This window comes from Ipomoea nil, unplaced genomic scaffold, assembly GCF_001879475.1.
Source record: "Ipomoea nil cultivar Tokyo-kokei standard unplaced genomic scaffold, Asagao_1.1 scaffold1317, whole genome shotgun sequence".
Classification (NCBI taxonomy): domain Eukaryota; kingdom Viridiplantae; phylum Streptophyta; class Magnoliopsida; order Solanales; family Convolvulaceae; genus Ipomoea; species Ipomoea nil.
In genome coordinates, this window is record NW_017617745.1 from 5,218,251 (window position 1) to 5,290,339 (window position 72,089).

Below are 72,089 nucleotides of genomic sequence, written 5' to 3' on the forward strand. Positions count from 1 at the left end.
GTTAATCTGGAAAAACTTGGAAGCAGAACACAAGTATTAAAGAAAATTAAAAGAAATGTTCCATTTCAAAAAGTGTTTTTTCCGATCGACTTATAGAACATTATATTATTACCTTCTTATCTGGAAGATTTCTCCAATATTCACCTGGGGAGAGGTAAAGGCACTGAATGAGCTAGGTTTATTTCAGTCAGTTTCTTCGTAGTATGATCAGTCAATACATTCTGGTTTCCTCGGACTCTTTTCTGGAACTAGGAAACAGGATCGCCTTTGTACTGAACATGCAAAACAATGGAGGAATTATTGGATATGATTAAGAAACATGTTGTGCAAATGCTAGGGGTGGTGGTACATCGTTACTAACTTGCTGGGACTTATTCTTTAAAGTCTCTACAAATTTATACCCATTCGGAAATCCTTGCACACAAACATTTACATGATATAAACTCTACTTGCACACATTGTGCGCGCATGAATGATTCCAAATGCAATTAGTAACGGAAATCATATGTTCTACAGGGTAACTTAGTAAGCTAAGTTACAAGTTATCATAGCTTTCCATTGTCATTTTGAGCTTTCTCCCGAGTGCAAATGTTAGGGGTGGCGGTACAGCGTTACCAACTTGCTGAAACTTGTTTCTTAAAGTCCCTACAAATTTATACCAATTCGAAAATCCCTGCACACAAACATTTAAATGTTATAAACTCTACAATGCACGCACAATGCACACGAATGATTCCAAATCCCGTCATGTCACAAAAAAAAAATGTACATATACCTGAGATAGAGCATATTCTCGAACAGAAATAATCTTATGCTCTACGGGATGAAACGATCTCCCAACCTTACCTCTTGGCTGAGGGTTAGTGAGTTGTCAGAAAACTTTTATCCCAATGTAACCTTCCTAACCGAATGATTCCAAATGCAATTAGTAACGGAAATCCTATGTTCTACGGGGTAACTTAGTAAGTTAAGTTACAAGTCATCATAGCATTCCATTGTCATTTTGAGCTTTCTCCCTAGTGCAACATTGCCAACTTAATAATACTTGTTCTTTAGAGTCCTTACTAAATGCACCTGAACCTGAACCTATATATATATATATATATATATATATATATATATATATATATATATATATATATATATATATATATATATATATATAACGGATCATATGTGAAAGTTTACTTAGGTGAAAAATATGGTTTAATCTTATCCATTATTGATCCAGTTCAGAAAGGGTTCAGAATGAAATATTTATAAAAAATGTAGTGACATGATGGTAATCTTGTGTAATTTATAATTTTTTTTTTGTGTTTTTGTGCATTTTTTTTCCTTCTTCAATTACACATTTTTCCTTCTCTAAGAGTCCGAGTGCACATTTTTGTCTCTGCGACACCTGCATGGAGTTTAGGTTATTGAGGCTCAAGACAATTTATTCATATATGTTTGTCTTCTTCCTTGTGTCAAACACGCGCGGGGGGTTCTAGCCTAAGGACCATGGTCGTTCAAGAACGATTCGCCTCCGTCTGGAACGAGGGAGGCGGCCATGCCGAAGCCCTCGTTCCAGATCTAGAAGACGGTCATTTTGTTTTAAAAAATAAAATTAAAAGGACATGTGTCAACACGACATCCATTTAACCTAATAAACAAGTCAAATTGGACTTAATTGAATAATTTTATCGGTTTAGGGGACTTGAATGAAACTTTTTTCACTTAGGAGACCCAATTGCACTATCCACTTGACTTAGGGGGTCAATTTGAAACTTTTCCCTAAAAAAATTTATATGTTCCGCCTCAGCCATTTCTTCACAGCTCTCCTCCCTCAGTCTCAAACTAGCTTTAGGCTATTCTTATCCCTGCAATACTCTCACTTCAAAAAGTGGGTCTCACTTCCACATCATCAAATTTGCAATTCTTTAACTATTTTCTCTACATCCTTACAATACTCTCTCACTTTAAAAAGTGATCCTACTTTCATATTATATTATAAATATAATAATAAAATAATATTAAAATAACAAAAAGTTTTTTTTTAAAAAAAAAAAAAAGAAAAGGTCAAATGGCAGCCCCTTGAAAACTTGTTAAAATAGCAAACTTTCAAGCCACGTAGGATAAAAAAATTAAAACAAAAATAAAAAATAAAAAGTCCACAACATTTTACACATATTTTGCAGGAGGCTCTCTTTCAGGCCAGAGATGAGACAGCCTTAGCTTTTTGATCGACACATATGCAGACACTCCCGATCCCCGCTACGGCCACACCCTCACCGGCGTCGCCGCCACCAAAACTCACGGCCCCCGTCTCATCCTCTTTGGCGGCGCCACCGCTATTGAAGGCGGCAATGGTGGCCTCGGCATCCGTAATTCTCACTTCCTCCACCTTTTTGACTCGCTCTCCCAAATTTGACTGCAAATTTGCTGACTTTGAATATCTATTTGGTTTTAGATCTTGCCGGCGTAACCAATGCTATTCATTCTTATGATGTTCTCACCAAATTAAAAATTGGACTAGGTATTTCTTTGTGTTTTTGTTTTAACAAATTTTTTACTATTGATTCAAAATTTTCAATGTTTCAAGAATCCAAATTCAAGAATCATATTAGATTACTATTGAAGTATTTCTGGATGTGTGTTAAAGCAACAACAGAAAAGCAATTTAAAGCAATGATTGAGAGTGTTGGGTGGCATACGATCTTGGGATCTCACAGAAATACCTTGTCCACATGCATTATGTGCCATTTTTTTTTTATAAAGGTCAAGATCCAGAACAATTCATTCATGCATATTGTTACTGTAAGGAAGTGAACCAAAGAATTTACAACACACAATTCATCCATTGAATGTAGAGCTAAGCTGGCCGAGAACAATCTATGAAGAAATCATGGCCCTGTACCACGGAAAATGACTAATAGATCCAACTCATTTGGGAAAATGTACAATAATCGTGGACCATGGTTCACACAAGTTGTGTGGACCATATTTTGTATACTGTAAAATAATATATATTCAGTTCAAAAATAATGTATATTCAGTACAAAAATAATGTACATTGTATTCAGAGAATGTACATTTGTTTTGTACTGAGTGTACATTATATTGTATAATATACATTCAATACAAAACTAATGTACATTTAGTATATTAAAAATGTACTTTTTGTTATGGTCCACATAACACTGTGTGGACCAATAATTTGCCGAAAACTTCAAGGCAATGCAAGATTATGACATGCTCAAATTGCAAAGAGAAGAGTCATTCAAAAACATATTGCCTTAGCAGTAGAGGAAGGAATGCAAACGTTATTACAAACTCAATAGTATAATTGGCTTGGTATTCTAACGCCTCTATGTATTCTAGTTATAAATTGCATTGCTGCCTTGCTGGTACGTAGTAATAGTTGTAAAGTCTGACAATTTTTGTTTAAACACTGGCAGCTATGGACTGCATTAGTCATTGTAACTGTTGGTTTGCTAACTTTTGGATGGTCTACGAGGAGTCCAACACAATCGGAAAAGATGGTACACCGTCAGAAAATAGAACATAAAAAATAAATAGAAATAAGAATTTTAACGTAAAAACTGAAAGGTAAAAATCAAGGACCTTTTTGGACAGTGTCAGGCCAAAAATTTACTAATTTGTAGGTAATTTGTACATATAACATGGTAGAGCTCCTTAGAGAAAGGATGTAGCCCCCCTTCCTTCCCGTTCTTCACCTCTTAATGAGTGGTGTAGGCTCCCTATAATTAATGGGGTTTTAATGAGAGATTATGGGTAATTAGTTGGGGGTTATGGATAATTAGGAGGGTTTATGGGTAATGAATGGGATTAATAGGTTATTATGGGTAATTAATAGGATAATTAATGAGTAATTATTTTGGGGTTCATGGAGGGGTATTGGGTATCTATCATCCGTCCTTCACTTTCCTGTGTCTCGTGAAGCATGGTGTAGGAAAGTATATTATCTCGTCTCAAAATCAACTTAGCAACCGAACAAAAATTTGCCAACTCCTTTTTCAAAGAGTCGCGATTGACTGAGCGCCGACTCCTTTTACAGACCTTCAACCAATCCATCTGACTTCCTTCCCCACACCTCTCGCCCACACCTTTTTCGAGGCACGGTTGACTGAGTGCCGACTCTGGCCTTTTTCAGGACTCCAGCCAACCCTTCCGACTTCCTTCCTTACACATTTTGTCCACTCCTTTTTCAAGGAGGCACGATTGACTGAGTGCCGACTCCTTTTTTAGGACTCCAGTCAATCCCAAAAACAACGATTTTCTCTGACTCCTTTTTCAAGGAGGTGCGAGGTGACTGAACACCGACTTTTTTCTTTACCATTTTCATATGACCGACTGTTGAAGCTAACTACCTGAAAAAATTGTAAGACATAAAAAAGTATATGCGCAAGATTCGTCCCCTTAAAGGGGTATGGTCCGGACCAGTTAGCAAAAATATCAATTCTAAGTTAGTTAACTTCTATGAGGCAATCCCCTCAACATCTCTCTTCATGTTCTCCAACCTGCATAAATCCATAGAAGACCAGTAAAAGTCAATCGTTTTGCTCCATCTTCGTCTCGAGCAGCATTTGTTTTGCTTGTATGAAGGTCAATCCGAGACCTTAATCCTTTAGACTATTTAAAGGGCTAGCCAAGACCGGGCTTTTCTTTTCTCGTAAGGTTTGCCCTGAACCTCTACTTTCTTAGATGCTTGAAGGTCAATCCAAGACCTTAACTGCTTGGACTATTTGCAACTTGCAAGCTAGCCAAAACTAGGGTTTATATTTGATCTTGTTTAAGTACCATTTGGGATTGGCTAAACCCAACTTAGTCTTGACTCGAGCAGCTACTTGATCGATCAGGATTTTTTTATTTTTTTTTTTTTTTTTACAAAGAGTATTACAATGATGTACATCATAAGTCACTTGCAAAATAATAGATATTTAGACAGTAAAATTGAATTCCTCATAACGTCATATTCCCGTATGCCAAACTTGCTTTACTTCCCCGAATTTCAATTTTCATTTTGCCACATACTCATAATGCGCATGATACTTTGCTAATTGCGCCTTTATTATCTTTTGAATACCAAAAAAATGTTATCTAATGCATATATCTTAATATTGTGTGTTTGTAGTATATAACTTGTGAATTTTTAAATTGTGAATGTGAAGTTGGAAAATTTTGAACATCTACAATAATAATTTTAATAAGAGTCAATAATGTTAGGCCCTTAACTGGAATAAAAAAAATATTTGTGGTAATTGTTTCTTAAAATGAATGGTTCATATTATTTTGATTTTAGTATTTTTTTAATGATTTCCCTTATTTACCCTTTATTATATTATTTTCTTCCCTTAAATAACCTTAAATTCCATTAGTATAAACTTTATTAACGGAATATTCCGTTAACTATTTATTATTCTTAACTTACTCACTAATTTCTACAAGAAAGGTCTTAGGTTCGAACCCCATCGCAATTAGAGTTAGCATAATTGTTAAACATATACTACGAATATGTTAAAATGTATTAAAAATATAATATAAAATTTAACATAAACTTTGGTCAAATAATTAATCCGACTAAATAGATAGCATTGAATGATTATAAATCAGGAACTTTGAAAATTATGTGATTTTCTTTCATTTAAAAAAAATAAATAAATTTAAGTTAAGTTTTTTTTTTCATTTAATTAATCTTCTTTTGATTATTGAGAACAAAACTTAATATTTCAATTATGCTTTTATCAATCCATGAAAACTTCGAAAGAAATTTATAAGTTAATTTTTACTATATTATTATAACAATATCTATTGTAACCTTATATTTTGAATTATTTACTATCATCCTCTATTGACAGCAATTGTCATTGACAAACTCTCAAAATAATTTGTCTCAACAACGAATGGAAATTAAAAAAAAAAAATTCAATGATTTCATTATTGTGGATGAAGAGTATGTACGCCACTTTAATTTATTGCTCTTATTAAATTAAAAATAAATTAGTAGCTACAACAAAAAATAATACATATGCATTTAATTAATTTAGAATTAGATGTCTATAATGCCTCTATTTAAAAAGAATTATTCATTATAAAAAATTTAAAAAGAGATATAATTTCATTAGTTATATTATCTTTATTTTGTACCATTCAAAGATTCTTTACGTTCAAATTTATTAATTTATTATATTCACTATATTGTCTATTGTCTTCTTTTTACATTATCTTGTAATTAAATGTCAAAGTTATCTTTTTTCCAAAAAATATATATATCAAAGTTATCCCTTCAAAAAAAATATCAAAGTTATAATACAAAATATATTATATATATTTATTACCAAGTATTTTATACAAATATAATAAAGAATATTAATATTTTGTTCAATACTTTCACATGATAATCTACGACACACATAAAGCAAAAGTTTCCTACACAACAAGACAAATCTAAAGCTTCCTACACCATAATTTCATTGAATGATAAATCCCTCTATGCTACCACCAGTAACCCAATTGCACATGACACACGACCAATAACAAAAAAAGAGGACATGTACTGAAGATGAAGATATTGACAATTCTACCCAAAAGAGAATTAGAGAAATTTAAACCAAAAGTAATTTTTATTTAGACTATCGCTTTTAGACTAAGTACTTAGACTAGCGTTATTACAAAGTTGCAAACATTTATTTTTGTGACAGTTATATATAATCAATCTTTCATATATTATCTTGCATTTATATACTTTAAATTACCGATTTAAATAAACAAATTCAACATTTATTTACCTATGCACGAACATCTTCTATATAATATTGTATTGATATACTTTGAAATATACTTATTTAAAAATAACCATTGGACATTATTCTATTCGCGCAAAGCACGTAGAAAAACTAGTAGAGATCTATAATTGTGAACATAGGATTCTAAAATTGTGAACAAAACACAGAGGGACACCTAAACCTAGTCATTACACAATAAACCACTAAAATCTAAATTTGTGAACATAGAGTTCTAAAATTGTGAATATGGAGTGATAAAATTGTGAACATTTGTGTTAAATGAGTGGTTAATTTAGGAGTATTATTGTCAAATCAATTAACATGATCATGATTACCTCTTTTAGAGAATTATGTGGGCTAATTTAATATGAATATGATCTATAGATTGCTCATTTAGCCTAATGTAACGCCTATGCCCAATCCAAGTATCCAAACACCATCAATTGTAATTGTTAAATAAATGCATTTTGAGAAAAATCACATCGGAGTTAATCAGACAATTGATTTGATAACGACAAGTTTTCAAGTGTAATTCTCGGTAGGAACTGCTTATTAGTTTTCTTAGTTTAAGCTGATAAGTTATGTGCAACCTACATAGGTCAGTTTAATTACCTTATTGTAGTCTTTTTTTCTTCTAGGTCACGATGTGAATTTCATCCATAGCACACCTCTAAGTAGCTGATTATGACTTTTCGTAAATAAAAAAATAAATGTATTTTGACAATATTAACAAATAATTATTTCTCATAGATTTTAATTCAATAAGAATGTGATCTCATCTTAACTCTATACATACATATATATATATATATATATATATATATATATATATATATATATATATATATATATATATATATATAATACTTTATATATTTATATTTATAAATTAACTTTATATTACTAACTCTTATTTATATATGTTATATTTCCCTCTTGAATTCTATCACCTCCTAGTGTTCACATCTTAAGTGGTAATAAAACTATTTATATACATTTGTTGTTCATTAATTCGGTGATCCCATCACAAGTTAAAAAGGGAATCTACTCAATAATCATATACAAATAATATCCAATCAAATATTACCATATAATGAATGAAATTAATATTATAAGATAAATTTAAGATGAAAGTGTAATTTTAATCAATTATTATTTGTGAAATGATTTTTAAAACCTTTTGTATTAAACTTCATTGGTCAACAATAAATTCTATTTTTAGATTTTCAAAATAAGTATTTATTTATTGTAATTTATCAACATATACCATAAATTTGTATCATCTATGAATTTGTTTGATACTATAAGTCTATAACTATAAGAGATTTTAATATAAGAAGAATAATATTTTAGCTTAACAATATGGGAATAATTTATGTATTTATAATAACTTTACTTTACATTTTACCATATAATTTTTATATTTATCAACTTAATTTTTATTAATATTTAAAATTAATTATGTTGCCATATAATTCTCTAAAAGAGGTAAATATAATCATATTAAATTAACCCACCTAAATTCTATAAAAGATGTAATCATAATCATATTAATTAATTTGACAATAATACCTCTAGATTTAGCATCCATTTAACAGAAATTTTATGACTATTTGTGGTCAAAAATAAAAGTCAAAGTACGTGTTTTGATCGAATTGAAAGTTGCGAACTAAAAGGAGTAGAGTTAATTCCACTGTACCAGAGATCTTTTGTCTTTGATGGCAATTTCAAATTTAGTCCCAGACTATAGTTTTTGTCATTTAACATCTCAAACTATTATTTTTTGGACACTTTTAGCCTTTCTCATCACTTTTCCTATTTTTAGTACGTGCATTTTTGTCTTTTCATATTTTTCTTTTGTTACTTTTCCGGTTTCAATCGGTTTAATTGGTTTAAGAATTTAGGTAATCTCTGATTTTTAGTAGCTATATTTTTCAACCGATTTTTAGTAAAGTACTAAACCAATTAAACTGGTTGAACCCGAAAAAATAACAAAAGAAAAATATGAAGAGAAAAAAATGCCCTAGCTAAAGATAGTTAAAGTCATGGGAAGGACTAAAAATGTCCAAAAAATAATAGTCTGGGATGTTAAATGGCAAAAACGATAGTCTGAGATTAAAATTGAAATTGCCACAAAAAATAAGGGACAATTGTTATGCCATGGCCCCGGGTCCATCTTGCAAGGTGGTCCAGGGTCCAAAACATTGTCGTTTTGCTTCAAAATGACGCCGTCTGAATTTTTAAAAAATTGCTTCTTTCCTTGTCGTTAACATGCCGTTTGTCTTAAAAATTCGTTCCTCTATATTTATAATTTTTGAACTCTATATTCACAATTTTAGATATCAATATACAAAATTATAGAACTCAATATTCACAATTGCGGAACTCTATATTCACAATTTTTGAACTCTATATTCACAATTAAAGAACTCTATATTTACAATTACAAAACTTTATATTCACAATTAAAGAACTCTATATTCACAAAAAAAAAGAAAAAAAAAAAATATCATTCGCTGAGGAAACGGTGCCACTAACGACACCGTTATTCCAGACGCGCGTTTTGAACATGGGTCCACCTTGTAAAGTGGACCCTAATCCACAACATAATTTGTGAATAAAGAACCTCGGGTGAAATTAACTAAAAAAGAATACTAACCCAATAGTTCGAGGATTATTTGTGGTATTAACTCTTTTCAAAACATTTGCCTTATGAATTTCTTCACTTGTATTCATTATGAGATTAACTTTCTCCAACTCTGTTCGCCCCATTGCCATATTGATGCTCAAATCTTCAATCACTTTTTTAATTCATCAATACCATTCTCAACAGATTAATTCTCTGGCCATAGCTTGCGTTCCTTGCATTGCTTGGAGTTAAACATTCAAAATTAAGTCTTCAACAAAAAAAAAAAACAAAAACAAAAAAACAAAAAATGCACATCCATTTTCTTATATATATAATACAAATGAATTACAAGAATGGTATTAATTTCTGTCTAAACAACAAATTTTCAAAAAATAAAGGATACTAACCTTCTATTGTTAATATTCAAAAAAAATTCGACCACCATCATAAATGGTGCATAATAAAGATTTCAACCCACATTTATTAGGGTCCGTTTGGAAATCCGAAAAATGACTTCTGGAAAATGTTTTTGGAGTTTTCAGTGTTTGGATGCAACAGGAAAATTCAGTAACGGAAAACATTTTCCGTTAACTGGGGAAAATGAAGCCATTTTGGCGGAAAATAACTTCCGCCAAAATTTGGGGGAAGTTATTTTCCGCCAAAATGTTTAAACATACAATTCTACTCATTTTTCCAGAAAATAAACTAAACACACCAAATTTTCCAAAATACAACTAAACACAGGATAGGAAAATGATTTTTGAAAAATGACTCATTTTCCAGAAAACATTTTTCAGAAGTCATTTTCCTGCTTTGCAAACGGACCCTTATAATACAAATATGACTCGTATTGTAGATTGAAATTGTGATTTTTGGTCAGATCACGAGGTGTTCTGAACAAGTTCTAACTATAGAAAACACTTTTAAGCTCGTACTATATTCAGATTAATCTCTATTCCCACCGGGTCGGTTTAATTAAGGGGCAAAGTGCTGAAAAGATTAATTTTTTCATACGAGAGAGAGGAGATTGGAATTGTGATTTGATGTCTTTTGGAAGAAAAAAAGATTTAGAGGAAGACATGGTGGCAAATGTTGCAAGAGTCCAAGATTCCCTAAAAAAAACATAAGAAAGAAGGTCAATGGCAAAACACCAACGCATGCCACGTGTTCAGACGGTGACCGGGCGGCCGGATGACCCACCACCCTACCTACAACGTACAATCCAAATCATTCTGTCCGTCCCCTCTTTTCTCTCTCTCTCTCTCTCCTTCTCCAATCTGATTCTCTCCTCCTTCATCTCCATCAATTATTGCCTCAATTTTCGCCCCTTTTTCTCCTCCTGCCCTAAATTCTAACACCCCCAAATTTTCTTTTATTATTTTCTTTTTCTTCTAGGGTTTTCACGATCGTCTCTGTCCAAGATTCAATCTGAATTCTCCCTTCTGTAAAGATCGTCTGTTCGGGGCATCTTTTTCGGGGGTTTCAGGACGTATTTCATCCAAGGAGATGAGCTTTCAGGATCTGGAATCGGGTCGGCCTATTGGGTCTCGTCGGGAATACTCCAATGGCAAACAAGACCCCACTCAGGCCGTCGCTTCTGGGATTTTCCAGATCAACACCGCCGTCTCCACCTTCCACAGGCTCGTCAATACCCTAGGTACCCCAAAGGACACCCCCGAGCTGCGCGAGAAATTGTGAGTGCTATCGCAATTCGCCTCAATTTTTGTTTTACTTGTTTTATTTTAAATTTTAGCTCTGGTGTTTTTGGTATGAAATCTTCTTCTTTTTTTAATCTTTTGCATTTCTTTTAGATAATTTTCATTGTAATTCTATGCTCAACTAAGTTAGGATTACGTTTATCAATTGCTTTTCTGTTGCAACTTCTTCCAATTCACATAATGATTGAATTGGGATGTTATTGTTGAGTAGTTGTAATGAGAAAGGTTGAACATTTACTGTTGATTTTCTGGTTAAAAGTTTGTCTAACCTAATTATGCTATGATTTGGCTCAATGAAATTATCTTCTTAGTGCAACTTCTACATATTGTTTGGGTGTGAATTACATACATTCTCTGTAGTTTTCAACTCATTAAAGCTAATGTTTTAGGAAATCCCATCTGTTGCATTTGTGTTTTTTATATAGCATACTGTTACGTATCTCGATACTAAAGACTTTTCATGTTTTTTGGATTTTGTGTTGCTTTCTCTTAGTACATTTTAATCATTAATTATTTACCTATAAAGTTATTTGCTCAGTCATCTATGGCTAAATTTTCATTTCGTAATAGTTATCCCTACCGTGCTCACTTGCAGGCACAAGACAAGGCTACATATTGGACAGTTGGTGAAAGATACATCTGCCAAACTAAAGCAAGCCAGTGAAACAGATCATCGCAGTGAAGTCAGTGTAAGAATGCTTTCCCTCTCTCCATTGCATTTGCTCACTCCTCACTCCTCCGTTCATTATCTTTGTATGTAGTACCTTCCAAAGTATGAACTTGTTGAGCACTTAAGAAAAATGGGAGAGTAGGATGTGCAGTTTACTACCTGAATTTTGTTTGTAATTACTCTGTATTTGGACAGCAAACTCCTTTGAGATGAAACAATTGAGTTACATTCTAATCAAAGTTAATATTTTCTGTTCTTCTATGTACCAAGAAAAAAATATTTTCTGTTCTTCTTGATTCTTCCTTTTCCTTTTTATTTTATTTTATTTTATTTTTATTTTATTTTTATCCTAAACTTCTTTTTCCTTTCAGGCTAGCAAGAAAATTACTGATGCAAAACTTGCTAAAGATTTTCAAGCTGTCTTGAAAGAATTTCAGAAGGCGCAAAGGCTTGCTGCTGAGAGGGAAACAGCATATACACCTTTTGTTCCCCAGGCTGTCCTTCCTTCTAGGTAACGTTTTTAATATGCTTCTTCCACTAAATAAGAACTTATGCTGCAACTAATAACTAATTAATTTTACTGCAACATGTTATTGTTATAGAGTATCTCTCTCTCTCTCTCTCTCTCTTGACTCTGACTCTTTTGTCTTCTTTTGACATATTTCTAATATTAATCAAATTTTGGTGAACAGTTATACTGCCAGTGAGATAGATGTTAATTCAGACAAGACTCCAGAGCAACGAGCTTTGCTTGTGGAATCACGGAGGTGAGTTCTCCAAACCATATTCCTCTTTTTATGCCACTGCTCAGGCCATCAAATTTATCAAAGATGAGAAATATGCTGGCCAGTTTCAATTATTTGCCAGAGTAAGTTAGGATGAATTACAAAGGGCTTTTAGAATTAGTTTTGTAGAAAATTTATTTGGTTTTGGCGAAGTGTACATGACAATGGTTGAAGCCTTTTTTAAAAAGCATGCAGCTTTGATATCTTTTGTTGTATATTTGATATGTGGACTTCTAGGTTTTGCTTTTGTTGTAAGAGTATAGGTAAATCCTCTCGTTATTTATACAGTTTTCATCATTTTCTTTTTTCCTTGTTCCTCTCCCTAATAGGTGATTTCAGTGGTTATTATTTCAAAATCCTCCATTATTTTGATAATTCTATCAGATTTTATGCATACTGTAGTCACCCAATGTTGATGGTGCAGTTGTGTACATAACCTCAAACTAACACTACTTTCTAGATCCACAGTGATTATAGTGTTTTGCTACCTGGCTGGCTAATTTATGTACACTTGCCCTTTACTTCTTGGGTTCTAGGATACTGGGATATTTGGTATAAGGAATTGAGAACATTGATGCTCAATGGGTGGATGCCACCAATCTTGCATTTCTTTAGCACTTGTTTTATTGGAATTTTTTGGTTGTGCAGTTTAAAAAAATTAATTGGTATGTTTTTTTGGTAAGTTAATAATTCACCATTATTTGAAGTGTACTATTCCTGTGAAACACTTGACTGTAATTTAATGACTTAAGTCCATTGTTTCCAAGCTAGGTCATAATTAACAGCCAATAGGAGCTTTTTTCATCACGTGGTTAGGTTTTTACAGCATTAAAATTTAAGAAGTGAATCATATAAATGCGATATCGAGAAGCTAAAAAGTAGAGGCCATTGTTATTTTTGCTGCTTTCTTTTATTGTACATCTAAGTTTTTTATTTCATTAAAGTTTTAATCTCTGTGTTTCCTTCATGTGCCTTTGCTGCAGACAAGAGGTTTTACTTTTGGACAATGAGATTTCCTTCAATGAGGCTATAATAGAGGAAAGAGAGCAAGGGATACAAGAAATACAGAACCAGATTGGTGAAGTCAATGAGATTTTCAAGGATCTTGCTGTTCTTGTTCATGACCAAGGAGCTATGATTGGTTAGTCACTTTCCAGTTACTATTTTGGTATTCCATCTCAAAGTGAAACTACCTAATACGGGATTATTCTTGTTTTCAGATGATATTGGATCAAACATCGAGAATTCTCATGCCGCAACTGCACAAGGAAGATCCCAACTTGCTAAGGCAGCAAAGACACAAAGATCAAATTCATCTCTGGTGACTGACTATACAGTTTGCATTTCTTTATTGAATTGATTTCAGTTATATGCTTAATGTAGACTAGGAATTTGTTTGGCAAATACCAAAAGCTAGTTTATAGCTTATTAGAAGCTAGCTTTTGGCTTTTAGAGTAGTTTGGTAACTGGTAAGCAAGCTTTTCAAAAAATTTATTCTAGCTTTTGACAAGTTTTTGAAAGTAGCATTTTAGAATCTTGAATCTAGCTTCCAACAATTTATTCTAGCATTCTTTGCCATGGAAGAAGTGAAGCTTACCCTTACTGTTTTTTTCTACACTCTACCCTCTTTACACTCATTTTTTGTTCCTCTCTTTTAATTGTAAGAATGTTATTATAAATTCACAAATAACAATAGATCAAATTTACAAATAGGGCCCAAGTGTCTTGGAGCTTCTCTTGTAGATTTCATAGTTGCTCTTTTTCTTTGATAAAAAGTAAATATAGTTTCTTTTTCTGAATTCTAATAATGCTAGATGGGTGTTAGGGGACAATTTATCTTCAATTATGTTGGATAAATATACTGCTTTGTTCGGGTTGCCTTTTAACAATTACTCTTTATTGACTTGGCAATTGCAGGCATGTCTACTCCTGGTGATTTTTGGCATCGTTCTCCTTATTGTGATAATTTTACTTGCAGCGTGAAGAGAAGATACTTAAATTCAAAAAGTCTGCTTGATAATGAAAGCTGACCCTTTGTGAATGTTGTGACAGAAGTTGGTTTGCAACCCATTATGGCAGAACGGAGTTCTGGCAATCACGGAATATTAGTTATGATACATGATAATTGTGACTGATAAAAATATCTTTATTTATGCGGGTTGGGGGGTTTGTGTTTGATTGTAAATGTTATTTTGTGGGGGCCAAAGGTGTGTTCCTTGCTTGGCAGGTTCTTCCCTGTCAATAAAACTAGATTTCTTTATTGACACTCAAAACATGTGAGAATTGAAGTTTACCTCTTGTTTTCTTCAAGTGGAAGTGAAGTTGGCTTGTGTAATGTGGGACTAGATGTTGTTTGCAAGAAAGATTGAGTAGTGCTTATTCTTTTGATATCTACTTCTATACTCTTAGCTTGGTGTTAAGACATTTTTTTGTCCAACTTTATTGCTTCTTGAAATAGTGAATATATCTTACCATGACCCAAAGCATTAGGACAAAAGTAGAGAAGTACCTTCCCAGTATTAATTTTAAATTTTTACATTTTGTTACTCAATTATTTGGCTTCAAAATTAAGTTATAAACTGCTTTCGGTCTGTTTCCATATTAACTAATTTAGTGCTTAAAATGTATATATTGTAAATTACATCTAAAATTTCGGTACGTCTTGTGAGATGAATATAAAAACCCGAGGCTAGGGTATAAATAACATGTGTCTTGACTTTATGCACCTTAAGCAAAATATGCTCCTTAAGTTAAAAAATAATGCAATTTAAACTTTAAACATATGCGTTTCAAAATTGATGTACCTTAAATTAAAAAGTGAAGCACCTTAAGCTTTAAACTTAGACACTTAAAGCTATAAATTTAGTGATGCACCTTAAACTAGAAAATAATGCACCTTAAGCTTTAAATATACACATCTTAGACTATAAACTTATGCACCTTAAGCTATCGACTTACACACTTTAAGTTTTAGACTTAAGCACTTTAAACTTTAAACTTAAGCATCTAACCATAAACTAACGCACCTTAAGCTATAAACTTACGCACTTTAATCTTTGAACTTACGCACCTTAAGTTGTGATCTTACGCAAAATTACCATAATGCTATCGCATCTTTTTTAAAATTTTTTTCATTCTGGATGGTTGATTTTGGCAAGATCAAAGGTTGTGATTTATCCGCACGTTTCACCTGGAAAGGCTTCGCACTTGATCCCTTATATATATATATATATATATATATATATATATATATATATATATATATATATATATATATATATATATATATATATATAATTAGGTTCAAATGAGAACCTCTGTTAACATGTGAACATGTTTACCACTCTGCACCATTGATCTTGCTTGATCTTGTGGTTTATAATGGTTTTGACCTGGTAAATATACATCATTACACACAGGATGCACCACTGCACCATTACTTAGATCTCGACTGTCCAATCACACATCTCAGCGGTGCATAGGAGTCCATAGATTCACTCCCAAGCAATGCTTTCTCGTGCAGTCGTATGGACATATTAGAATTGTAGGATGAGCAGTCGGATGGAAATCAATGAAGAGGAGAAGAAATGCGGGATAACTTTATAATTTTGTTGACCATGTATGTTTCGGTGGTGCATTAAGTGCTAGTGCATGGTAAATTTATGAGTGCTTTATGGTGCACCACCAAGTGGCAGAAAACCAATCAAATATGAAAAAATGCATTGACATTTAAGTAATTTTGTGCACTATGTATATATTTAGAAATAGGTTCAAATGCAGCGCTACTTTCCCGTGCAGTCGTGCGGACATTTCAGAACTGTCGGATAAGTATACAAATCGAAATCAATGAAGAGGATAAAAAATGCAGGGGCAATTTTGTAATTTTATTAGCCATGTATGTTTCGATTGTGCATTGAGTGCTAGTGTATGATGGTGCATTATATGATGCTCTGTGGTGCACCACCAAGTGGTTGAAAATCAACCAAAGGGAAAAAAACGCGGGGACATTTAAGTAATTTTGTGCACCATGTATATATATAAATATAGGTGCAAATGCAGCGCTTCTCTCCTGTGCGGTCGTACAAACATAATAAAATCGTAAGATGAGCAGATGAATGGAAATCAATGAAGAGGAGAAAAAATGCAGGGGCTATTTTTTAATTTTGTAGACCATGTACTTGTGAGTGCTCTGTGGTGTATTACGTGATGCTCTATTATGCACCATGTATAGTTCGGTGGTGCAATAGGTGCTGATGTGTTTATTATGAGTGCTATACTGCTATGTGGTGCACTACCAAAAAGGGAAAAAATGATGTGGGTTCAATAGACTCGTTGAGTAGTACCGTTGGACCAACGGGTCTATTGAACCTGTCAATGGGTTGAGCACCCCTGTTGAGTGGTGCAATATAGATCAAGTGCACCACGTATCATTCAAAAATGCGCCACACAATACTTATAAGTGTATGATACACTAACACGTAGTGCACCGTCGAAATATACATGATGCTGGAAATTACGAAATTGCCAACGCGTATTTTTTCTTCTCCATTGATTTTCATCCATTTGATCTCAGCTCATCCTGCGGTTCTGATATGTTCGCACGACTGCATGGGAGAACACCACCGCACCACAACATGGACATATATATATATATATATATATATATAGGGAAGGGTTCATGTGCGGGTATAGCTTCTCGTGCGGTTGTGCGGTTAGATTTGAGTCGTTGATCAAATCTAGATCAATGGCTCAAATCAATGAAAATTTTTAAAAAAAAAAAAAAACGCGTGTCTGGAAGAAAGCCACGCACCTTTAAGTGTTAGATCTTAAGCACAAACACACACACATTAAGTACAAAATCCACGCACATTAAGCACAATCTCACGCACATTAAGCACAAAATCACGCATTTAAGTATTAACTCACAGACCTTAAGTTTCAACAACTACTGACATTAAGCACAAACTCACGCACATTAAGTACAAAACTCACGCACATTAAGCACAATCTCACGCACATTAAGCACAAAACCCATGCACTTTAAGTATTAACTCACAGACTTTAAGTTTCAACAGTTACTGACATTAATCACTAACCTCACACATATTAAGCACAAACCCTACACAAATTAAGCACAAACTCCACTCATATTAAGAACAAATCTCACGCACCTTAAACACAAAAGTCCACACTTTAAGTTTTACTAACTACTCACATTAAGCACAACCCCACGCACATTAAACACAAAACTCGCACCTTATGCACAAGACTCACGCATATTATATACAAAACTCACGCACATTAATCACAGAACCGCTCACATTAATGTTGACCTAAATACAAAAATTACAAAATTGCCACCGCGTTTTTTTTTTTTTAAATTTTGGTAATCCTGGACGTTGATTTAAGCGAGATGAATGGGCCAGATTAAACCGCACCTAAGCAACCTAACCGCACCACCAGAACCTAATTATATATATATATATATATATATATATATATATATATATATATATATAGACACACACATGTAGTGTTTTTTTTTTCTTTTTTAGTTAGCCGCCTATGCTGTCTAGTGACTAGCGCCTACTGCAACCATAATTTACACTACAAAATAGCTACTTAAAATTACATTTTATGTTATTTTTTCCAACACATACATAATAATGTGTATAAAATTCTATGGCAAGGTATAAAACTACCCAACTAAAAGCCACCAAAATATACATATAAAATCATCGAATTAATTTCACTTTTGGTCCCACGACTTTTGATATTCTATCACTTTTGGTGCACAATTTGAAATATTTTTAATTTTGGTGCTTAACTTTGTTATTTTTATCAGTTTTGGTCCTTTAGGCCAAATTGACAGCGAAATGTTTCTGGATTTTATATTTTTAGGGGTAAAATCGTCATCCCAAGGAAACATCTTCAATATCTAAACAAAATCACTGTAAAATCATATCTATAGGTGTTTGTCGATGAGAATAATAGAGAAGACGGGCAGAAACCAGACAGATCTATGAGATTTATAGTTTCAATCATTGGCAAATTCTTCTTTTCCTCTTAATATGATTTTTCTTTTGTTTAAATATTAAAGATCTTTCTATGGGATGACGATTTTGCCCTAAAATATAAAATTCGGAAATATTTTATCGTCAATTTGACTGGAATGACCAAAATTAATAAAAATAACAAAGTTAGGCACCAAAATTAAAAATTTTAAAATCGTGGACCAAAAATGATAAGAACACAAAAATCGTGGGACCAAAAGTGAAATGAATTCTAAATTATAATACTACCTACAAAAGTAAGCTATTTGTGCCGTTCTTCTTGCCGGGTGGGTTCACATCTTGGCGGGAAAAAGAAAAGTAGAAGACGGAAGGGGAGAATGAGCTCGTCGGCGGCGGTGGAGACGGACAACTTTCCCTATCTTGTCTGTCGGCTGGACAACGTCCAAGGCATTGTCGACGCCCTCACCTCCGTCCGTTGGAAGCGCTACCAGGTCCGTGGTTTGATCTCAACGACTCATAAATTCGCTACTCGAATGCCTCAAATTCAATCAATTTCGCTGATCTTCTTCGCGATTAGGACGCCGACGTCGAGTTGTCGGAGCACGGCATAGTGTTGATCGTCGAGGAAACCCGGTGCCTTCAGGGGAAAGTTTATTTGCAACGCGAGGTGTGTTGTATTCAGAGTATATCAAAATTAAAATCAAAATAAACGCATACTACTCATCAATTGTTTAGATTTTTTTTCTCCCTTTAACATTTAATTTAAACATTTGATATCTGTTTGTGCAGTTGTTTACTCAGTATGAATTCCGTGCTGAAGGGAGGCCGAGATTCGGAGTGGGCTTAGGGCTTTTTGTTGATTGTCTCAATACATTTTCAGTTCCAGGAAAATCTACCATTGAACTTCGGTATCCCGGGCCTGACAGGGAGCTTCTTCTCAAGTAAGCTTTTATCTCCTATTCTCCAAGTTTCTTAAAAACGCTATGTCCGCTAAATATTTTTTTATTATTTTTTATTTTTTATTATTGCTAATTGAATATCACTTGGAATTTTATAAATCTATTAGCTGCAACTTTATCTTATTCCTCCTCAGTTAACTAGGCTTTATAATAGTTTTGATTTTGAGATGAAAATACGACACCTGATAGGCTGGGAGATATACAGAGGCAACTATTAAGTGTAGCATTGGAAATAGAAGAATTTGAGGGCCAAAAGAAAGCTGGAAAAAAACCTTGAAAATGCCTTATTTATAGATTTGCAAAATCTGGATATGGATGCCCTAAGTAATTATTAACTCGGGTAAATGGAATAAATCTAGAATTATTATTTGTGCTGAATAAAGTTCTGACACCTATGGACATGGTACTTTTGTAAACTGAGATCTTGGTAGCTTCTGAGAAGTAGGATTATTATCTGAAGGAACTTAAATTAACATGTTGCAAATACCTAAGTAGTGTCAAAATTGGGTGTATTTCATGCTTGTGATTTGTAATACTTGTAAATGAATATAGTTTTTCATCTTTTAACGTGCTATATGGGTTTATCTTCTATTCTTTGACCTGCATTTATATTTAAATAACAAATGTGTGCAAGACTCCTACCATATCCGACAGTGTTGATGAAAGAGTACTCCATGCGGTCATGTGTGGCTCTATAGTAGTCCAAGTAATACTTGCAGGCACATTTTGTATGATGCAGTTATACTTCCTTTTTGGTTAGAGAGGAGATTCATCAAGTCCCTTGAAGAACGTTAATTTCTTTGATAACTTCTAAACTTTTGGGTACCTTCATCCATCTTTAAAATACTTGTAACACATTTTCTTTTATCTGTTTCATTTTTGGGGTGGGATATGGTTAGATCTGTTGATTCACCTGAAGCCTGCATTTATGCTGAGATCAGGACAAGGATTCCTGAGACGATGCCATGGGACTACAACTTTGAACCTGCAGGAAGTACTCCTCTCAGTTTTACTGTCAAGGTAAATTTTCCTTTCTCAATTATGCACAGCCTGGTTCCTGTCTATGTGAGAATAAGGAAGGAAATGCTTTGGCCATCTAATTGTCTCTTACTGAAAGAATTTATGGCCATTAGCGTCGTTGAGTTGTCAATTTATTGATGAAAATAACATGTTTCAACGTAAGAAAGGCACTCAGCTAAACAATTGGTGTAACAAAATACACCAGCAAATTCCAAGGGAAAATAGAGTGAATCAATCTGAAATATAGTTTACTCACTTTACTGTTGTACTAGAACCCGACAACTCGTCTAATTGATTTTTTAGCCTCTAGTTTCTTGATCTCAGCTTTGAAATCTTTCTTTACAAGATGTTGTGCTTAGTGTTAGTGTTATTTTAGACTGTTGAGTGATACTATGCTCACTGTTTCGAGATTGTAGTTGCATTTTAAAAAATGGAGAACTTATTGCAATTGCTTGAGAAATTAAGTCAATTGTATATGCCAACTACTACCATTCCAAATGGTTGGTCACAGGATCGAACCCTAGTAGTGGGGGCATTGATTCTTTGGGTTGAAAGAGTTTGAGAAAGTATAGAACAAATACTACCTTGTAAAGAATCATGAATATATATTGTTTATTCATGAAGATTATTTACACACCAATGCTTTCAATTGACAGTCTGCAGCACTAAAAGAAGCTATAGATGATCTTGAATGGCCTGGCTCAAGCATTCAGCTAACCCTACAACCAGCCCCTCCCTCTGTTACCTTCAGGTCTGAAGGCCATGGCGACTTACAGGTAACTTATCGCAGGGTCTCTCAGAAACAGAAAATTCCTTTGCTTTCATCAATTTATAGTGTACTCAACTATATCTGCTTTGCAGATAGACTTCATGCACCACACGAACAACGATACTCTTTTTGCATTTCATTGTGATCACCGTATCTCGCACAGGTTCCTATGCATACCTTTGGCAAATTATTTCGAAAGTAAAATGCTGCCAGATTAGGTTATTAATCTTGACCTGATGTTTAACAGGTACAAGTACAAATTTCTCCAGGCAACAACTTCAAACATACCTAGCAGTGTCATGAAAGATAACCGGGGAAGCAAGTTCACTATTGGCAGTGGTGGAATGCTAAAAGTGCAGCATCTTGTTTCAGTTGCAAGACCAGCAAGCTCACATTCCCACACTGATTCTGCTGCCCATCATCAACCCAGCCGTATTGCTTATATCGAGTTCTTTGTGAAGCCGGAGGTAGATGAACACGATGATGCATAGGAGGATGATTTGTAGTCGGAAGCCAGAGTGCATGGGTTTACATCTTCTCTACCTAACTCCCATACTTTGTTATTTTCTCTCTTCTTTTTCTATTTAAGTTCAGCAAATAGAAGAACTTTCTTTGATAACAAAACTCTCTCTATATATAGATATGTTGGTCTTGATTGGGTGGAGAAAAGTCTAGAGGGTGTGGGGTTGAATAAACTTTTCTAGCAAATTGAAAATGATCACTTTATAAAAAAAAATAAAAATTACTCTTTAAGTAATTTAGACTAGAATAAATCTAACTTAGAGGGTACAACAGAATAAAAGTATGTAAAGTGATATATTAAAAAATGAGGTGTCAGCTAAGTAATCAGTTCATGCAATATGATAGAAATGTATCTAAGTAACTAAGTTATTTGTGAGAGCAGAGATTATGCATGCATAGCAAAGTGTACACGTGAGGGCAGTAAGTAAATGAGAGAGAACTTTTAAGTAGTTATGTCAAACTCAACCTACATCCACTTTACTCCTATCTTCGGGAGGAATTTACTATATCAATCAACCAGATACAATAGTGAACTACCAAGTGCTAGTTCACCAACTTAGCACTTCTACAACACGAGTGCTTCTACACAAAGCTACACTTCTTAGGGTTTTCACAAGCTCCTCTTGTTACTCTTCCTTCTATCTACACCCAGTAGAGAATTTTGATACAAGAAAATAAGTTTTCTTTTCTTTCAAACTCTTAGAGACTTTTAAAGATTAATTCTTTTTTCTAGATATTTCTATGAAGAAATTTGAACTTGAAGTATGCTTCGTGCTATCAGATATGCTCAAAGTGTATCATTGAACTCTAGCTGCTCTAATTCTTATTTGATCTTCAGGTGTTCATGCCTTTTATAGATAATCAAATGTATCTGTTGGATGAGATTTGAAATCTTGAAAGTTGTAGCCTGATTTGAAAGTTGACAAATTGATCTTGTCTTTCGACTTGATTTGCAACTTGATTATGATAGATTGAGCTTTTCTTGCAACTTGATCTGTGCATTCAGACTTTGTAAATCCTTTCCACATTTGGCATGTAAACTTCTTGAAATTTTTGAGTTGTAGTAGATGGCTTTTCACGTGTGTGGTCTTCTTTGCATTTCTTTAGGTTGCATTTTGATCTTGTGATTTCTTGATTTTGCTTGACTTTAGTTGATCCTTATAGTTTCAATTGTTGATTTTCAATAGCTGTTGTTGAGCTCTTGTGTAGATTGATCCCAATTATACTCTAATTAAGTTGACTTTAATCTTCACTTTGATCTCTTCTCTCGTGTTATCTTGTTAGTCCTTAACCATTCGACCTCAATTATCTTGTACAAGAGAGTGGATGACTTGCTTCAACTTTTGCTATCAAACTTGCTACCATTCCATTGCTTGCCAAATCTTGCTATAACATGTGCTATATGCCATGCCATAAAATTTTGCTACCATGTTTGCTACTAGCCGTGTTTGACATCCAAGGTGTGTCACAATCTTTGCTACTTTTAGCATCCATGCTACTTCTAGCATCCATACTACTTTCACTTTTAATAGCTACTCCTTTAAATTTGTTTTGAGTGAGATTCAAACCTTGTTCCTTTGTGATTAACAACATCTTCAACCAATTCTTCTACTTTCTTTTGCCTCCATTTTTTTTTGTTCTTTCCTTTGTTGGAATAAAAACCAACCTCTTCCTCCTTTGATACAAAAATGACTGATTTTCGAAGCTTGAGAGCAAACACAGTTCTATACAAAAATAAAATAGAGTGAGGGTTCTAATTTTTGTAAAATACATATTTTGGCTCATCAAAATCTATACAATTTTTCGTAACAAGATACACACGTTGAAATAGAAAAAAAAAAAATCAAGAAAAGCACAATACCTCCGTACGTACCTGGATGTCAATTTTGATAAACATCATTGCTATCTTCATAATGGGGGAGAGACAAGTTTGTTTATATTTCCAAGTTCGACTATATATTACAATGATTGATGACCTTTGTCCTTAATTATTAATTGATGGCTAATTTCATTAGAGTGGCTCAACTAGGCTACTATGCTTTTTGTAATTTTGACTCTATTCCAGGCTTTATAGTAGTCCAATTTAGAATTTAGTAGTAATTTAGTTTTGAATTAATAAAAAAAAAATCGAAAAAATTAGTGTTTTTTTTTTAACCTGAGAATTTGCATCTCTTTGTATCCATTATACTTTTGATACATGATGCCTGAGGCCACCCTGTTTGCAACAAACATATAACACCAAATGTTTAAATGCCTAAGCAATAAGCATATTTACTTCCCATGAATGAATCATAAACTTGCATTTGGAGCGCAGGTTCAGCTTCTTATAAATCATAAACACATTTCCCAGTTTGAGAGCTTATCTGAGAGATCGTTAACTACTAACTTCTAAAACCCAATGCACAATTGCATCTGTTCCATGGGGTAATCTGTACAGATATGAAACCATCCCAGTATGTATCGTTCACTGGCTCGCTCGATGAAACTACGCAAATGTCCATAGGACAGCAGAGCTCGTCGACTTTTCAGCTAACACAATACACTATGATTTGCTATTGCTGGCTATCAACGTGGGGGTAATGCTGACCGCTCCTATGACAAACAGCGTGGCTATAGAGTTGAAGTCGTATAGGTCGCCCAATGACTGCAACTCACTCAGCGCGATTCCAGCCTGCAATGCAATCGCATATCATGTTATGAACCTTTTACAACAATTGGCTTTTAAGTTGGCTTTAGAAAATCTTGCCCCAAAAAGGTTGAATCCAACCTCAAGGGCTCCCCACACCTCAGCTCGACAGAGCATTTGGAAGGATGTAAACCACAATAACTCAGTAGCTCAGCAAACAAAGGGCCAAATGCCTGTGTGCACAAGAGATCTGCCCACTTTAGGCATAACCCCCATGCTGCCGCTGCCGAGTTTCAAACATTGGTCTCTTGCTCTGAATCAGTGTTGCAAAAATCGCGCCTAGGCGCTATGCGGTCGGCCACTTAGGCGCTCTAGGCGCCGATTAATCGCTCTAGGCGCCCTAGGCAGTCCCCAGGCGCCTAGCGATTTTTTCAACCTTGCTCCGAATACTGCCTACTGAACTAGTGAGATAAGCCCATGCGGGCTAGTTTTAGGTTATCTTTTTGCACTAATGTTCTATATTATACATCATAAAAGTAGACAGCTAACAGAGATCTTTTCCAAGTGGCATGCTTTATTCCTCAAATAAAAGCCATATTGACCTTGGTTTAGATTTTTAAAGAATCTAGGCATGCTCATACCTCAAAGTTATAGATTATGCCAAAGAACTAGGTAAGAATGGGAAACAAATTACCCGGACAGTAACATAAGTGGCAGGAATAAGCCCAATAAGTGTTGCCAGCAAGAAAATATGGTAAGGCACATCTACGATCGGTGAAGCAACATTAATAAACGTGTTTGGGAGTGTTGGCGTAACTCTTAGGAATAGCATGTAGTTCAGCAGCCGTTTCCTTCGTTTAGCCACCTGATTGTTTCATCGATGTCAGCACCCCACAGTTTTATCAGTGCAAACGAGAGATAAAAACACAAGAATGAGTTCAAAGTCACCTGGTTCTGGAAGAACGTCAACTTATCTGGCCAGAGGGAGAAAACAAGGGGCCGCCCAATATGTTTGGATAAGAAATAGCAAGATGAAGCACCGGCAGTAGCAGCAAACACGACCAGAGCTACACCCTTCAGGACCCCAAAGAGAGCACCCGCAAGTAAAGACATGAAAATAGTCCCGGGGATCATAAACGTCTGCATAAAAATGTAGACTACACAGTAGCCAACAAGGACCTGCAAAGTGTAGTCGCTCGTATAACTCCCCAGTTGATCCCTATAGAAATTAACAGCAAAAAATGTCATTATATTCCTAAAACTCTAAAACAGATGTTATCACTAGCTTTAGAAATTTTCCATTCCCCATAGAGCTTCACTTTGATACAATTCCCTGCATTTTGCTCCCAATTTGGTTCAGACATTTCAGTTTCACATGTAGATGTAGTCATTATTACACTGATGCAGAAAAGGGCACCATTCTTTCAGGTAGATATATTAGTACAGAAAATATATTGCAGTGCTTATTTTCTATTCCAATTTATTCCAATAATATTATGCTAGTGATTATTTTTCTTTTCATTTGCAAATTTGAGTATTGTTACTCAACTAATGCTAGTTGTGTTGAAGGGGAACAAATTGCTCTTCTCCAATTCAAGAAAAGCCTAATTAGATAGATCAAACCATCTCAAAAGTAAATATGATTTTTTTTTTTAGTTCCTTAGAGTTTTGTATATGGAAGCTATATATAGAGAGAGATGTAGGAGTAGAGATTCGTCATTTATAGTTTCTTTGGATTTGATGAGAATAGCAATTTCAATTTTTACTATCCCCACCAAGTGCTCCTATAACCTATGCTTTCCACTGTTTCAAGAAAAGCTTGATCTGCCGCAAGGGCTTAACTAACTAGTTTAGTAGGCAGTATTTGGGGAAAAGACCAAAGTTCGAAACTTTGTGGGGATTATGCACCGGCATTTGGCCCTGTATGCTGAATCACTGTGTTACTGTGATTTACATCCTCTCAAATGTTCTCAAATGTTCTGTCTGGGATGTGGGGCCCTAGGGTTGGGGGAAGAAAATCTTGATCTGCCTAGGAGACCTCTCCATTATTACTGTATCATAATCATTATATATATATATATATATATATATATATATATATATATATATATATATATATATATATATATATATATATCAATCCTTAGTAGATAAACACCATTTAATGATGAACATTTGGTCTAGGAAAAGGTTCTGCGTTTTCTTCACCCCAATTTTAATGATGCATTTGAAATGGGTCTACCAAATCCCAACAAAGGGTCTACCAAATCCCAACAAAATATATCAATATAATAAGAATTTTAAAATTTTGATTACTACAATGAATGGCAGGCACTACATACAACTGAATCGCAAGACAAATCTTAAATCATAAATAATGCAATGGTCAAAATCTAAAACAAAAAGCATAGATCTTTATATCAACAACAAACAAATATTTATTCTTTCATTACTGAGATAGATACCTTAACATTTGGATGTCTTCAAGAGTTCTCGGAAGCTTGAGGAAGCTGTAATCGGAAGCCGGCATGGTGAAATACACGCCGAGCAGCCCGGATGCGAAGCCCAAAACGACGCCGCTCGCCACCGCAATCTCCCAAAAGGTCAGCGGGAACTTAGCCGATCTCGAGCTGTTTACAGCACTGCCCTTGCCTCCCCCATTCCTCCGCCCATCAAACCCACATCTCGGAGCGGCGGCCTCTGAAGTTTCAGACGCCGACGACGACGATGTTCCGACCACCTCTCCCTCCATCAACTAAATCCAATTATCCAAAGATTTATTGCCGAAAAGAAATGCTTTTCTTGAGAAGATTGAAGCCCAAAGAGAAAAATGGGATAGGTTTCAAAAAGCATACATTTAGATTGACGCGTATGTTTAGAGAGAGAAGAGGGGAGGGGAGGGGAAGAGAGAGAAGAGGGGAGGGGAAGAAAGAGAAATTGGGGGGGTTCTTTCTTTGGGTGCACTCTTGCTTTCGCTCTCTCTCTCTCTCTCTCTCTCTCTCTCTCTCCTCTTCCAGTTTTCCCTCTTGTCTCTGTGTATAAATAGATTGCTTGGGGAGCTTATAAGCTCTGATCTATGCGGGTTAAAAAGAATATTCGTTCATTCCCTCTGAAAAATCCAAAAAGCTAGGCGAAAGTGAATTTTTTTTTTTTTTTTAAAAAAAATCACTTTTAATTTTCAACTATTGTGCTATTGTCATATTTAATTCTATCCTTTTAATTTTGTAATATTACATTCTTGATTTTGAGTAATTTTCACTTTTAATCCACTATTGTTGCAGTGTCACATTTACTCATATTTTTTTTTTTTTAATTTTACCATATTACATCTAAGATTTTGAACAACTTCCACATTTAATCCTCAACTATACTGGTATTGTCATATTTTGTCATATTCTTTTAATTTTTTCATATTAAATCAATGTCTTTTATTTGATTGTCAGCATCACTCTTTCGTTAAAAATTTCATTAATTTACCGTTAGAATTGAAATAATAAAGGAAAAATTCATTACACATATCGTAACTCATATCTCAAACACATTAGAAATATCGTAAATATAAAAAAATGTAGTATTGTATTACGATATGGTAAGGATTTTTTTTCTTTGTTATTTATCAGTTTAAGGATATCACTGTATTTCAATATCGTAACTCATATTTCGAACGTGTAAGGACTAAAAGTGAAATTTGATTAACGTCATGGATGTAATATGACAAATTAAAAGAATATGACTAAATATGCCAATGCCATAATAGTCAATGACTAAATATGGCAATGCCATAATAGTCAATGACTAAAAGTGAAAGTTGCTCAAAGTCAAGGATGTAATATGAAAAAATTAAAAGAATAAAACTAAATATGACAATGCCACAATAGTCAAGGACTAAAAGTGAAATTTTCTCCTAGTTATAATGCCAACACAAAAATTAAAATTAACAAAAAGTTAGTGTGTGTGTATATATATATTTATTTATTTATTTATTTATTTTGTGGAAATAAAGTTAGTATAATTTTTAAATACGTATTATGTAACGAAGTAAATAAGTAAATACTGAGTACAATTTTTGAAATGACATGATTATAATAGATCAGAGTTATTGATGTTGTTGAAAGTAATTAAAGGGTTATGCAATGAAGTTATAGCATACAAATTCATAAGTTTTTCTTGTGCATATGATTGAAACATCAATTTTCATTATATATGAATTATTCATCTTGTAAACTCTTATTGATATATTGAATTATTAAATTTTTTGCATATAAGATTGATTATACAATGAAATTTAATTTTTTCATTTAAATTCTTAAAATTGAGAGAAATTTTGTCACATATATAGTAGATCAACTTGTAATGAAATGTACATTTAATTAAAGAAATATAGATTTGGAATAAAAAATTAAAATTGGTGCTACAAGAAATAATGTTTGATCTAAGCAAAGAGAAGACAATGTATATTCTTAGAATAATTATAGTATGGCATAGATATTCCTTTAGGATGAAGATTCAAAAAATAATACAGAGTTGTTTTTACTCTTTTTTTTTTTTTAATTGAAAGAAACAAATCAAATTAAGTAAATATTATTATATTTTAATTCTTACCACAAAGATGAAAAGAGTTGATAAAAGAATAGAAAAATAAAATAATAAAAAGATTGATACGAGTTTCATTTTCTGTAGACTAATTTAATTGTTATAATAATAATTAACAAATTAACTTAACTCCGATGAAAAGAAATTATATAATATCTATTCGAATTGTATTAAATGGGCTTAAGATTTGAGTAATTCTCTCCATCTCGCGCCGCTACCTTCGCGAACTTCTCTCTTTCATTTCGTTTTGGTGCGTCTAGGGTTTTGTTGCTTTTGTCGCTCCCTCTTGCTATCCGCATGGATTCTAGTAGCCGTTCTCAGGGGATGATTAATCTCACACTAGCTGGCTTAGATATGATGAGGACGATGTTCAATACCTTGAGTATGGAAATGAAGATCCACAATGGAGATTTGTGTCTAGCAAACAGTGCTACGACAACACACTATACTTGAAGAAAATAAATATTTTTCTTACTTGAAAAATAATGAAAAAAATGTAAACACAATATTTGGCAGTTGAAAAATAATTGAAGGCTCCGAAAGAGCCAATTTAATACTACTTGGTGGGTTTAAAATTATAATAGATAATGCATTATTTTCTTTAAAGTCTCAAAGAAATTTGTTGAGTTTCAAAGATATTCATCTAAATGGATATCTTATTAAGACTATGAAAAAGGAAATATTGAATTTCTCTGCGTTTACCAAAATCATAACGGGAAAAAATGTGTGTTGAAAAAAATACATGCGCTCTCCTCTAGATTCTACTATACAAAAATCATAATTTATGGTTGAATCTTTTACTACAATAAACTTGAAATTTATTGATACTTTTAAGATTTGGCATGTTTCTGGTTAATCCATTCCGATTTCATTATGATGAGAAGGATTATTAAGAATTCATTTGGTCACTAGTTGAAAAAACTAGAAGATTTTCCAATCACATGAATGTTACAAAATATTACTATGAAAATAATATTTATGGAAAAATAACAAGCATAAAAGTGAAAGGGTGAAGGGTTGTTAGTATTAGTCGAGCGAAACACACTCTCCTTAAAACCTTATTTGCTACATCCCAAAGATGCTAGGAGCGTTGTAGCCTAGGTTTCCCAAGATAAAACGTACTACGACTCAATGTTTGGGCACTCAAACAAATGAGCCCGACGAACAAGAACTCGGGATGAATACAGGAGGTTTGAGAAGGAGGATGAGCAGAGATTTTGAGAGCAAAAACGTAGGCTGGATGTTGTACAAAAATTCACATGCTCAACCTTGCTTATATAAGAAGGTCAAAGCAATCTGGGCGTATGTGGTATAATCGCCTTAGTGAATATTTGTTGAAAGAAGGTGATAAGAATGATCGAATATGCCTATGTGTTTTCATCAAGAAATCATAATTAGAGTTTATTACAAATGTTGTTTATGTTGTGATTTGAATATGATTGGAACGCTTGGAATGTTATCACAAGTCGTGTAATGTTTGAAGCATGAATTTGAAATAAAATATGGGGAGAAAAACAAAATTTTATTTAGGTCTTCTAAACACTTAATGATGGAATTTTTATTCATCAAACAAATGATGTGGAAAAGGTAGTAAAATGTTTTAGATGGATAAAACTCACCCATTAAGTTCACTTATGGTCGTGAGATCCTTGGACATAAAGAAAGATATTTTTAGACCTTGTGAGGAAAATGAAGAAATTTTAGGTCCAGAAATATCGTATCTTAGTGTTATTGGAACACTAATATATTTTGCACAAAATACAGTACGTGATATTTCCTTCGCGGTAAACTTATTAGCAAGATCTAGTTCTTCTCCAACTAAAAGGAATTGGAATGGAGTTAAATATATTTTTAGATATCTTTGAGTGACAATGAATATGGGCTTATTTTATTCTAATATGGCAAAGGAAAATCTAGTCGGTTTTGTAGACGCAAGGTTTCTATATGATCCTCATAAAGCCAAATCATAGATAGGGTATGTATTCACATATGGAGGGATGGCTATTTCATGATGTTCTACAAAGCAAACAATGGTGGATACATCTTCAAACCATGCAGAAATTTTGGTTATTCATGAGACAAGTCGTGAATGTATGTGGTTGAGATCTATATCTCAATATATTAAGTGAGCTTGCGGATTGACAAACAAATAAAGAAGTTGCAACATTATTATTTGAATATAACATTGCTTGCAAAACACATTTAAAGGCAAGATATATCAAATGTGATAGAATGAAACATATTTCACCAAAATTCTTCTACACTCATGATCTTCTAGAAAGTGGTAAAATCAATATCCACCAAATTAGGTCATGTGATAATTTAGTTGATTTGTTCACCAAGGCATTAGTTACTGCAACCTTTGAGAAATTGTTTTGAAAAATTGATTTGCGTAATTTGAAGAACCTTAAAGGATGTTGTTCCCAGACCGAGGGAGAGATGATATTGCATTGAATGCATTCTTTTCTCCTTCACCAAGATTTCTTTCCCATTGATTTTTTCTTGGTAAAGTTTTTAATGAGACATCAAGAAGAGAACTGTATGAATTGTATTGAATGAACTTGATTACAACTGTACAGACACGGGGAATATATATACAAGAGGAATCATAGGAATACTAGAATAGGGAGTCATACTATGGCTCAAACATGGTAGCAAAAATCGTGCCTAGGCGTTAGGCGGCCGCTGAACCGGCGCTGAATTTGATTTTTATTTTATTTTATTTTATTTTATTTTTTTTGCATTTTCAAGTGGGAAAAGTTCGGGAAGCCATAACTTTTGACTCAGTTGTCCGTTTTGGTTCACTAATTTCTCAAAAAAAATGCTTCTTTTGCTCTTAATTTTAGTTTTTTATGTATTTAGATGGTTTAAACAATCTTTTGAAGACTTTTACAACAACTTACGTAAATAGTTTGTAAGAAATAACTATGGAAACCTTATATTTTATTACTAAATTTTGAAAATTTTTAATTTTTAATTTTATTTTTAATTAAAAAAATTAAAAATAAATAAAAATAAATAAATCGACGCCTAGGGGGCGCCTAACATTTTTTGCAACATTGGACTCAAATACAAGAATCCTAATACTCCCCCTCAAGCGCATGGTACATTTGTAACTTGTAGCTTGTCTCTGAGAAAAGAAAATCTAGGACCAGGCAAGGCTTTGGTGAATATATCTGCAAGTTGATCTTTTGTTGAGATGAAATTTACTTGAATCTCTCCAGTAGCAACTTTATCTCGCACAAAGTGATAATCTATCTCTACATGTTTGGTGCGGGCATGGAAGGTGGGATTGTCACACATATATGTAGCTCCAAGATTATCACACCATAATTTGGGAACCGAGATCCCTGTAACACGGATTTCACGCAGAAGAGACATGATCCAAATCACTTCAGCACAAACATCTGCTAGAGCTTTATATTCAGCCTCAATAGAAGCTCTAGCAATAGTTCTTTGTTTCTTGCAGACCCATGATACTAGATTAGGTCCAAGAAAAACAGCAAAGCCACTTGTGAATTTTCTATCCTCCGGATAGCCGGCCCAGTCAGAATCAGAGAAGGCATGAATTTCCCTTGAGGATGACTTCCTGACTCGTAGGCCGAAATTAACAGTTCCTTTGACATACCGTAATACTCTCTTTAGTTGTTCCCAGTGAGTAGCTGTAGGTGCATGCATGTGTTGACATAACTGATTGACTGTAAAGGATATATCAGGACGAGTGATGGTTAAATACTGTAATACACCCGCTAAACTCCTGTATTGTGTAGGATCATCATGTGGAGTTGCGTCAATGGGGATGGATTTTGACGTGGGAATTGGGGTGGACAAGGACTTGCAGTCTATCATTCCAGCACGTTTTAGAATACCCTGCATGTATCTCTGTTGGCAAAGTAAAATCCCATCATTGTATTTAATTGCCTCAATTCCAAGAAAAAAACCTGGTTCACCAAGATCCCTGATTTTAGATGCAGTAGAGAGTTTTGAAACTAGTAGAAAAACTAGATTCGTATCGCTTCCCATCATAAAAATGCCATCCACATAAACAAGTAGATATACACAATCAGATCCCTGTGAGTAATAAAAAAGATACGCATATGTTTTGGATGCCTGAAACCTAATATATAGTAAAAAGGTGTGCAAACGATTAAACCAAGCTCGGGGGACCTGTTTTAATCCATACAGAGACCTTTTTAGCATACATACATGATTTGGATAGGAAGCATCAATATATCCAGGCGGTTGCTTCATATACACAGTTTCAGAGAGATGACCGTTCAAGAAAGCATTATGAACATCCAATTGCTTAATAGTCCACCCAGAAGATAAAGCAAGAGAAAGAAGCAACCTGACTGTGGTTGGTTTAACCACTGGGCTAAAAGTATCAAAGAAGTCATGACCTGACACTTGATTAAACCCTTTTGCTACAAGTCTTGCCTTATGCCTTTCAATGGAACCATCAGCTTTTCATTTGGTACGAAAACCCCATTTACACCCAATGATGTTCATGTCCGACTGAAATGACACAAGTTGCCAAGTATGTTTTTGCAGTAGGGCATTAAATTCCTAATCCATAGCCTCTCGCCATTCTGAATGTTTAACAGCCTATGTGTAACAAGTAGGGATGTCAATTTAGCCCGAACCCGATGGGCCAACCCGAAAAAAACTGAAACCGACAGGGCTATAGCCCGAACGGGCTAGCCCGATAAAACACATGAGCCCGACGAGTCCGAAACCGATTAGCCCGATGGCCCGAAATTAAAAGGGCTAGCCCTACAACCCGAACTATTGAAAACTATTCTTTACTATAGAAGTGATGTGAAACTTAACATACATGGAATAATTATTATACTTTAAAATAAATAAATAAATAAATAAATATATATATATATATATATATATATATATATATATATATATATATATATATAATTTAAATTAAAACTTAAATTTTTAGTTTTTTAAAATTTAAATCAACATTAATATAATATTTTGACTAAAAATTGACGAGGACGGAATTCTTCGTCCCCGCCAAATTCTACGCGGGAACGTAGATAGGGACTATTTTTAATTTTCCGTTGAGGACGGAGATGGGGAGTATACTTCCCGCTCCGCCCCATTCCGTCCCGCCCCGCTCCGTTGTCATCCCTACTCTAAATATGGGTACTCACTTTCAGTTTCTAATTTTAGTTCAGATGGTTCAACCCACCCGATTAGCCCGACAACCCGAAGTTTAGGGTTAGGGCTAAACCGAACCCGAGAATAAAATATTAATAAACTGATTAGCCCGAACCGATTAGCCCGACAACCCGACAGGGCTAGCCCGAAACCGAGTGGGCTGGCCCGATTGACATCCCTAGTAACAAGTGGGATCCGAAGGACAAACTTGAGCCGTTAAAATAGAAGGCGGAACCCGAGATCGGCTCCGAGTGTGCATCTCATGGGTCCGAACCGTGGACTTGATCGTTTTCCCATGAGGACGCCCACGTGGGCGTTTGACGGGCTCGACGGCCTCAACAGGAAGCTCACGGTCCGGCGAGCCAGATGGACCGACGGTAGCAGTAGGCGGTGGTGGAGAGGAGTCTGAATCACTGCCGGCGGTGCTGGGTGGAACGGCCACATGACCAATCGGCAGCGAAATCGCAGTGGGATGAAGAACCGGCTCAGCCCACGGACAGAATTTCTCAGGTGGAGATGGCTGCACAGTATTTTTAGTAGCAAAAGGATAAACTGTTTCATCAAACCTTACATGCCTGCACACATAAATCTTGTTAGTCTGTAAGTCCATGCATCTATACCCCCTAAACGACTCAGGATAACCTAGAAAAACACATGGAGTGGACCGGAACAAGAATTTATGACGATTATATGGCTTGAGATATGGATAACACAAACACCCAAGACACGGAGAAAAGAATATGAGGGATTGGAATTATGCACTTTAAAGTGTGGACTGAGATTATTTAATACAACAGAAGGCATTTTGTTAATTAAATAAACTGCAGTTTCAAATGCAAAATCCCAGAATTTATATGGGACAGAGGCACGAGCTAGAAGAGCCAGACCTGTTTCAACAATGTGTCTGTGTTTCCGTTCGACACAACCATTTTGTTCATGAGTGTAGGCTCAAGATTGTCTATGAAAGATACCTAACTGAGTAAAGGAATGATGCAATTTTTTGTATTCAACTCCTAGATCTGATTGAATGGCTTTAATTTTTGTGTTAAAAGATCATTCAACCATATGACGAAATTTATCAATGATGTCATACAGATCAGATTTTAATTTCATGGGAAAATACCAAGTGTAACGAGTATAATCATCTACAAAAATAACGAAATAACGATAGCCATCAATTGACAAAAGGGGAGCTAGAACCCAAATATCTGTGTATATCAAATCAAGGACACTAAAACTGGATGTCTCAACACGTGCCAATGGGAATCGAGAGGATTTACCCATCCATTTGACACGCATTACACAAACTAGAATTACATCGAATAGAATTATTTGACCCACTAACCGGACACAACTGAAGAATACGAAGTAAAACACGATGATGTGGAGGTCCTAAACGATCATGCCACACTGACGGAGAAGTACGAGCTGTAAGGAAAACTGAGGGAGATGGTGTTGCAATTGGGAGCTTGTAGAGACCCCCATGACTATTGCCTTTAAGTAGAATTTCCTTGGTGTTGATATCCTTCACAACAAAAAAAGACGGGTGAAACTCAAAAAACACTTTATTATCTATCGCAAATTTCTGAACAGATAATAAAGAAGTAGAGACACTGGGAACATGAAGGATATTAGACAATTGGAAGGAACGGGATGAGGTATTAAAAGAAGCATGACCTACATGACTAATAGAGAGCACCTTACCATCACCCACACGCAAAGTGTCATTACCCGTGTATTCCTCGGATGTAGATAGGGCTGCAATATCCAGAGTCATATGCATGATTGGTGGCTCCTGTATCAGGAATCCATGTCTGTGAGTCATTAGGATGCGACTCGGTATTCTGATACATCAAATTTGCTTGTAGAGGAGGATCATAACGATTGTAACATTTGATAGCCGAGTGTCCCGTACGAACACATAGTTGAAAAACAATTGCCGAACCACCACTGCCGCCACGCCTACAGTGGCCGCCACCTCTGCCGGAATGCGTTCGACCACTGCCTCATCCACGCTGTGTGACGGAATTTTTCCCTCGGTCACCTTGGTTACCGCCGCGTCCTCCGCGGCAATGGTTACCACCGCCATGCTATGCAGTAAACGCCGCCGGTTGCACCGCCTCGAATAAACTCCTGGGCACCAAGAAAAATCGGCCAACTCACTTAGGGTTACAGTACCACGAACCGAGAGAGGTGCGGTGAGATTTTGAAATTCCGGCCGTAAACCACGAAACACATAGAGATTCATCTCGTTAAGCCCCATCGGTCTACCGGCCAAAGCAAGATCCTCCAAAATAACACGGGCGCGACCAATATAATCAGCAACCGTGGGATCTCCTTGGCTCAGGGACTGTAGTTGGCCAAGGAGATTTAACGAGCGGGCGCGAGATGCGGAAGCCAAGGACTGTTCTACTGAGACCCAAACCTCTCGTGATGTACGACGACCAACGGCGAGGTGCATAACTTCTTCACTAAGAGAAGAAATCAACATGGACATAAGAGCCCGACCATGATGAAACCATTTTGCGTAATCGGGATTAGGCGCAGGCGAGCCACCTTCGACGACGGGAAGATAAGGTGGCGGACTGGGTTTGGTTCCATCGATGAATGACATGACCATGTCCATCAAGAAACGGAACGCCCTGAGTTCTCCAAAACAGATAATTTTTGTGTGTAAGCTTAATACTAATAAAGTGATGAGCAGTAGAAAGCGAAGACACGGCAGCGCTAGCGGAAGACGTAGCAACGGCGTTGGAGACGGTTCGTTCGGATGATTGAACAGATTCGGTAGCCAGAGAAAACTGAGAAAACTCTAGCTTAACTGATACCAGATTAGAACTGTATGAATTGTATTGAATGAACTTGATTACAACTGCACGGAGAATATATATACAAGAGGAATCATAAGAAGACTAGAATAGAGAGTCATACTATGACTTAAATACAAAAATCCTAATACTAGTCTTAATAATCAATAAATAGATAAGGTTTGTGACCAATTTTACTATCTTCCTTAGTTGCTATCTTTATTATTTCATATTTTATAACAATTTGTATTTTTTTTTTATTTACAAAGTTCAATTTGACTCTTTTGAAAAAATGTGCCAAATACATAATTCAATATAGTAAAGAAGAGTATTTAAAAACATTTTATCCTTTAATATTAAAAAAGAAGAAGAAGGAGTTAGTACAGCTCTTTGTTGTATACAAAAGAACAATATGGGACGACAGTATTTTATTGTTTTTTTTTTTTTTTTAAGGAGAGTATTTTATTGTTAATTGTTGTAATTAGTGTGAGAGAAAGGTCAAAAAGGCACGATGAGCACGTGAAGTGTGAATGTGGTTAGAGGGAGAAGAGAGAAACAGACAAAGGCAATGAATTGTTTGGCGTACGTTAATTGAAAGCGCACATGGGGTTTTCCTCAACATAGTGCTCCACGCCACGTTACTCGGATATGCGAATTTTTTAAGATTTGAGAGAGAGACATAATAATTGTTTGCTTGGCGTTATTAATGTTATGTTATATATTCCGCTGTCTTTTGGTTTTATTAGCTCATCAGATATGGTATCTAAGATGAGCTGCTGTTTCATATAACTCTGCAAGCTAAGGAATCGGCATTTTATAATTAGGTTTTGTTTGAAAACCTGAAAGTATTCAGAAGTTATTTTTGAATTTTTTGATATTTTAGTTATAAAAAAATAAAATTAAAGAAAAATAATCAATTTGATCAAAGTAAAGATATAATAATCATTTTTATTCAAAGAAAAGTAATTTATTTCAGTAAAAACTTTCTTTTAAATTTTTACTCATAAGATATTTTTTAGATTCATTTCTTACCTTTCAGTAGTTCTTTTATTTATTATTATTATTTTTTTTGGAGTAGTGTCAAATGAGAAAGTGGACTCATCATATGTCTAATTATTATTTAAACTAAGCTGGACTGACTTGGTTAAAATAAGGACCGACTTGGTAAAAATAAGGACTAGATATAGCTAATGAGTTGACCCGTTAAGAATTGAACCTCTTAAAATTCATGTCTTAATGAGCCAATTAGGGATGGCAATGTGTCCCGTACTCGTTGGGGATCCCCGTCCCCGTCGGGAACGGGGACGGGGACGGGGACGGGGAAAAAATTTAGGGATCGAGGACGGGGATGGAGAGTTTCACAAATTTCCCGGCGGGGACGGGAACGGGGACGGGGATACCCCTCCCCTCCCCGCCCCGCCCGTCCCCGAATAATTAGTATATTAATATATATATATATATTAGTAATTAGAAATTAGATTATTAGAAGTTTTGCTTCGCATGTCCCACAGGTAAGTCATACACGATACACTCATACTTATATTTAAAATTTTCATTTAAATAGTAAGTATAAACTATATATTGTGTACTGTGTATTCAATATTGAATATTAAATGTGGAATTAAGCATAAAGCATATACTTACATACTGATACTGTGTACATATTCGAATATATTATATATTATTTTATTTTTTTCTTTTTATTTAAAAAAATTGTACTAATTTGATACTTTGACTATGGGTTGATCGGGGATGGGTATTCTCCGTCCCAGCCAAATTCCCGGTGGGGACGGGGACGGAGAATTTTTTCAAATCCCCGCCGGGGACGGGGACGGGACCGGGGTAGCGGGGACAGGGACGGGGAGTATACTCCCGCCCCGCCCCGCCCTGTTGCCATCCCTAGAGCCAATTCGCTTAACCCCGACCTAAGAATCGTTAATATTAGCTCTAGTTATAATTTTTAAATATTATTTTATGAATATTATGGTATTTAAATAATATCTTTAATGTGTTATCTTCACTGCTGGAAATTATGGAATTTCCGACCACCTGATGAAAGTGATCTTAAATTAAGTCGAAAGCCTTGTTCCGACCACTTTTGGTTTTTGGAAAAATCTTTGTTGCTATTTCCGACCACTTTTTACTTTTGATTTGATTTAAGATCACTTTCAAGTGGTCGAAAATTCCATAATTTCCAGTAGTGCTTTCTTCAAATAAGTAAAGCACGAGACAAATAGGATATAAATGATAATTAAATATGCAATTGAATACTAGTCACCGTAGAAAAAGAATACTACCCCCATAGGCTAGATTTATTTTCCTTGACTTTAAGGAAGAGCAAGTAAGATTTGTTGGAGAATAAGTCGATACGTCAAAATATATAAATAATGCAACGGGTTTCAAAATTCTTAGAAAATAATCTCAAATGGCCAAGAAATGAAATTCAAGTTGTGTGTATCATACACTCCTTAAAATTGATTCAATATTCACTACCTCTTGAGGGTGTTAGAAGCATTGTAGCGTTGTTAGTCTCCTGAAATAAAATGGATTAAGTGTTCAAATATAATGTGTTCGGCGAACGGCTAATTTAGCAAAACCTTATGTGCGCAAGAGAGAGTATCTATATACTATACAATTCAAACTCCAAAAAAAAAAAAAAAAAAGTTGTATATATACTAGTGCAAATTCACATCACTCTTTTAATGTGGGACAAAGGCTCTTTCAAAGTTTCTCAACTCAAATGGATATACTTTGAAAATCAATTTCTCATTCATTCATTATCCGTTTTGAATGAATTATATATCAAATTAAACATTTCACTTAGGAGATACTGAATCGACTTTAACCCGACCCAAATTGAAAATTAACTCATCTCAAAACTTTGCCTAAAAATGACGATTTTACATTCTAAAAATAGCTAATTTTTCAACAATCCCTACATAAATGAATTTTGTCATGTGCGCATGTTCTATCTTTGTGTACCAATTAACCTTATGCCCTTATTCTCTCTACCTCCCGACATCATTTCCTTACACTAGGATCCTCTACCTCATGCTCCTAGCTTTTCCCTAGCAGTACATAAGTGTTTGATAAATGGTTGTTAGCTAATTGAGTTATTGGATTTGACTAGTTGATAGCATTAACTAATTGTAGAAAAGTGTTTGGTAAATTAGTTGTTAGCTGTTAGCTGATTACATACAAAATGACTTTTTCAAAAAGCTTATTGAAAAAATTACTTTGAGCAACTTTTTGAATTTTAGCTTTTTGGAGCAATAAGTTGTTACAAAAAACTAGTTAATGAACACTCATATTGTTTAACCAAGTCAAACAGCTAACAATGGTTAAATAAGTTAAAATTAACTGATAGACTAACTATTTTACCAAACAGTGTCCATATCTTATTGTGTCGGGGGATACTCATCCTAGTTGGAGATTGCTCCACCCTCTTCTTGCAAACCCTGACTATTGTTTGGTGCATTGAGGCTGGTACATACTCTATTCCATTATTCTTCCAAAAGGCTGAACCCCAACCCTAAGGGCCCCCCACACCTCGGCCCGACAGAGCATTTGGGAAACTCTATTCCACTATTGTTATGGCATGTTATGTCAATTACGTTGGCTAAGTCTTAGGCTATTTAGGGTGCACTAGTTCTTCCGAATTAGGGTATTGGTTGCATCCCTCTCACATGATGCCCTCTCCTATGGACATGGTGCTAGATTGCTCTACTTTTCCCCTTCTATGGGAATTCGCCTCACATGAATGAAAAGTTCTCATTTTTTAATTGACGCGTTCATGTGAGTTTGAACCATTGACTAGCAACTCTTGTCATTGTTATATGAGGTATAGGTTGAGGATCTCAATGTATAATTATACATTTCATATTGTGTATAGGTTGAGGATCTCAGACCGCGTTAATGATGATTTTATAATTCAAGTCCACTCAGAATTTGGAATAATAGAGACCATAATGTGAGGAGTCTAAGACAATGTGAATTAGAAAGGAGATGCTGAGAAACCCATATTCTTTTTTGTCATAGATGTACATTAATTGTAATAAGGAATTACAACTTTATAAATAGACACAATAGGAGACTTAATACAATGATTTATAACATGATTTGATGCCCTTAACAACTGATGCGAGCTACCTCGTATGATATATTCTTTTAGGGCGGTTAATTTCCCTACAAAGAAGTCCAATGCCACGTAATGTGTCCAACACTCTCGAAAAGTGAGCTTTGATGTGTAGTGCACTTAGAGTTTTGATTTTAGAGTTTATGATTACTTTTTTTTTTTGGTTTTATTTAGTTCAGTTGTTCACTTTTTACCGCTTAGAGTTTAACATTTACGATTTACGATTTACGATTTAAGTTTAAAATGTAATTTTCTCCTTGATATTTTTGAAAGTTATCTAGAAATGCAAATTATGTTGTTAAAAGTGCACATTATAGTGTTAAAAAATGCATGATAAAATTGGCGATAATTACAAAAATTACAAAAAAGTTGGCAATAATTACAAAAATGTCATTGTGTTTTTTTTAAAAAAAAATTTGATTTGATCCGTTTCATTTTTACAAAATGTAAAGGCTAAGATTGGTTGTTCTTAGTTTTTTTTGGGGGCTCTGTTCTCATAGGATCCAAAACCTATGTTTGGTAGTCTATATTGCCTTTTGCAATCTAAGGGTGTGTTTGGTTGGGAAATACATTTTCATGTTTGTTTGTCTACTTTTGCTACCATAGGATTCAAATCCTTTAATAGTTACAAAATGCATTATCCTTTTACTCCTCTACTTGTGAAGAATGAAACAAAAAATAAGGGAGAAAAATTTTTTTTAAAAAAATGTATGTTATTGTCTGTGCATTAAATATGTAATTTTAATATGTATACACATATATGTATGCGTGAATATATATATATATTTTATTTATTTATTTTAATTATTTATTTATTTTGATTTCAATTCCTATTTACTACCAAACAAAATGACTCATCCTACTTAAATTCATCACCATTACCATCTCAATTCTAATGTTTAAACCAAACACACCCTAATAAAATTATATGAAACTTGAAGGAATTGATGGTAATGTCCTCAATCTATTGTAAATTTGTAATTGCATTTTAAGTTTAAAATCACTATGCGCTAAAAATTGTGTTTCTGAACGGACCTCGTATGAAAGATTATAAGGAGGAAAGTATACCATAAAATAGTTAAAAGTTACCAACTTAAAGGGGCTGATGTTAATACCCTCTATCTGTCGTAATTTTTAAAATTCGGTTAAGTAATTTATGTTTTGAGTGAGTGTACACTTGTGGACGTGCCGGAGTGGTTATCGGGCATGACTAGAAATCATGTGGGCTCTGCCCGCGCAGGTTCGAATCCTGCCGTCCACGAACTTTCTCTTTTCCTTCGCTCATAGGTCTGTGTATTAGCTAGGCAGGAACGAAACGAATAAATGATTAGCCAAAACCAAATATGTTCATTTTACCATTAAGGGATCATATTTCAACTTTTGAAATAATTAAATGATCAAAAATACAATTTTCTCTTCTATAAATGAAGATATAAACACATATTTGACAATAAACATCAAATTATTTTATCGTCACCACGCCTCCAAATTTGGTGTCTCCATTATAGCTCGTCAAATTTATGGAGTCAATGATTATTCCATGAAAAAAAAATCGATGTCGACCTATACCTCCAACATTGTGTGGACAAAAGGTTGTAGTCTTTGTACGTCAACCTTACACGGTAATGATCGAGAACTTTTAATAGTCGTATAAGAAAATTCTATCTTTGTGACAATTTAGTAGCTTTTCATCGTCTTTTTTTTCTTTAAATGTAATTTTTGTAGGATAATAAGTCGATAAAATAAAATAAAATAAAATAAATAACGGGATAGATTAAAATTTTGGAGAAAATAATCTCAAAAGAAAATTCAAGACTTGTCGCATACTCTCTTTAAAATTGATTCATTATTGTTGAACATATAACCATTAATGTGCAATCCAACTATCAGCTTAGGCTTTTTGGAATAGAACACATGCTTCAATTTAGTATCAGAGCTATGTCAAAGACAATCCAACTATCACCTTAGACTTGGATGGAGCACATACTTCAATTGCTAGAAGCGTTGTAGCTTTAGTGTTTCAAAATAAATGGATTAAACACTATATTTGAGCACTATATTCAGCCTTTGACCACCACCCTCAATCATCTATAAACATTTCACGCCAAGACCATGACGCGCGAGGCTAGCATATAAGCAGTATAGCCCCATGGGCAAATCATAGTCAACACAGTGTTGTGTGCATCATAATAAAAAATATATTTTTAATATATTAAATGTACATTATTTGTGTACTGAATATACACTATACAATATAATATACACTCAGTACACAAATAATGTACATCCCTTGAATACAATGTACATTTTTAATATATTAAAAGTACATTATTTTTGTACTGAATGTACATTATTTTACAGTATATAAAATATGGTCCACACAATAATAATTGATAGCGATGTCTGCCGTCTCTTTTCACATGCAGCAATTATATTGTGGACCGCGGTCCACAGTATAATTTGCCCTTCACATGACGCAAATTATGTCGTGCAACCGTGTGCACCATGCACCATGCATGGTGCACACTGTTGCAAAAACGACGTTGTTTTGATTAAAAACGACGCGTTCGACTTTAAAAAAAAAAATCATTTTCGATTGCCGTTAACGGCGTTATGCTGTGCTATATATCTAGAATTAATGAACTATATATCCAGAATTAGTGAACTATATATCCACAACGAAAATGGTGAAAATCCCGTCGATTGGAGTTAAATAATAATAAAAAAAAAATTAATTGTTGGAGTTAAACGGTAGCATTAACGGCACCGTTACTCCACCATAGTGAAACGGCGTCGTTCGCAACCGTGTGCACCATGCATGGCGCACACGATTGCACAGCATAACGCATGGTGCACACTGTTGTACAACATAACGATTGTTCACATGATGTCTTCGCCTAAACTCTCCTTTCGGCCCAATTTTTCTTCGAATTGAAGCTCAATACCCCATCACACTATTGATTCTAACAAAGTTTAAAAAAAAAAAAAATTATTTGGTTAAAATGCTAACAAGACGTTTGGTTGGAGGGGGGAATTATGTGGGAAAGGAATTGTAATTCCATGAGAGTTGAATTACTGGGAATAAAGTGGGAATTTAAATTCCAGTGTTTGGTTGACAGGAATAGAATTACTGGGAATTTCAATTCCAATGTTTGGTATACATGGGAATTGAAAGGAAATAAGTAGTATAAAGTCAAAAATGTCCATTATTGTTGTTAGACATTAATTTTAAGTTAAAAAAGGAAGGGGTAATTTCGACTCATCACTATCTTTTTTCCCAAGAATTAAAATACCAGGAGGGGACATGGGATTTAATTCCATGAAAATAGGGGAGTTGCAATCCATGGAATTGCAATTCCCTCCAACCAAACTACGAAATTTAATGACCTTTGGAATTAGGTAGGAATTAAGTGGGAAGAGAATTTAAAATTCCTCCAACCAAACGCGCTGTAATAGTATTGATTTATTTTTAGTAGGTTTAGAAATGTATGGGTTAAATAAAATAGAAAAGACAAATACTTATAATTTCAAGTTGACTTTTAGAATCTTCACCTAAAATGATGTTTTGAATCCCAACACGGGAAGAAACTGAAAAACTCCAATTAAAACATTGAACATGCCAAAAATAGAATTAGGTCTAATTTGCAAGTCACCTTTAATTATATGATTAATAACAATTTGCTAACTAGATATTTTAGCTAATTTGGTGAGCTATCATGGCTTTCACATGTATTATAGAGTATATAATTTATGTCGGCAATTTGCTAGCTTAGCTTCTCAAAGCCGGTGTCACATCACTCATCAGTTTTATATCAGGCAGGTAATGTATCATAATCCCCACCAATCATCAATCTTTTCCTGCAAACTTTTTGATTAATTCAATTATTAATTTAATTTCCCTGTTACTCATCCGTTCCATTTTATAAGAAATATAATTGTATTTGCCATAATTTTTTAAAATGTGTGCGTCTAATTGTCTAAAAAGACATAAATTAGAGCCACCTAAAAATGTCAAGAAATAAATGGTAAAGGTGAAAAAAATTCAAAAGTTAGTAGGTTTTAAATTAAGAAAGTAAAAATTATTTTGAAATAGATTAAATTTTTTAGATAAACTAGTATTTGCACCCGTGCGATGCACGGAATAGATTTGTTATAATATATTAAGAATATATGGATCGATATATAATTATTTAAATTAGAACATCAAATATTATATAGTGCAATTTTGATGTTATCATTGCTTGAATTTGTGCAAATATTTGATCAAATTAATAGCTAATGTCTATATGTAAGCATGCGGTGCTATAACTTTGAAGATTTTATTTATCATTGTTTAGTATTTTCATAAATTAGTCAAATGTGCTCGTTCTCTAACAACTCAGTTATATAAATGAATTGTTATCCTTATTCATTTGTATGGAAGATATGTGTTTTTTGTCTAGATATATAGCAATTTTTTCATTTAAAAAAAAAATTAATATCACCGATTATATTTAAACCTCTTTGTAGACGACAATGGTAGTGGCAACACAATCTTGTTCATCTTCGCCTAGAACTAACACCTTCAATCTATCAGGACGGATTACTTTGGTGAAAATATATAATGGTAGAATATTACTCAATTAGTTATACTTGTATATTTTCAATCAATTAGTAATATCATATTCATTTTCAGCCAATTATTCTTTTTTATTTTCAGTCAATTAGTGAATTAGAATATCAAATGCAGTGTTATTTTTTACCTAATTTTCGTTCCATTTTTAATTGATGATGTAGATATTATTATTAAAATATTTCCGTTCCATTTTTAATTTACCTTTACTATTATTCAGGGGCGGAGCCAGCATGGGGGCAGCTGCCCCCCACCCCCACCCCCACCCTTACCCCTACCCCTATATTGTCCTTGTATGTATATATGTATATATAGAACAAATTAAAGTATTAGTATAATGAAACACAGAAGTATTAACATGTGTTGGTTCAGTGTAGTTGGCTGGGCGAGCGTTTAGCCTTTTGTTAGGTCGAGGGTTCGAATCCTGTGGTGCTAGTAAATTTTATGACTATTTATTATTAATTGTTAGGCTATTGCTTCAACACAATTTCATATATATAAAATGAGATGTGTACTTTATATTTTCTATTCTAATTAATTCATCAAATTAATTATGTTTCATATTTTATTATAAATATTTTTATAAAGTTTTGATATGTTTTATTTTTTACTTATATATCCAAAAATATTTATAATTATACTTCTTTAAGTGTTTCATTTTTTTAAAACTATTTTTTTTTTTTTTTTGTAATGTTCTGCCCCCACTGACAAAAAATTCTGGCTCCGCCACTGCTATTATTTAAAATATGCATTTACTATTGATAATGTAGAATATTAGTATTGAAATATTTTCCTCCAATTTCTAATTTCCATTCCATTTTTAATTAACATGCAATGATCTGACCATTTCTTTTTTTTTTTTTTTGTTTTTAGTCAATTATGGATCCTTTTGCAGTCAATTATTAATATTCATTTTCTTTTATATTTTCAGTCAATTAGTAATATTAGATTCATTTTCAGTCAATTATTCTTTTTAATTTTCAATAAATTAGTTAATTAGAATATAGATGCAGTTATATTTTTACCTAATTTTCGTTCCATTTTAATTTAATGATGTAGAATATTATTAATGAAATATTTTCGTTTCATTTTTAATTTACATTTACTATTTTTGGAAATATGCCTTTACTATTGGATGATGTAAAATATTATAATTGAAATATTTTCTTTCCATTTTTAATTTTCCTTTACTTCTTAAAAAAAAAAAGACTTTGGACTTACCAATACTTGCCCACATTGATGGCCAAATAATTATGTTTGTAAGAGGAGCAATTTATATAGAGGAGCTCAAAAGCTCATCTTTCCAGACAATTTTAATGTGAGATCAAAATGATACCACATTATTTACAAAGGAGCCAGTGGCTCACTTTTGTCTTCTTCTTATTTTTTAATTTTAATTTTATTTTATATATCGTTTTGTTTGGATTATTATTATTATTATTGATTAGTTGTTGTTGTTATTATTGTTATTGTTATTATTTTAATTTTAATTGTAATTTAATTTTATTATTATTACATTATTACATAGGGTTTTTATTATACTTCAACAATAATATTATCAATTATATTATAGAATATAATACCATACATAATAGTACTAATTATGCAATATTACCAATTAATAGATTTTATTTAATTTCTATTTGACATTTACATACCAAATAAGCTTTACTACAAAAGTTTGAACGGGAAAAATGAAATAGGATGATTTTGTTTATATATATATATATATATATATATATATATATATATATATATATATATATATATATTATTACCCTAATACCAAATTTATAATTCTGACTTTAAAATTATTATTATTATTATTATTATTATTATTATTATTATTATTATTATTATTATTAACATCAACATTTGATTAGTTTTATAAATTCTGTGTAATTTATATATGCACTATGCATAAATTCCTAATTTCCTAGTATAATAATATTTTTCTGCCCATATATATATTAAATATTATTAATTGTATATAATATCTATATATAAATAATGGATGATATTACAAAAATGCCCCTATATTTTGGGGGTAATTTGGCTAGCAGGATTTTACTTTTAATTATATATAGAATAGAATATAGAATATAGATTTCCGTTCCATTTTTAATTTACTTTTACTATTGTTTAAAATATACATTTACTATTTATGATGTATAGTATTATTATTAAAATATTTTTGTACAATTTTAGTTTCCATTCCATTTTTAATTAAAATGCAATGATCTAAGCATTTATTTTTTCATATTAGTCAATTATGAATCATTTTTTTATTTGCATTCAACTATTCTTTTTCAATCAATTATTCTTTTTTATTTTCAGTGAATTAGTCCATTAGAATATTAGACGCAGTGATATTTTTACCCAATCTTCATTCCATTTTTAATTGATGATCTAGAATATTATTATAGAAATATTTCTGAAGGGGATACCCACATATACAATTTACACCTACACCAATGCTCAAACTCTAGAACTCCCAGATAGAGGAGCAACCGGATACCAATGGACCACAAGGTCCTTGGTATTTTTAATTTACCTTTACTATTGCTTAAAATATGCATTTACTATTGATGATGTAGAATATTATTATTGAATTATTTCCTTTTCATTTTCAATTTGCCTTTACTTGATGATGTAGAATATTATTATTAAAATATTTCCGTTCCATTTTTAATATTCATTCCATTGTTTAAAATTGTAAAAGATTTATGACATAATTGTGATTTGATGTATTATACTATATAATATCAAAATGCAATGATCTGACCATTTCCTTTTCCATTTTAGTCAATTATGGATCTTTTTTTTTTTCAATCAATTATTAATATTCATTTCTTAATTTATGTTTCCTTTTCTATTTTTAATTTTAATTTCTGTTTCGTTTTCTATTTTAAATTTCCAGTCAATTATTAATATTCATTTCTTTTTGTTTTACGTCCATTCCATATGTTTTTTTTTTTTTTTGAATGCTACTGACTCTACATTGTAGTATATGTTCAAACATACTTTCTCAACCTAATGAAAAGCACAAAAAGTCAACAACGCCTCCACTGAGTCTGAATCTCATAACCTCCCACATAGGAGAGGTCATTACATGTCCATTCCATTTTTAATTTACCTTTATTATTTATTATTGTTTCATTTGTTTGGGTAGGAAATCAAATAAATATAATTTTGTTTTTAATTATAGTATATATAGTATATAACCTTTCAAAAAAAAAGATAGTATAGAAGTATATATACAAATATAGATATAGATAGAGATATAGATTATTATTATTATTATTATTATTCTTATTATTATTATTATTGACTTATATCGGATTCTATTTTCCTTTTTTTTTTTTTTTACTTTTTTTTACCACAAACCATGTTATTATTATTATTATTAAGTGAAATTACTAATAATATTATAGGTAAATTATAGATCCTTTTGTATTAATTTATTTATTTATTTATTTATTATTATTGAGTTACATATCATATTTCATTTTCTTTTTTTTTTTTTTTACTACAAACCTTGTTATTATTATTATTATTAAATAAATTATGGATCCTTTTCCATTTGTCCTTTTTACTCTTAACATTATAAGTAAATTATAGATCCTTTTGTATTTTTTCATTTATCATTATTATTGTTATATTTATTATTATTATTAATTAATTAATATTATTGACTTACTTATCAAACTCGATTTTCTCTTTTTACTGCAAATCTTGTTATTATTATAAATTAAGTGAATTAGGGAATCATTTTCATATTTTCTTTTTTACTCCTAATATTATAAGTAAATTATAGATCCTTTTTGTTTTTAATAATAGTGTAATAGATGACACTTTTGCATAGATGGTACTTGAGTTAGACTCCTATAATGAGAGGTTGTGAGTTTGAGCTTTAATGAAGGTGTTGTTGGCTCTTATTATTGACTTACAAATGAGATTCCATTTTCCTTTTTTACTGCAAACCATGTTATTATTACTATTAAGTGAATTATGGAATCTTTTCCATTTTTCCTTTTTTTATTCCTAATATTATAAGTAAATTATAGATCCTTTTGTATTTTTCCACAACGCCACTTCTATTACCAACTCCAGCCACACTCATGATCCAATCTCAGGATACCATAGAAGATGGGTGTTTGCACATACTAATCCCGGGTTTGCTATACAGTTTATTCAAACACCGATGTCTTGAATCAACCCAAAGCTTCCTTTGTGCCAGAAATTCATAAAAATTATGATTTCTATATCAAACACTTGAACTAAATCACCTTATTGACCTCAAAATCATCTTCATTTTCTCAAACACTCCCAACAAAATCTGGTTTTTATTTCAGCCCTTTCAACACCCAAATACCCTTTACATTAACACAACTACACCTAATCATACATCTCTACTACTCACAAGAATATGCTCACTTTTGCAAGAATAGAGAACTAAAACTAACCAAAGTCAAAAGATTCAATCTTTATAACTCTATCAAACAGTTTTTAAAAACCTAATCTGATATTTCAGCCACTAAAAGACCATGACAATAATGAAAGAGTATAGAATACAAAACTCAGTGTTCACTCAATTTGCTCATTAATTCATATTCTATGAGCAATAAATCTCACTTTCAAATATAAGTTAACATAATCCATCCAATATAAACAAATTCAAGAAATCCCCACTTATTCAAAAAATTCAAGAAAAAAAAAAAACAAAAAAAGAGGGTACAGTTTTCCCCAAAAATTAAAGCAAATAGAAGAGAGAAAGCCATTGAATCATTCACCTGGGCTGATTGGGCAAAGATCACATTCATCTTCCAAGATTCAATAAAATTTCTGTCTTTCAACCTCTCAATGCTATCCCACGAAAAATTTCACCATATGCATTCCAAATAATGTGTGTGTGTGTATATATATATATATATATATATATATATATATATATATATATATATATATATATATATATATAAAAATAATAATAATAATAATAATAATAATAATAATAATAATATAATATAAAAAATGCTTTGAATATTATTTTCGTTTTTAGTGTATTCTTATTATGCTTCCCTTTGTATCTGTTTACATATATACAGAATTCATCCCTCTTCAAACTTTATCCACTTGATGAGCAAGGAAATCTATCACTTCCCGATCAATCTTTATAGATCTGTATCTTCTCCACAAAAATAAATTAAAAAAAAAAATATATCAATATTTTTTCTTACGAATCTCTTTTCTTGTTTAAAAATCAAAAAATACAAAAAAAAAAAAAAACAAAAAAAAAAAACAAAACAAAACAAAACAAAACACAAAAAGAAAGAAAGAAAAAAGAAACTAAGATAATGAAAACCTCACCCGTGCAAAAATACGTATCAACCTCAACTGTGGAAGATCACAGGATAATTAGCAAAAGTCAATGAAATAATTAACCTTAGTTGAGATTGTGAAATTGATGAGTTGTCTATGGTCATATAAGTTGTATTTATACACAATAGATGAGATCAAAAAAGCTTAGTATTGAAATTATAAAATGGTAAGATATATTAAGAAAGGTAAAATCTTCCAATTATTTATTTTCTGCCCAACAATACACGGCATTCCATATATATACACATTATGTATAAGTATAGCTTTTATATATAAATAAAATACTACACACTAATTAGCTTAATTAACAATAATTACCTTAGTTACTACATATTGTATAACTGCATTGTTCTTCCGGTTATTTATCTCTAATTATTTAATTAATAAAATATTACTAATATAATTATTCCTAATATATTTGATAATAAGAGTGCGTATAAAAAAGGTAATAACATTATTATTATTATTATTATTATTATTATTATTATTATTATTATTATTATTATTATTATTATTATTATTATATATAGATTATTAGATTACATAAATGCCCCTAAGTTTTGGGGGGAAAACTTGACTAGAAGGATTTTACTTTTATATATATATAGATATAGATTAAGTGGGATTGAGATACTAAGAGTAATATTATATATACTTTCACTTTCTAATTCATTTTTATCCCTTGTTGGCATGGCATGCTCTTATAATTATTAAAAAATAAAAAAGTAGGTCATATGTTTATTCATTTCCTTTAATTCCTCCAATGAAATCAAGACGTTTGACAATAATTTTACTCACGTACTAAAATATACTAATCATTTTCCTATATTTAAATAGTGGTTGATAAAATAAATTTGGCTAGATAGTAAAAAAATTATGTGAAATGTCAAGTTAAAAAATGTTATTATAAAAACATAATTGACCTTTCACATCAATATTATATCTTCTTCTCCCAAAATGTTGAATCCCTAATCCAAGGACCTTCACATACATCACAACCCAACAGAGCATTTTGAACGATGTAAATCATGGTAACTCAATGGCTTAACAGATTGAGCCAAATGCAGGTGCACACAAAGGGATTTGCCCACTTTGAATATAATCCTCACACTGCCGCCGTCGAGGTTTGAACCTTGATCAATATTATATCATCTAATATGAATTGTAGCATACATTATATTATTACATTTAATTCTTGATTATTGAAAATTTATCAAATTAAACTTAGTTATCCATTACCAACTTTGTTGGTTGATTATCAAATTTGAGAGTAAAGTTGTTATTTTATTATGTTAACATTTTGACACTTTTGTTACTTAGTCTAAAGTAGCAAATAAATAAATAAATTGACAATTAAAATTAAAATTAGACTTAACACTTTATTGAAAACTCAATTTCTCTATTGTATAGTACCACTTGTAGAGTCCACTTGGAGACTTCAATATTCGGCTGTTTTAGACTAACTGATGAATCCTTCAAAATGTGAACATATTAAAATTACAATTTCACTTTCAATTTTATTGACTAACCACTAAATTTTGAAAGGAATGACAAAATCTAATAAATTTTCAATAATAAAAAATCAAATGTGATTGATTTTGAAATTGATCACTGAAGATGGTTTTGCAATCTGTAGTAGAGTACTAGAGCAGTAGAATTAATTCAAATACATATTACAATATTTGATAAAAACAATTAAAATCCGAAAAGAATTAGACTTGGAGGCAACCACCAACACCCAATTCTCCAAAGAATAATATTCTTGGTTCTCCCCAGAATTTAGCAGAGTTAGTTCGTCGCCTGACTTAGAATGTAATGACTAGAGGCGACCGTGTGAGGTTTCAAATCAAACTGGAAACATGTATGAGAAAAATGGTCCAAAAATGCCAAAAAGTCTGGATTGGATCCCACTGAAAACATGACTCGAGACTCGCGATTTACCTAGACTCTAGGGGTGGGGTCCTATGAACTTACGATCAGTCCGGCGAAGCTAAAATGATCTAAGTTTTTTTTTGAAATAATAATAATATTATTGATCCAATGTTATCTTTTTAGGAATATTGTTTCGATTTATTTGGGATAATTGAGAAGTTAGAATTTGTAGTTGTATTCGATATATAATAATAAAGTAATCATTAAAAATGATTGGATCAATTTGGAGCAATAATTGTTTTTTAAACCGAGAGAAATTCGCATTCATTAATTCAAAGTGTGAATATGAAAAAAATTGCTTGTGTATGTAATAATCCTAAATCACATTTAAAAAATAAAAATGGGGCAATAGTTTTCAAATTGCGAGTGGTCGCCATGTGATATGATGTGGATTGCCTCTGTAATTTCTACAAGTGGAAACATTTTTTACGCGTTAATGATAAAATAGAAAACTTGCGTGTTCTAAGAGAAATCATCATTGTATGGTCACTGCTGATGCAATTATGCATACGAAGCCCATTGGAGAAGCAATTGCTTTCGATGAAAATATTACGTCACTCTCATACTTTTTTTTTTTTAATGTAATTTTTTAAAAAATATTGATATCGTACAATATAATAGACTTAAATAAAAGTGAATATATTTATATTTGATAAATTTATACTTTCTGTTTTTATGTTTTTGACAAAATATATTGTACTACTTCAAAAAGTATGTAATATCACTATATGGGCACTAACATAAGGTTTGGTTTGTTGAATATATTGGGAATAAAATGTGATTTCATGAAATAGATCAATTTTGTTGTTTGGTTTAGATTTTAGGAAAAATGGTCAAATAGGTCATCGAAGTTTAACTTAAAAGTCAATTAGGCCCCTAAACTATTTAAAGATGTAATTACAGCCATCAACAATTCATTTAGGTGCAATGAAGTCCAAAACAATTTAATGACCTGCTATCACAAGTCATTAAGGTTCAGGCCACCTTTCGGCGAAATTTCCGACAAAAAAAAAAAAAAAGTGACCGGCGAAATTTCCGGCAAGTGACCGGCAGCGACCATTTGTCGGTCGCCGGTCACTTTTTTTTTTTTCTTTTTTTTTGCCAAAAATTTCGCCAGTCGGTCGCTGATCACATTTTTTTTGTCAGAAATTTCGCCGGAAGGTGGCCTGAACCCTAATGACCTGTGATAGCAGGTCATTAACTTGTTTTTGGGTTTCATTGCACCTAAAGGAATTGTTGATGAGTGTAATTGCACCTTTAAAAAGTTTAGGGGTCTAATTGACTTTTAAGCTAAAGTTCGAGAGCTTATTTGACCATTTTCCCTAGATTTTATAGCAAGGAATTTAATTTACAGTTCGTGTAGGGAAGGGTTTAGGTGCGGATTAGGCTTCCTGTGCGGTTGACGCGTATTAAGCATTAAAATGGTGCACTTTAAGTACACAAACCACCACGCACTAGAGCTGGCCAAAGTCCTGGTCCGGTCCGGTCCCGGGCCTCGGCCAGTACAGCTCAGGACCGGCCTATAGTATTCAGGGCCGATCCCGGGCCCGGGCTTCTTGTGGGCCGATACCGGGCTAGGCCCGTAATTTATTATATTGTTTATTTTTTTAAAATATATAAATTTCTATATAAATTGATATATTTTTGTTTAAAATGAGATTTAAACTATTAACCTCTTATCTTAATCCTAGTTACCAATTTAAATTCTTTCCAATTAAGCTATTACAACCTCTTAATACATTAATAATAATTAATATATATATATATATATATATATATATATATATATATATATATATATATATATATATATATTCACATTACACATAGTCTTGTACTATTAAAACTTTATATAAGACTTATTGACTTAATATTATTTGATAACTTGTAAATATTATAAAATGTGGTATAGTTTATAAAGTTCATTTGATTTTTACTCACTAAATTATGTTAGATGATAAATTAAAAATTTGTAAAAGACTTTCAAATTGGGTTTGCTTTTAATTTATGGAGAATTGTTGTGAGTAGAAGTAAGAAAGTGTCGGATTAAGAATTTTTATGTGATAAAAATAAATTGGATAAGAGTATTTATAGGGTAAAATGGTAAATAAAAAGAAGAAAAACAAAAAAATTTAGCCGTTACACTAGCCGAGAGGCAAGAATAGGAGTAGCTAGCCTCTACCGGAGGCCAAGCCTAGTCTAGCCTCTGACAGAGGATACATGCAACATCCAAATATATTTGGCTGTTGCACGTTGCAGGAATGAGTAGTAAGTAATAAGTCTAGCTGCCACCATCAAAATTACTATTTTTTTTTTTAGAATTTTAGGCATTTAGCCATGGAAGCAAAGCTGGCATCCTTTGCTGCCATGGCTGTGTTTGCCTGGGCCTAGGCCGGTTAGGGGCCTGGGCCATGGGCTGGTTCTGTGCTGGGTCTCGAATATTTTTTAGAAGGACCTGAACCGGCCCTTAACAAGCCGGTTCCGGTTCAAGCTAAGCCCAGCTCAGGCCCAGTGAGGCCCATGCCCACTTTTTTCCGTGCCGATTCAGGGTTGGTTCGACCTTGAACCGGCCCGTGGCCACCTTTATCACGCACCTTAAGCACACAATCAAAGCATCCTAAGAACACAAATCACTCACCTTAAGTACACAAACTATGCACCTTAATCACACAAAAAAGCACCTTAAGAACATAAACCACGCACCTAAGATTTTAAAATGACTCACCTTAAGTTTCACACAACTGACGCACCATAAGCATACAAACCACGCACCTTAAGAAGGAAAACCACGCACCTTAAGTTTCAACAACTACTCACATTAAGCACAAAATCCACGCACCTTAAGCACAAAACCCACGCACTGTAAGCACAAAAATCACGCACCTTAAGAAGTAAAACCACGCACCTTAAGCACAAAACCCACGCACCATAAATGTGACCTAGATGCAAAAATTTACCAAACTGCCACAACGTTTTTTTTTTTTTTTTTTTTTTTCGGTAATCATAGATGTTGATTTAAGCAAGATCAATGGCTCAGATTTAACCGCACAACTGCACCAGGACGCACCAATCGCACCTAAACCCAAATAAAGCCCTCCTCTTCCTCCATTGTTACGAGTCGCCGGCCATGGATTCGGGTGTCCAATCGGTTGCTTGAAGTATGAAATTTCTTTTATATATTGCACCTGTTCGTCTGCTATCTTCACGTCAACTTTAAAGACCGTAGCAATGAAACTGAAGATTGTGTTCAAGAATTACGGAACTTTCCTTCGAAGACACTAGCACGATCGCCACCCATTTTATCTTTTTATCCCCTAGCCCCCCAACCCCCGCCCCCCCCCCCCCCCCCCCTTTTTTTTTTTTTTTTTTTTTTTTTTTTTTTTTTTTTTTTTTTTTTTTTAAGAAAAAAAGAGCTAATTCATTAATCATACGATGAAAAGTTTACAATAAGATCGATGAAATGATAAAACATTCTTACAATCAGACATCGAAACTAATTTTCAATGCTACACGAAACTTGAATCTCTGATTGTTTTTCACGATTGAAGATGAATTCGTTTGGTGAACCTGAAGCTTCTTTGATATTGTTAATGATCTTGCTACCCAAGTCTGACTCTATTGCGGCTCTTCTGTCCATAAACAACATCTCCATTAATATGAACTGCATATCAAGGTTCAAATCTTCTTCAGTGCTCAGGATGAATCAAACATACTCCATTATCAGATAAATTATTTCACCTTATGAAAAAAAAAAACTCGCCAAATAAGCGAGAGGAAAACTCGCTAAAGACACGAGAGGAAATAACTCGCGAACGAAACGAGAGGAAATAACTTTAACAAAATAACAAATGAAAATCAAATCTAAAACATCCAAAACACACACACACACGCACACACACACACACACACACACACACACACACACACACACACACACACACACACACACATATATATATATATATATATATATTGAACCGCTGAAAAAAAGGTAAAGAAACTTGGATATGGAGTTGGAGATGGCGAGGGACGGTGGTGAAGGAGGAAGAAACGTCGGTGAGGGGTCGGAGGAGATGGTGGCTGTGGAAGAGAGGCGGGAAGAGGTGCCGACAGCGGAGGAGAGGCCGAAGGACATGCGATTGAGAGACGGTTGGAGTAGGGGAAGAAACGAGATGAGGCCGGCGCCGCCTCCGCAAAACGAGCGGAGGCGGCGACCGATCAATGGAGGATGAGGGAAAACCCTTGTAGAGAGAATATTAGGTTAGGGAGTGGAAATGAAAGTTATTCCATTTGTTTTATCCCTTGGCCCCTTTAATTACCATATTTATCGTCTAAAACAACCGGGTTTTATTCCTCCCCTCTATGCAATCACAACCGTCAATCTCAATAATTAGAAGGTCTAAAATAGTCCACACTCCTCATGTGGGATCATATCCCCACCTGATCTTCACAGGATCTGGATGCACAGAGTCCGATGCAGCATTGATGACGTCATGGTGAAGAATAGATTCCGCCAAGGGAGCAGTCTGAGTAGGTGGTGTCGCCTGCAAGGAAGGTTTAGTAGCAAAAAGGTATACTTCTTCATCAAATTTGACATGCCTGCATGTGTAAATCTTATTAGTCTGTAAGTTCATGCACCTATACCTCCTAAAGGAATCAGGATAACCTAGTAAGACACAAGGAGATGATCTGTACGACATTTTGTGACGATTGTACGGTTTAAGTGAGGATAACACAGACAACCAAAGACATGAAGGAAGGAATAAGAGAGAGGAGATTTATGCAGCATGAGATGAGGACTGGAGTTATTTAATACAGAGGAAATTCTATGCATTATGTTAATTAAATAGACAGCAGTCTCAAAAGCGAAATCCCCGAATTTTAAAGAAACATAGGCATGAGCTAAGAGTGCTATACCAGTTTCAACAATATGTCTGTGTTTACGTTCAACACGGCCATTCTGCTCATGTGTATATGCACAGGATTGCATATGTTGAATTCCTAACTGAACAAAGGAGGCATGCAATTTGTTGTATTCAGCACCTAGATCCGACTGAATGGATTTTATTTTTCGATTGAAGGACCTTTCAACAAGAACACGAAACTTATCAAATATGACATAGAGATCATACTTTAATTTCATAGGGAACAACCACGTGTAACGAGAATAATCATCTATGAAGATTACAAAGTAACGATAACCATTTGTAGATAATATATGAGCTGGACCCCAAATGTTCGTGTATATTAAATCAAGAACATTCGAACTAGAAGACACAACGCATGTCAAGGAAATATGGGCATACTTACCCAATTGACACGCATTACATAAACTATTATTACAACGAATAATAGTACTAGTCCCACTAACCGAACAAGACTGAAGAATACGACTAAGGACAGGATGATGAGGATGACCTAAACGATTGTGCCAGACTGACGCAGAGGCACGAGTGGAAAGAAACACTGAGGGAGACAAACTTGGCAACGGTAGCGTGTATAGCCCCCCAGAGCTATTGCCCCGAAGCAGAATTTCCTTGGTATTGATATCTTTCACAACAAAGAAAGAGGGGTGAAACTCAAAGAATACTTTATTATTTGATGCAAAACGTTGAAGAGATAATAAAGAGGTAGACAAACCAGGAACATGCAATATATCAGACATCGTAAAAGACCTAGAAGGGGTATCAAAAGTAACATGGCCAACATGACTAATAGACAGGCACATACCATCACTGACACGTAAAGTGTCATTACTAGTGTACTTCTCCGATGTAGAAAGGGCAGCTATGTCTGGAGTTGCATGATTTGTGGCTCCACTGTCCGGAACCCAAGTATGAGATTTTGATAAGGTGTTAGCACCAAAACCATCTTGAAACACCAAATTATCCCAAGGATCTGGAGCCCCTGAATAACGCCGAATACAATTTGATCAAAACCTTCACAAATTTGACACTGAACATCATAGGCCGAAAACAATTGGCTCTCGCATAACCAAAACTTTTACAAATTTGACACTGATCATCATAGCGCCAAAAATAATTGGCTCCTGTGTGACCGAAATCATTACAAATTTGACATTGAACATTAAAATCACGTCCACTACGCTGCGACATTTGCGTGAATAGGAACGAAAAAGTGGAGGAATTGCGGCGGCAGCGTATGTAACAACCCTTCGTACCAGATCGACGCGATGCAGTGTTGGGTGGAATTGCGAAGGAATTTTGGAGGAATTGGATTCTGGTTTTGGGAGACTTCCATGGAGTACATTCACGAAACACCCATTCTACAAGAATTAATTTGGTTAGCTTTGGAATTTGGAAAAGAAGCTAATTTTGTTGTTGTGGATTTTGGAATTTGGTTCACCGTCGGCCGTTGCGATTAGCCGACGCAAAATCACGTGGACATCATTTTAGATTGAGTTAATATCCAAAATAGTCCCTCGACTATGTTGTAATTACCAATTTGGTCTTCGATTATCATTTTTACCCAATTAAGTCCTCAATTATACAATTTTTATGCAATTTAGTCCTTTGTCAATTTGACTGTTTGTTGACTGTCAAAAGTGGAAATAAAGTTGTAATTTTACAAGTTTCTCCTTCCTCCTCATTTAGCAGCGCCAAACCATGTAGCAATAAGCTCCGGTTGGGTTCTAAACCTGTCAGTATCGAAGTAGTGGTTATGCATCGGATAGCCCATGAATTTGATTTCCAACGATTTTTTGATGATCGAAATCTGATCGGAGTGTATTGCTGCATGGTTTGGCGCTGCTAAATGGAGAGGAAGGAGAAATCTTGTAAAATTATAATTTTATCCCGACTTTTGACAGTCAACAAACAGTCAAATTAATACAGATGATTAAATTGGGTAAGAATTGTATAGTTGAGGACTAAATTGGGTAAGAATTGTATAGTTGAGGACTTAATTGAGTAAAAGTTACATAGTTAAGGACTTAATTGGGTAAGAATGGTAGTTGAGGACCAAATTGGTAATTATGGCATAGTCGAGGGACCATTTTGGGTATTAACTCTTTTAGATTTGATAATTGGGAAGAAATCTTAATTAACTAATAGAGAAAATTACACTTTTGGTCCTGTGACTATCGTGGTGTTAGTAATTTGAGTACATGACTTTAAAAACTAACACTTTAGTCCCGTAACTATGCAATTTTTAACACATTTGGTCCACCCGGCCAAATGTCGCCGGAAAGTTATAAACCATTTTTAATTAGATAATAATGAGGGCAAATCAGTCATTTAATGTCACTTTCTTCTTCTTCCTTGCATTGCTAGCCGGAATTGCCATGGATTCTGGACTTGATTCGATTGGTGTTGTATGATTCGATTCTTCCCTGGATTTCGAACTTGGCCAAAGGATTTGGGTTTGCTGGGCGCTGCGCTGTTCACTCTGAAGCGTCGTTTGCTATCATATGTTCCACGGTGACGTTGAAATTCCGCCAAAAATTCAACAATGATTTGCCGTCTTTCTGCTACTCTATCGGGCATGCCGCTCATGGGGGCCAATGATTTGCCTTCTTTCTGCTACTTTACAAAGATGGTGAATTTTCCACCAAAATTTCATCCCTAAAAATTTGATGGTCTTAATTCAAGAACGCACAAATTGATGGTGAATTCTTCTTCCATGAACGGAGCTAAAACCAAGAATCCGTTGGCTCCGCGCTGAAATTAATTTCTGCTGCACCGAATTGCTTCAAATACTTTACTACCACGTACACGCCGAAATAATAATTTACTGTTGTGGTCGTCAAGAAATCAAAGCCGCCGAACTGGAATGACCGCCTTCGATGATAAAAAGATTCTGCCGGCTGGAGTTGTCGCAATAGAGGATTTGCTACCGCCGACCAAAATTTGTTGACGCCCAATTTTACATTAGTTGATTTCATTTGATTCTTTGGTTGATTCTTTGTCGGGAATGCTGCAGATGAACTAGAACCAACCAAAAAAATCAAACTTTTGGTCGTTGTTGGCAACACAGTGTGATTAACATGGCCAAGAGTTTTACAGACGGTGGCCGGTGGTACTTCATCTCCGTTCATCCCGGCAGGTTCAACTTTCCAATTTTTTTAAAAACTAGAATGACAGATTTGCCCCTATTATTATCTAATTAAAAATGGTTTATAACTTTCCGGCGACATTTGGCCGGTGATTTGGCCGGGTGGACCAAATGTGTTAAAAATTGCATAGTTACAGGATTAAATTGTTAGTTTTTAAAGTCAAGTACTCAAATTAACAAGACCACAATAGTCACAGGACAAAAAATGTAATTTTCTCTTAACTAATATCTGAGAACTGAATGAGTTGTATTGAATAAACTTATCAACAAAGGGTACAGACAATGAGAATTTATACAAGTCCGCATGGATAGCTCAACTGGTCATAGGGGTGAAATTTGGAAGAATGATCCGGGATCGAGTCTCACCAGCGGTAGTGAGGGGGGCTCCTTGTGCGCAGTGAGCACCGGTCTAGCCTCTGTGGTTCATGTTCATCCTCCCATCCCAAATGCTCTATATACAAGAAAAAATGATAACTGTGATAAGAAATCATATATTGACTCAAATACAATTGAATATTTATGATAGAATGAGATATTTTATGCAATGTGGAGGTGATTTAGGAAAGATAAATATATTTAGGTAGTGAGAGTTGGTTTTCAAAAAACAAAAAGGTAGTGAGAGTTGCTTTAGATTGACTTGATCGTCCTTCCATAACTGTGAGATTACCATATAATTGTCTTCCTTCAATCTTTGATTGTTCCCTATAATTATTTTTCCATAACTTTTACTGGACCGCCTACCCATGGACTAGATTGCCATACATACTTGGGCCTTCACCGAGCACATGGTCGACCACAACTAGTAGACCACTCTGGGCCGACCAGCCACGCCCTCAATCGTTATGCTATGGAACCAATGGTGAACACGGTTCTAAACGGTAACGGTGCTTACGGGCACAGTCATTTTCCATTAATTTTTTTTTAATTAATAGTGCGACTTTTTTTTTTTTTTTTTTTTTTTTTTTTCATATTCACATTTTGCGGTTTCACTTCCTTTTCGCGCAAGTTTCTTCAACACTCATAAATTATGAATGTGCTGAAATGAATTTATGAATGTGCAGTTATGAAATTATGAATTTTCTGTTATGAGATTATAAATGTACAGAAATTCATAATCTCATAACAGAAAATTCATAATTTAATAAATGTTTTTCTTTTATGAGATTATGAATTTTTTGTTATTAAATTATGAATTTTCTATTATGAGATTATGAATGTACAGAAAATTCATAATTACATAACTATAAATTCATAATCTCATAACAGAAAATTCATAATTTCATAACAAAAAATTCATAATCTGAACATAGAATGCAAAACGCCGTTAACAGCACAAAAACGATGCCGTTTGGGATTGTGTTCACAAGCATGGTGAACACGTTTTCACGGTATAATTTGCCCCACGCCCTAGTTCCGCATCCAACAATTATTATTATTATTATTATTATTAGAGGATAATGCAATCATTATTGCGTGGAGCGTGGTCTAGATAGCTGTGTGGACCACGGTCCAAAAACACATAAAGTATATTATTTTAACTCATAAAATACATTATTCTACACATAAAGTACAATATTCTAACTGATAAAATACATTATCTTATTCCACAAATTTTATTATTCTAACACATAAAATACATTATTCTAACACATAATGTATACTATCTTACCCCTAAATGTTTATTATTCAAATACGTACGCTGAACAAATGACTTTTCTTTTTTAACATCAAAACGACATTTTTTTGGACTTGACCATAATTCACACAATAATTTGTCAGGATAATGATAAAATATAGCCAAGTTCCACGCATTTGCCAAGTGATAAAATGTTAAACGTTTTTTTATTGGGCCAAACAATAGTGGGATTGTTTTAGCCCATCACTCTAAATATAATTAGCCCATAGAATATCAAATACCAGAGTAACATTGCTTCTATGCTATTTTTTGACCTGGGAGAAAAGAGGGCAAATTATTGTTTGGACTTTGACCACATAGTTGTGTGGGGCAAATTATGCTTTGAGCATGTGTTCACCATGCATATGGTGCGTACGAATTTATATCCATAATTTTTATACTATAGATTCATAATTTTTATATTGTAGATCTATAATTTTTAGAATTTCGGTGAGCTAAAATTTATACTTTAGATTCCAATTGTTGAACCAAGTTTTCACAAATCAGTGCAGTATAGAAATTATGGATCTACTGTATTTAAATTATGGATCATACGGTTTTAGAAATTATGAATCTAAAGTATAAATTTTAGCTCACCGAGAGTCTAAAAATTATAGATCTACAGTATAGAAATTATGGATATCGATTCGTGCGCACTATGCAAGGTGGGCACGTGCTCACAGCATAACGATTGGTTGTGTGGACCACCGTTAAAAATAATATCGTTTTGATGTTAAAAAAAAAAAAAATCTTTGTTCCGCGTGTGTTGAATTAGAATAATGAACATTCTGGGGGTAAGATAATGTATTTTATCAGTTAGAATAATATACTTTATGTGTTAGAATAATGTACTTTATGTGTTAAAATAATGTATTTTAATTTATGTGTTATAATAATGAAATTTATGGGATAATATAATGTATTTATGTGTTATAATAATGTATAATGTATTTTACTACTTTATGCATGTGTTAGAATAATGAAATTTTTGGGGTAAAATTAATAATGTATTTTATGAGTTAGAATAATGTATTTTATATGTTTTTAGACCGGGTGTGTGGAGCACGGTCCATGCAATAATGATTGCAGACAACAAATTTTAATGTGAACCATGGTCCAAAACGGTGTCGTTTCTTTTATAGCCCGTTAGGTTTGCTGGAAAATATTTGAAGGGAAATGGAATTGAAATTACATGGAAAATAAATTCCAAGAAAATGAATTTAATTGATTGGTTGGTAGAAAAGAAATTACTGGAATATGAATTCCATTGTTTGGTTGAGTTTGGAATTGTAAGGAAACATGGGTATAATGACAAATATAACCCTACACAACAATAATAATATAATAATAATAAGAGTAATTAATAAAATATTGTGAGGGCAAAATTGTCATACTAGTTTTTCATGGAAAACAAAATACCTAAGATGAGCGAAAAAGTTTTCCTCATTCTTGAGAAAAACTTTTTCCAATGGAAAATCTTTTCCATCCAACCAAACAACATAAAACACCATTTTCTTCTACTTTTAGGAAAACATTTTCCATGGAAAATATTTTCCATCCAATGAAAACAAACGGCACCCGTTCCGCGTAATCAGTTCTGTTTGTATAATATGTTCAGTTTCATTTTATATATACATTGTAGTTTAATTTCAGCGCAACTAAAGTTTCATTTTGTTATAAGTATAGTTCCATTCGACATTATACATACAATAGTCTTATTACAGTGAGACATGTTATTGCATTTCATTTTATACACATTGTAGTCTTATTACAACACAACAAAATTATAATTCTAATTCAACTACGATTTCATTGGACAATATACACTAAAATATGTGAAACTATTATTCAGTTTCATTTTATATACACTGTAAACTAAAGTATCATTTTGATATAACTACAGTTTCATTTGACAATATATACTCAATATGTAAGACATGTTATTCAGTTTGTTTTTATACATTCTTTGGTTTCATTTTAGCAAAACTAATTAAAATATCATTTTAATTCAACTACAGTTCTATTTGACAATATATACTTAATATGTGAGACATGTTATTTAGTTTCATTTTATACATACTGCAGTTTCATTTCAACACAACTAAAATATCATTTCAATTCAATTACAATTTTATTTGATAATATAAACACAATATGCGAGATAAGTTATTCAGTTTCATTTTGTTATAAACACACAAAAAATACAGAATTTGTTAAAATTTAACGGCTACGGTTTCTTTACTTAAAGAAACGACGCTGTTTTCGAACCATGGTCCACACAACTACATGTTAGTATGTGCAACTAGGGGCTATTGCAAGATTCTTGCAGATAGTGGTTGAAAGCTTGCAGAACATGAAGTAAAAATAAAATAAAGAGTTAATGACCGATTTGGTCCTCTGAGCATTGTGAAATTACCAATTTGGTCCTCGACTATCATCCTTACCCAATTAAGTCCTCAACTTTACAATTTTTACTCAATTTCGTCCTCCGCCTCTTTGGCTGTGAAGTTTCCGTCTAAATGAAGGACAATAATGTAAATGAACTTTACAGTTTACAGCTCGTGAAGCCTCCGTCGGAATCCTAAAAAATCTCCAGCCTCTTCTCCATGGCGAACTGGGAACTGGGAACTGGGAACGAAGCCTCCATTCATCCGAGTGCCCATGGCGATAGTCGACGGCATGTTTATCGATAATCGCCGGTCGCCTCCTCGCCCATTCTTCGTTCAACGCCGGCCTCTTCTCCATGGCGAATTGGGAACAAGGAACGAAGCGTCCATTCATCCGAGTGGCCAAGGCGATAGTCGCCGGAAGGTTTATCGATAGTGGCCGGGAGGTTTATCGATAGTCCCTGGCCGCCCCCCTCGTCCATTCTCCGTTCAACGTCGGCCTTTTCTCCATGGCGCCGGCGGTCCCCAAGGTGATGAAATCCGCCAGCTTGGACTTGGGCGACGAATATTTCAGATAGGATAATCATATTCACTGTTAAACCATAATATTTTTGTGGTCCAAATTCAATAAGACAATGTCATACACAACACATACGCGCAGCATGGTCCTCTCTTACACATTCTCTCCAAACTTTGCGGTTCTCCATTTGTTTGCCGCATCCTATGCTTGTTCCTAGTGTATAAATATTTTGCCCATTTTGATTTGTAATATACTCCTATTAAATTGCTCATTCTTACATCAAATTCTTTCTCTTTCTTTTGTCCCTACGTTGACACACACACACACACACACACACACATATATATATATATATATATATATATATATATATATATATATATATATATATATATATATATATATATATATTTACTCTAGTGATAATATATATATTTTCCTTTATTCCTAATTATTTTGTCATTTTATATATTTTCCTATTATTCAACTTTTATAATTCTCAATTTTCGATTCTTCGCTTCCGCATTATGCCGCTATATTCCTAACAAGTGGTATCAGAGTGGTTTAATTAAGAGTTATTTTCAAGGATGTCGACTGTCACTAAGTTCGATATCGAGAAGTTCGACGGGAAAATTAGCTTCTCTATCTGGAAGGTTCAGATGGAAGCCGTTCTAACCCAGAACGGTTTGAAGAAAGCGCTAGCTGGGAAGAAGAAGAAACCGGTTGCAATGACAGATGAAGATTGGGAATATTTGGATGATAAGGCACGTTCAACCATTCAATCGTGCCTGTCTAAAGAGGTTCTACGTGAGGTGGTGAGTGAGAAGACTACGTCAGATTTATGGTCTGAGTTGGAGTCGCTTTATATGGTCAAATCTCTGGCGAACAAGCTGCGCCTGAAGGAGCGCCTGTACACAATCCGTATGACAGAAGGTACTTCGATTAAATCTCACTTGGATGAATTTAATTCTATTCTATTGGACTTGGAGAATATTGATGTTGTAATTGAAGATGAGGATCGTGCTGTTTTATTGTTTGTCTCTCTCCCTAAATCGTACAAGCATTTCAAAGAAATTATGTTGTATGGTAATAGTAGTGATACCCTTACTTTTGACAATGTTAAGTCAAACCTATTGTCCAAAGAAAAGTTTGACTTTGAAATTAAGTCTGAGGACAAAGGTGAAGACTTGACTGTAAGGGGTCGTTCACTTGAAACAGAGAGTAGCAATAAAAAATCTAGATCCAAGTCCAAAGGACGTAAGTCCAACAAATCCTGTAAGTACTGCAAGAAGCAGGGTCACGATGTGACTGAATGCTTCAAGTTGAAAAACAAGCAAGAGAGAGAAAAGAAGTCTGTTGAAGCGAGTGTTGTTGAAAGTGATTCAGAAGGCGATGTTATGTTATTTGTTAGCTCCGGTGACAAACGGAGCAAAACTGAGTGGATTCTGGACTCTGGTTGTACATTCCACATGTGTCCTCACAAAGACTGGTTCGTCTCTCTGGAACCGGTTGATGGTGGAGTTGTCTTGATGGGTAATGATACCCAATGCAAGGTTAGTGGAACTGGAAGTGTTCAGATTAAAACTCATGATAATGTTACCAATGTTCGGTATATTCCTGATTTGAAACGCAATCTGATATCCTTGGGCACCTTGGAATATCTGGGGTGTAAGTACATAGCTGAAGGTGGAGTTCTGAAAGTCATAAAAGGCTCTCTTGTTCTCTTGAAAGCTTCTCGATCTGGAAGCTTGTACGTGTTGCATGGCAGTACTGTGACAGGTTTAGTAGCGGTATCCTCATCGATGTCTGATGCAGATCTCATACAACTATGGCATATGCATCTAGGGCATATGAGTGAGAAAGGCATGCATCTCCTGAGCAAGAAATGCCTCCTTGGTGATTCAGGTACGGGTAAATTACAATTCTGTGAGCATTGTGTTTTTGGGAAACAAAAGAGGGTTAGTTTCTCTACTGCTACACACCGTACGAAAGATGTATTGGGCTTGGTTTTTGATCGAAATTCTTCTGCATCTACTGACATTGTGGGCATTGTAGATTCTGATTATGGTGGTGATCTTGACAGACGTCGATCGCTTTCCAGTTATATTTTCACTCTTTGTAATTGTGCTATCAGTTGGAAAGCTACGCTTCAGTCTATTACTGTGTTATCTACGACTGAGGCGGAATATATTGCAGCCACAGAGGGTGTCAAAGAAGCTACTTGGCTACGAGGTTTGGTTATGGAACTTGGTGTTTCACAAGGTCAGACCGTTATGTTCTCACATAGTCAAAGTGCTATCCATCTCACCAAAAATGATACATATCATGCCAAAACCAAACACATTGATGTCAGATACCATTTTATTCGAGATGTTATAACTGCAGGAGATATAACCGTTTAGAAAATTCATACATTGGAGAATCCAGCAGATATGCTCACCGAGCCTCTACCTATCACCATGTTCAAACAGTGCTTGAATTTAGTCGGCTGTTCCGGTTGTTAATTTCCACCGTGAATTTGATCCAAGGTGGAGATGTTAAACCATAATATTTTTGTGGTCCAAATTCACTAAGACAATGTCATACACAACACATACGCGCAGCATGGTCCTCTCTTACACATTCTCTCCAAACTTTGTGGTTCTCCATTTGTTTGCCGCATCCTATGCTTGTTCCTAGTGTATAAATAGTTTGCCCATTTTGATTTGTAATATACTCCTATTAAATTGCTCATTCTTACATCAAATTCTTTCTCTTTCTTTTGTCCCTACGTTGACATATATATATATATATATATATATATATATATATATATATATATATATATATATATATATATATATATTTACTCTAGTGATAATATATATATTTTCCTTTATTCCTATTTATTTTGTCATTTTATATATTTTTCTATTATTCAACTTATTTCTCAATTTTCGATTCTTCGCTTCCGCATTATTCCGCTATATTCCTAACATTCACCTCAGTGCTAAATCCATGGATCATCGTCGAAAGTCGAATCTGCGGATGTCGATAAACCTACCGGACAACGAGATTTCCCTCAAGAAAAGCGGGCAGTTGCAGTTGCAGTTCACTAATACCTTTCTTGAATACGACGAGGGGGCCGGTTGGGGAAAGTCCCCTCTGAGATCATCCAGCCTGAACTTCTCCTCCTCGTCAGCGACAACGGCCGACCGGAGTTACAGAAGTACGAGAACAGTGGTCGAGGTTCTGCGGGAGCTGTCGGATTTGGCCGTCGAGTTGGGAATGAAATACGCATTTGCAGAGAGCTAGGCACCGGAGTTCGGGAATGCTATCCCTGCCAGCTTGATTTCATCGTTTTCTAAGAGAATAACTAACAATCCTCTTCCTCTTTGAGAAATAATATATATTACTCCGTATATATTCATACATACAAACAAACACGAGCATGGATTTATGAAAGCTCCTTACTGCATTTTTCCTACTCTGCCTATGACTATAGTTATAGAAGCTGGTGGCGGTGACTACTGTGTATGGCTTTCCGACGAGGACAACACGATGTGATGTGATCTCGTCTTCATGGCGTCTGGAAAATACATGAAAAAGAAGAAAGAAAATAGAAGAGAAAGAGAAAGAAAGAAAAAGAAGGAGAAGAGGAACGAGCAGATCAGCAAAAAGAAAGAAAGGGAAACGGAAAACTGATCATCTGACACGCCCCACCGCGATAGTTGTGTATTTACGTTATTCTCCTTCATTTAAACGGAGACTTCACAGCCAAACAGACGGAGGACGAAATTGAGTAAAAATTGTAAAGTTGAGGACTTAATTGGGTAAGGATAATAGTCGAGGACTAAATTGGTAGTTTCGCAATAGTCAGAGGACCAAATTCGTCATTAACTCTAAAATAAAAGTGTTCCAACTAGGGGCTAATGCAATCAACTTTTTCACTAAATATACAAAATTGATCGAAATCGTTCCACACAAGATTTTTTATACATGAATGCAAAAATAAAAGTGTTACGTTCCATATCATGAACTAAAGTCCATATATCATTTTAAATGCCAACAAAAAACAAAAGGATAAAAAAAATCACATGAACAAAAATAATCTTCTCCCAGATACTACTTACTGAACCATTGAACTATTAAACTAAGTTCGTGTGGGCAAAACAGAAATAATCTACGTCTGTTTAGCTTGCAGAATATCATTCCAAAGAGACGAACAATCTTCTTCATTTTTCAGAAACTCTTCCCATGCCAGAAACTCATTATTATTGGCTTCTAGCCCCCCAGGTGAGGGTATTATAGTTTGGTCTAAAGTGGGAATATACTCAGAGGAACTTTGAACTAGAGATGGAAGTGAATATTCTGAATGGCCATTATTTTCACCAGCATCTGTAAGTATTTTCATGTGTGGGTTAAAGTCAGAGCCAATAAAATCTGAAGAATTATGGGTAGCAGAAACATAATTATTGATTGTATCAATAGTGTTATTATTATCTAATCCCATTGGAAAATTTTCTTGCTTATTAGTAGGAAATAGTATTGGGTAGGAATTGAGGAATTGAAATATGTTTTGTAACCTAAGAGCAGACCCCAAAGGATTATTTGTGTTGGAAAGCATTTGATGGGAGAGATTTAATAGGAGATTTATATCAGTTATTGGTTGGTGTGTTTTTGGATCAATTCCCATTCTTAGAAGCTTTTTCCTCAGATTTGTGTTCCAGAAATTCTTGATTTCATTGTCAGTTCTTCCGGGGAGATGAGCTGCAATCCTTGACCACCTACAAATAATTAGTAAATTTTAGTATAAATAAGTAAACCTTAGAAGCATTTGCCAAATATAAATAAAATAAAAAATGATGATAGGAGTATTTTTAGAGAGTAAAACTTCAGTTATTTGTTTTAATTTTATTATAGAGAAAATGAAATGAAAAAATAGCTATAAGTCACTCACTTTTTTATTTATAGATGACACATCAAAAAGTACGTAGTTAAAAAAAAAAAAAGTAAAAGGTGAGAGTAAGTATGGTATTTGTCTTTAATTAAAAGGGTATAATTGAATTGTTTTTTAGTATTACTAACTCTGCTACAATATAGCTAGTATTTATACATACAAACTTTCTCAACTTACAAGCCACAGATGTACCATCAAGCTACAAACTACTTGGCTATGGGTATATTGAATTTAGTCTTTCAATTTTGGCATTTTTTTTTTTTGTTCTCAAGTTGACCTTAAAGTGGTGTTTTAAATTCATTATATAATAATTTATTGTGATAATATTAGATTATGGGGATATAACAATTTCTAATAGAAGGGTGGGTATTTGGAGCATTCAAGGAAACTAAAAAATATAAGCTTTTTGTTGTACTTTTTTTATGGACCATGTTACACACCCCAAGTTTACTACTCACAACTAATAACCACTTCATGATGTGACAAAATTATAGACATTAGTAAACTTAAAATTAAAAAGGAAAACTAATGCATATATAGGATTTTGCTACATCATGAAGTGATTGATTTGTGAGTGATAAAATTAAGAACAATTAGCATTTTCCTTTTATAGAAATATATAAAGATTAAAAATATCACTTTGATGTAGGATCAAAAGTTGAGACACTAACAAATAAGGGACTACATCTATTATATTATATAAGTAAAGATGTAGTATCCATTTATACATACTTTCTCAACCTATTGAAACACAAAGAGAGTCAATATCTCCGATGGAGTTTGAACCCTCTGACCTCCCATTCATAAGGCGAATTATAGTTGAATTATTAATATATAGTGAGCATATAATACCTAATGATGTTTTTGAGATAGAAAAATAATGAGTTTTGATATTGTGAATTAATTAGATTCAATCACTAATTCATAGCGGATTTTTATGATACTTATTGACATCAGTGTCGTATTTTCATAGTATCCAGTGCAACTCAATATATGTTATACTTGATACAAAAGATAAGTGCCGGGGTAATTCAACCAATATATGACTAAGGATATAAATTTATAATCACAAGATTACAAGTTCAAATACAACATTTTTAGTTTGAGTCGCTCAACTATGAATAACTTAAGCTGGTTCACCTCTAAATGATCCTTTGTCAGTTAAGGTCACAAGACTCATGGGATTTATCCAGTAATGATTGTGAATTTTTCCCGTCACTCCAAAAAGATACCGTGTCAATTGTGGACTACAATTTTTCAAGCAAATTCCGAAAATAAACTAAGACCTTATTTGGTAAAATAGTTAGCCTATCAGCAAATTTTGGTTTGTTTGATAACTGTTAGCTGTTTGACTTGGTT

The 72,089-nt window shown here is 33.7% G+C and overlaps 5 protein-coding genes and 1 non-coding gene across 6 annotated transcripts in view; 3 read left to right on the plus strand and 3 right to left on the minus strand.

Annotated features, from left to right (window-relative positions):
* Positions 1-10,647: 10,647 nt before the first annotated feature.
* On the plus strand, positions 10,648-15,007 carry LOC109185370 (syntaxin-22-like). Its single transcript, XM_019335365.1, has 7 exons — positions 10,648-11,108; positions 11,728-11,821; positions 12,174-12,313; positions 12,495-12,569; positions 13,571-13,728; positions 13,808-13,908; positions 14,505-15,007. The coding sequence occupies exons 1-7, from the start codon at positions 10,921-10,923 to the stop codon at positions 14,568-14,570; spliced, it is 822 nt and encodes a 273-aa protein (XP_019190910.1). The 5' UTR covers positions 10,648-10,920; the 3' UTR covers positions 14,571-15,007.
* Positions 15,008-18,908: 3,901 nt separating this feature from the next.
* Positions 18,909-21,962, plus strand: LOC109185369. Its single transcript, XM_019335364.1, has 7 exons — positions 18,909-19,092; positions 19,179-19,268; positions 19,391-19,542; positions 20,460-20,580; positions 21,237-21,356; positions 21,442-21,512; positions 21,597-21,962. The coding sequence occupies exons 1-7, from the start codon at positions 18,979-18,981 to the stop codon at positions 21,838-21,840; spliced, it is 912 nt and encodes a 303-aa protein (XP_019190909.1). The 5' UTR covers positions 18,909-18,978; the 3' UTR covers positions 21,841-21,962.
* A 2,085-nt stretch (positions 21,963-24,047) lies between these two features.
* LOC109185387 (uncharacterized membrane protein At4g09580) lies at positions 24,048-27,499 on the minus strand. Its single transcript, XM_019335387.1, has 4 exons — positions 26,963-27,499; positions 25,446-25,716; positions 25,192-25,362; positions 24,048-24,542 (listed from the first exon to the last, which is right to left on the minus strand). The coding sequence occupies exons 1-4, from the start codon at positions 27,247-27,249 to the stop codon at positions 24,414-24,416; spliced, it is 858 nt and encodes a 285-aa protein (XP_019190932.1). The 5' UTR covers positions 27,250-27,499; the 3' UTR covers positions 24,048-24,413.
* A 14,890-nt stretch (positions 27,500-42,389) lies between these two features.
* TRNAS-AGA lies at positions 42,390-42,471 on the plus strand. The gene has a single exon. It is a non-coding gene; the product is annotated as a tRNA-Ser (tRNA).
* Positions 42,472-57,554: 15,083 nt separating this feature from the next.
* Positions 57,555-65,565, minus strand: LOC109185295. The gene is made up of 3 exons (XM_019335273.1): positions 65,441-65,565; positions 57,989-58,220; positions 57,555-57,680 (listed from the first exon to the last, which is right to left on the minus strand). Exons 1-3 carry the CDS (start codon positions 65,563-65,565, stop codon positions 57,555-57,557), a joined length of 483 nt encoding a protein of 160 aa, XP_019190818.1.
* A 4,169-nt stretch (positions 65,566-69,734) lies between these two features.
* LOC109185310 (transcription factor MYB39-like) overlaps positions 69,735-72,089 on the minus strand; it is a 2,929-nt gene continuing 574 nt past the window's right edge. Inside the window, exon 2 of the mRNA XM_019335288.1 lies at positions 69,735-70,557. Within this exon, the coding sequence (XP_019190833.1) occupies positions 69,954-70,557 (604 nt within the window). The 3' untranslated portion in view covers positions 69,735-69,953. The remainder of the gene's footprint in view (positions 70,558-72,089) is intronic.

Coding starts and splice junctions, on each gene's coding strand:
- LOC109185370 (XM_019335365.1), top strand. CDS start 10,921: ATGAGCTTTCAGGATCTGGAATCGGGTCGGCCTATTGGGTCTCGTCGG. Junction 11,109..11,727: donor CCCGAGCTGCGCGAGAAATT/GTGAGTGCTATC, acceptor GCTCACTTGCAG/GCACAAGACAAGGCTACATA. Junction 12,314..12,494: donor CAGGCTGTCCTTCCTTCTAG/GTAACGTTTTTA, acceptor TTTGGTGAACAG/TTATACTGCCAGTGAGATAG.
- LOC109185369 (XM_019335364.1), top strand. CDS start 18,979: ATGAGCTCGTCGGCGGCGGTGGAGACGGACAACTTTCCCTATCTTGTC. Junction 19,543..20,459: donor GACAGGGAGCTTCTTCTCAA/GTAAGCTTTTAT, acceptor GGATATGGTTAG/ATCTGTTGATTCACCTGAAG. Junction 20,581..21,236: donor CTCTCAGTTTTACTGTCAAG/GTAAATTTTCCT, acceptor TTCAATTGACAG/TCTGCAGCACTAAAAGAAGC.
- LOC109185387 (XM_019335387.1), bottom strand. CDS start 27,249: ATGGAGGGAGAGGTGGTCGGAACATCGTCGTCGTCGGCGTCTGAAACT. Junction 25,717..26,962: donor GAAGACATCCAAATGTTAAG/GTATCTATCTCA, acceptor TAATTTCTATAG/GGATCAACTGGGGAGTTATA. Junction 24,543..25,191: donor CCACTTATGTTACTGTCCGG/GTAATTTGTTTC, acceptor ATTGCATTGCAG/GCTGGAATCGCGCTGAGTGA.
- LOC109185295 (XM_019335273.1), bottom strand. CDS start 65,565: ATGCCGTCGACTATCGCCATGGGCACTCGGATGAATGGAGGCTTCGTT. Junction 58,221..65,440: donor CGACGGAGGCTTCACGAGCT/GTAAACTGTAAA, acceptor TCTTGTTGAAAG/GTCCTTCAATCGAAAAATAA. Junction 57,681..57,988: donor ATTTCGCTTTTGAGACTGCT/GTCTATTTAATT, acceptor CCTTCCTTGCAG/GCGACACCACCTACTCAGAC.